Source organism: Salmo trutta, chromosome 1 (assembly GCF_901001165.1).
Source record: "Salmo trutta chromosome 1, fSalTru1.1, whole genome shotgun sequence".
Taxonomy (NCBI): Eukaryota; Metazoa; Chordata; class Actinopteri; order Salmoniformes; family Salmonidae; genus Salmo; species Salmo trutta.
In genome coordinates this window covers 58,880,246-58,941,577 of record NC_042957.1, presented here as the reverse complement: position 1 = coordinate 58,941,577, position 61,332 = coordinate 58,880,246, and the positions used below count along the sequence as shown (strand labels likewise).

Here is a 61,332-nt window from a genome sequence, read left to right as displayed (position 1 = left end):
CACAATGCCACAGATGTTTCTCAAGTTTTGAGGGAGTGTGCAATTGGCATGCTGACTGCAGAAATGTCCACCAGAGCTGTTGCCAGAGAATTTAATGCTTGTTTCTCTACCATAAGCCGCCTCCAATGTCGTTTTAGAGATTTTGGCAGTATGTCCAACCGGCCTCACAACCACAGACCACGTGTAACCACGCCAGACCAGGACCTCCACATCCGGCTTCTTCACCTGCGGGATCGTCTGAGACCAGCCACCTGGACAGCTGATGAAACTATGGGTTTGCACAACAAAATAATTTCTGCACAAACTGTCAGAAACCATCTTAGGGAAGCTCATCTGCGTGCTCGTCGTCCTCACCAGGGTCTTGACCTGACTGCAGTCTGACATCTTAACCGACTTCAGTGGTAAATGCTCACCTTCAATGGCCACTGGCACGCTGGAGAAGTGTGCTCTTCATGGATGAATCCCGGTTTCTACTGTACTGGGTAGATGGCAGACAGTGTGTATGGTGTCGTGTGGGCACAGTGCCCCATGGTGGCAGTGGGTTTACGGTATGGGCAGGCATAAGCTACAGACAACGAACACGATTGCATTTTTATCAATGTCAATTTGAATGCACAGAGATACCATGATGAGATCCTGAGGCCCATTGTCGTGCCATTCATCCACCGCTATCACCTCATGTTTCAGCAGGATAATGCACGGCCACATGTTGCAAGGATCTGTACACAACTCCTGGAAGCTGAAAATGTCCCTGTTCTTCCATGACCTGCATACTAACCAGACATGTCACCCATTGAGCATGAGTTTGGGACGCTCTGGATCGACGTGTCCAACAGCGTGATCCAGTTCGCATTAATATCCAGCAATTTTGCACAGCAGAGGAGTGAGACAACATTCCACAGGCCACAATCAACAGATTTAAAAACTCTAAGGAGTTTTGTCATGCTACATGAGGCAAATGGTGGTCACACCAGATTTTATGGTTTTCTGATACACACCCTTACCTTTTTTTAAAGGTATCTGTGACCGACATATGCGTATCTGCATTCCCAATCATGTGAAATCCATAGATTAGGGCGTAATGAATTTATTTCAATTGACTGATTTACTTTTATGAACTGTAACTCAGTAAAATCTTTAAAATTGTTGCGTGTTTCATTTATATTTTTGTTCAGTGTAAAATCTAATTAAGTACAGTTTTAAACAATTTTTATTATTTAGTGATATAAATTTAATCAATCTGATATTGTTCAACACAAATAAGGAAAAACACAAAGATATTATCCAAGAAAACACTATTTGAATTTCTAAAATGTCCAGTAGATGGTGCCAGATTATAATCTGTTGTTGGTTTTCAGTTTTCTACACTTATTAGGTGTCAGGGTTTAATAACCACCCATCAATATGCTTTATGTCTCCCATGATATGGGAAAATATATTTTAGCAACCCAAATGCACAGCTCCTAATGAAGAAACATTGAATCATGTCATGTGGTCATCCTGAGGTACTGTGTATTGAGGTGCTGCGTTTTTTTAGCGTCATGTGATGAAAGATGCATCATACGGCTGTATTTCTCTATTTTGAAAGTTAAACATCTTGAAAACCTTTTGGGACATTTTGGGACTATATCAGTAATGAACTACTGAACCAAATACCAAAATATATGTTTTTGTGTGGGGTTTTCCTTTAAGTGCTGTATTTCTACTGTGAAATGAGGCCTGCACCTGTGGTATGAAAAAAACAAGTATCCTTCCTGTGCACATCAGTTCCTGTGTGCATGTGTGTCTGTCATAGGGCTGTGGTTCTGCTCTGAGGTTACTATAGCCCTTATGCAGATATGAGAGACAAAACAGGGAGGAGAGAGTTGATGCAGGGAGTGATACACTAACACTCCCCACGTGTGACAGCAATATCCATGAAGAGGGCTATTGTAATATACACAGTATGTATATGTTGTAAGTCCTCTCTCACTCACAGTTAAATATACAGTACTGTATGTCCACACACAATATACAGTACACCGTTAGAGTGAAGGTACAGTAAGCATAGGCTACAATCTTATGAAACCTTTCCCTAAAGCTTTACAGGCAAGAGTGAACCAAAGAAATGTCTATATGCTTTTTGTAAAAGCGAATTCTCGCATAAATTTCTCTTCAAACAAGGGTGGGAATAAAAACACTGATGCACCCAGAGAAAACAAACAAAAAAAACAGCTATCAATTGCACTTATTATACCGGCAGCCAAAACATTTAAATACCACCCAAACCCTATCTATAACAAGCAGAGTTATGATTAAGCGGAGCTCATGCATATTCATCCAATTCTTCGACAAACCTACAGATAAGATAGTGGTAGGAAATGTTATCTAAAGGTTGAGCAAGAAAAATATGATCATGTCCAAAAACAGAAAATCACATGACTGTGGAGAAGAGAACTTGATTTAGCAAAACTATCTACATGTCCTCTGTAAATGATTGCAAAACAAAATACAAAAGTTGTTTTTAATATTATGATTTCATATAAAACAACAGTCACACATCAGAGATAGGAAGTCAGTCAAGTACATGAAGTACGTGTGGTCTCGTACATCTTTGGCATTTTTATATACAAGACGTCACACTATAATTTCAATGAGAAAATGTGCTTTGCTCTTTGTAATTGCTATGCATAAAAAAGAAGCAAAATATGTCTTAGTCCCTATTGCTTTGTTTTTTATTAAGATGACAAATATAGCCATGGACCAGTGACATGGTTATAATGTCACATAGGTTTAGAGACAATGTATTGTTGCATGTTAACAGCAGAAGTGCGTGATCGGTGTCTGATCTGTTAAAACAACATCCATTATTCAGACACTACACACTCCAGTGGAGATAAGGGCCAGTACACTAACAATTGAACAAAGTGCCCTTGGTAAGGTGATACCTTGTGTGAGAGAAGAGAGCTGATCACTTTTCCTTCTCCATAGTAACCTGAAGGATAGACACATTCAGAATACATCTATACCTGGGATAGATGTGTTTTTAACGCCATCCATTTATTTAGGTTTAAAAGCTGCCGTTTCAATGACAGTGATACAGGGAAGAGCAATACAACATGTTGATTTCTTATGACATGTGAGCAGTAACATAAGATCAGTTTTCAAGCATCGAATGGCTGACCGATCAAGTCTGTATTGGCATTTCCCTGACACAGGTGGTGAATTCCATCTGAGACGGGCAGGACTCAGGAGACACTCACTGGTATGTGGCATCAAATCACTCCTGCTAAACAACAACATTAGGCTCATATTAAAGGAATAGTGGGTCTGACATTGAAGACTCTCACAACTCTAACTGATAAGGCAGTGGTGGTTCACACAGTCTCACACCAAGTCTCACTAAGGAACATTACAGTAGTACATAAAATGAGCAGCACATGATATCTAATAACCATACTCCTGCCATGATATCTAATCACCATACTCCTGCCATGGCATGTCATTACTACACTCCTGCCATGACATCTAATCACCATACTCCTGCCATGATATCTAATCACCATACTCCTGCCATGGCATGTCATTACTACACTCCTGCCATGACATCTAATCACCATACTCCTGCCATGACATCTAATCACCATACTCCTGCCATGATATGCAATTACTATACTCCTGCCATGGCATCTAATCACCATACTTCTGCCATGACATATAAATACTATACTCCTGCCATGATATCTAATCACCATACTCCTGCCATGATATCTAATCACCATACTCCTGCCATGGCATGTCATTACTATACTCCTGCCATGACATCTAATCACCATACTCCTGCCATGACATATAAATACTATACTCCTGCCATGGCATGTAATTACGATACTCCAGCCATGACATGTAATTACTATACTCCTGCCATGACATCTAATCACTATACTCCTGCCATGATATGTCATCACTATACTCCAGCCATGACATGTAATTACTATACTCCTGCCATGACATGTCATCACTATACTCCTGCCATGATATGCAATTACTATACTCCTGCCATGACATCTAATCACTATACTCCTGCCATGGCATGTCATTACTATACTCCATCTGATACTGCATCTGATACTGGCAATTACTTAAAATGTCCTCTGGCTCTGTCTCTCCCAGCTGATCCTGTCCTCCCTCTCTTCATCTCAGGACTGAATGCAGTTCTTCTTGGAAGGCTTCTTGTGTCCCTTTCCTAGAGGGAAAGGAGAAAAGAATGGATGGGCCAACAAACAACAACTCCATGTGAGGGACTATTGCAGTTAATATTCAAAGACAAATGAAAACCACAAATGGTAGAATATAACAACATACCGTCATCCTCTCCTTTGTTGAGGGTCATTAGAGACATACTTCTTTGAGGCAGTTTTGAAGGCTTTTTGTTCTTAAATTTCAACAGGGACGGTTTCTCTACAATCTCAAATGAGTCAGTGCTGGCAGTGCTATTCGTCTCTGAGACTTTGTAGTAAGAGGAGGGGTTTGGGCGGGTAGGAGAGGGTGTTGAGTGGGTAGGGGAGGGGTTTGGGTGGGAATGGGAGGGTGTTGAGTGGGTAGGGGAGGGGTTAGGGTTGCGAGGGGAGGGGGTTTGGTGGGTAAGGGAGGGGGTTGGGTGGGTAGGGGAGGGGTTTGGGCGTGTAGGGGAGGGGGTTCGGTGGGCAAGGGAGGGGGTTGGGCGGCTAGGGGAGGGAGTTGGGTGGCTAGGGGAGGGGTTTGGGTGGGTGGAAGAGGGGTTTGAAGGAGTGGCTCTATCCTCGTCTATAGTCTCACTGTTGTGATTGGATCCTCTGCCTTTCAGGAAGAGCCTGAAAGAACTGCGCTGTTTCTTTCCACCTAAGGCCTGGCGCTTCGGCGAACCTCCCTTCCCATCCTCCTCATCCTCCACAGGAGAACTGGGGGACTTCGCAGTGACCTTGTCCAGTTCCACACTACTGCCCCCTTTGGCATGGAGTAGCGTCGACAGTCCGTTCCGTTCGAGTCCACCACCCAGTGAGTCTCTGAGTGTGGAGAGGTCCTGTAAGGACCCAGTGAGCCCGAGACTGTTCCCCACCACCAGAGAATACTTAGGGTTGTGGTATTTATGTGCAGGCACCCTCTGGTCAGCCTGCCCCCGAGAGTCCCCTAGAGACACCTGGAAACGGGAGGTGGACATCAACAGGGGCTTGGGGACCACCACCTTCTGTACCGGCGCAGGCATGGGAGGCTTGGTAATGTGGAACTCCTTGTAAAGGTCCACATTCTCAGATACAGCATACATTTCCCTGAAGTCATTGTCGAAGAAGTCCACCACCTGCCCAGACATTACTGTGATGGTGTTCCTGTCCATCCTAGAGGAGCTCCATGTGAAGCTGGAGGTGACAGAACAAGAGAGTGAGACACAGACTCAAAGCTCAAAGAGTAGATCAAATCATGTTTGTTCTGGCTGAATGAATGTGAGTGGAAGTGTATGACTGAGAAAATGACTGACCTGTAAGAGCCAAACATAACCTTTTCTCCGTCCACCAGCATGTATTTGGAGCACAGAGAGCCGGGCAGCCTGCCAAATGACAGGGCCAGCCCAGAACCTTTCACCGTTCGCACACGCAGGTTCTGAAAGAGTCACACAGATACTTTTTAGTTAGACAGGTGCCCTTATTACAGTTTAAACCATGAGTCAGTGACTATCAGACTTACAGGTACTGAACAGTATCATATCAAACACTAAGGGAAATTGTGCTGTTACCACCCACGACCAAAGTAAACTTTCAAGGTAAGCAAATCTGAAACTGGTGATGCAAGGGTTGAGTTAAACCCCTTGAGTATACAGTCGAGGCAGGTCTATTTACTGAGCAGGGAATGGGAGTGAGTTGGAGAGTGAAAAAGACTGTCCGAGACATAAACAAAGAAACAGACACGTCAGAAGGATGCTACCCTATGCTGTTAACACTTGTTTGGTCAAGGATCAAGTTCCACAGGACTGGATTGCTTTCGGCTCAATGAACAGCAGTTTCTACGAAACAACAATGACAGAGTCTCAACACTGGAAGGGCCTTTCAAAGGCTTATCAACTGACACCACACACACACACTAGGTTATCCAGCATTCCATATAAAATAGGCTAGATCTACTGCACAAGCTTTGTCTACATAGATCAACATTTATTAGAGGTCGACCGATTAATCGGAATGGCCGATTAATTAGGGCCGATTTCAAGTTTTCATAACAATCGGAAATCGGTGTTTTTGGACGTCGATTTGGCCGATTAAAAAAAAATAATAATAATAATAATTGGTATTTTTCTATTTTTTTTTAGACCTTTATTTAACTAGGCAAGTCAGTTAAGAACACATTCTTATTTTCAATGATGGCCTAGGAACAGTGGGTTAACTGCCTTGTTCAGGGGCAGAACGACAGATTTTTACCTTGTCAGCTCAGGGATTCAATCTTTGCAACCTTACGGTTAACTAGTCCAACGCTCTAACCACCTGCTTTACATTGCACTCCACGAGGTTACGAGAATGCAGTAAGAAGCTAAGGTAAGTTGCTAGCTAGCATTAAACTTATCTTATAAAAAACAATCAATCAATCATAATCACTGGTTAACTACACATGGTTGATGATATTACTAGTTTATCTAGCCTGTCCTGTGTTGCATATAATCGCTTAGGTACACGTTGCTCCAACCATAAACATCAATGCCTTTCTTAAAATCAATACACAAGTATATATTTTTAAACTTGCATATTTAGCTAAAAGAAATCCAGGTTAGCAGGCAATATTAACCAGGTGAAATTGTGTCATTTTGCGTTCATTGCATGCAGAGTCAGTGTATATGCGACAGTTTGGGTCGCCTGGCTCGTTGCAAACTAATTTGCCAGAATTTTACGTAATTATGACATAACATTGAAGATTGCGCAATGTAACAGGAATAACGTTTTGTTTTCGAGATGATAGTTTCCGGATTCGACCATATTAATGACCTAAGGCTCGTATTTCTGTGTGTTATTATGTTATAATTAAGTCTATGATTTGATAGAGCAGTCTGACTGAGCGGTGGTAGGCAGCAGCAGGCTCGTAAGCATTCATTCAAAACAGCACTTTCGTGCATTTTGCCAGCAGCTCTTCGCAATGCTTCAAGCATTGCGCTGTTTATGACTTCAAGCCTGTCAACTCCCGAGATTAGGCTGGTGTAACCGATGTGAAATGGCTAGCTAGTTAGCCGGGTGCGCGGTAATAGCGTTTCAAACGTCACTCGCTCTGAGACTTGGAGTAGTTGTTTCCCTTCCTCTGCATGGGTAACGCTGCTTCGAGGGTGGCTGTTGTCGACGTGTTCCTGGTTCAAGCCCAGGTAGGAGCAAGGAGAGGGACGGAAGCTATACTGTTACACTGGCAAGACTAAAGTGCCTATAAGAACATCCAATAGTCAAAGGTATATGAAATACAAATCGTATAGAGAGAAATAGTCCCATAATTCCTATAATATCTACAACCTAAAACATCTTACCTGGGAATATTGAAGACTCATGTTAAAAGTAACCACCAGCTTTCATATGTTCCCATGTTCTGAGCAAGGAACTTAAACGTTAGCTTTTTTACATGGCCCATATTGCACTTTTACTTTCTTCTCCAACACTATATTTTTGCATTATTTAAACCAAATTGAACATGTTTCATTATTTATTTGAGGCTAAAATGATTTTATTGATGTTTATATTAAGTTAAAATAAGTGTTCATTCAGTATTGTTGTAATTGTCATTATTACAAATAAATCCCCCCCCCCCCCCCAAAATCGGCCGATTAATTGGTATCGGGGTTTTGGGGCCCCCAATAATCGGTACCGGCGTTGAAAAATCATAATCGGTCGACCTCTACTACAGATGTAGGATCTTAATTTGATCACCATGTTGCAGGAGAACTGTCCAGGAGAACTGTCCTGCATTGCAGGACATTTTTAACATGTAGTGTATTTGAGGTTTAAAGAGGCTTCTGAAGTTTGTAATTTCCACTTTGAAAAGTCACACTTGATTTTCCCTTATGAAAAATGTATCAACCCCTACAAAAATGCCCATGAATTATAATCCACATAATAATTCCCATCTCCTGTTGCTGCAGGATTATTTTCCTGCTATAGCAAACTGGCTCAAATTAAGATCCTACACCAGTATAGACAGTGTGCCAATATGGATGATAATAAAAGAATAGGCCAGAGGAATATTATGCTTTTTACTGCCAAGAAGTTGTGGCTGCACTTTCCGTTTACATGACACTCTGCTATTTACCTGGTAATGACATGGTAATACCATAGCTAACTATTACTTGTTCCTGTTTGTTTGTTGCCTACTGCCTGCCCTGTCTTACCCGTAGATGCAGAGCAGTGATCTGTAAACGAGTGCACATATCCAGGAAGTGGGGCATACCACGAGCCTCCAGTATGATGTACACAGCCACCCCTCGTCTCTGTGCTGCGTCCAATAGGTCCTGAAGGATCTGCAGGTCTGTAAGGTGGTCCATGACCACGGCTACTACCTGAGGATCACACATAGGAACGTTAGAGGAAGAACAGAGGGGATGATATCTCTGAATCAAATCAAAATATATTTGTCACATGCGCCGAATACAACAGGTGTAGACCTTACCGTGAAATGCTTAACCAACAATTCAGTTCAAGAAATAGAGTTAAGAAAATATTTACTAAATAAACTAAAGTGAGAAAAAAATATATAGTAATCTAAAAGTAACACAAGAAAATGACATAACAATAACGAGGCTATATACAGGGGGTGGATTTGAAGGACTCAAAGCACGAGATTTGTGGTTCAATTGCTTGAGTAAGATTAGAATCTCCCTAATTAACTGGAAAAACAAGTTGAGCCGAAATGTCAAGATTTATTGTCTTATGACAAATTTTCCAGTTCAATCCAAACAGAAGTATGTCAAAATATTTGAGAGGCTTGAGGTGACTGATAAATCTGATGAATAATACCAGACGAGTTGATATTTACAAAGATCAAGCTAGAGAGGACTGAGGAAAGGCAAAAGTATAAATTCAATAAATAACCCCGACACCTCACTAATGCGTGCGCACACACGATCATATACACACACACACACACACACACACACACACACACACACACACACACACACACACACACACAGACACACACACAACCACACACACACACACACACAGACACACACACACACAGACACACAACCACACACACACACACAGACACACAACCACACACACACACACAGACACACAACCACACAGACACACACAGACACACACACACACACACAACCACACACACACACCAATACACACACACACAACCACACACACAGACACACAACCACACACACACAAAGACGCACAATCACACTCACACTCACACACACACACACACACACACACAACCACACACACACACTCACACACACATAACCACACACAGACACACACACACACACACACACAGAGACACACAACCACACACACACACAGACACACAACCACACACACAGACACACAACCACACACACACAGACACACAACCACACACACACAGACACACAACCACACACACACAGACACACAACCACACACACACAAAGACACACAACCACACACACACAGACACACAACCACACACACACACAACCACACACACACAAAGACACACAACCACACTCACACAGACACACAACCACACACACACAGACACACAACCACACACACACACACACACACACAACCACACACACACACACACACACACACACACACACACACACAGAGACACACAACCACACACACAGACACACAACCACACAACCACACACACACACACACAGACACACAACCACACACACACAGACACACAACCACGCACACACAGACACACAACCACACACACAAAGACACACAACCACACACACACAGACACACAACCACACACACAGACAACCACACACACACAGACACACAACCACACACACACACAGAGACACACAACCACACACACACAGACACACAACCACACACACACACACAAAGACACACAACCACACACACACACACACAGACACACACACACAGACACACAACCACACACACACACACACAGACACACACACACACACACACACAGACACACAACCACACACACACAGACACACAACCACGCACACACAGACACACAACCACACACACAAAGACACACAACCACACACACACAGACACACAACCACACACACACACAACCACACACACACAGACACACAACCACACACACACACAGAGACACACAACCACACACACACAGACACACAACCACACACACACACACAAAGACACACAACCACACACACACACACACACAGACACACACACACAGACACACAACCACACACACACACACACAGACACACACACACACACACACACACACAGACACACAACCACACACACACACACACAGACACACAACCACACAGACACACAACCACACACACACACACACACACAAACACACACACACACACACACAGACACACAACCACACACACACACACTAACACACACACACACACACACACACACACAACCACACACACAGACACACAACCACACACACACAACCACACACACACAAAGACGCACAATCACACTCACACACAACCACACACACACACACTCACACACACACACACACCCACCCACACACATATAACCACTCACAGACACACACAGACACACACAGACACACACAGACACACACAGACACACACACACACACACAGAGACACACAAACACACACACACACAGACACACAACCACACACACAGACACACAACCACACACACACACACAGAGACACACAACCACACACACACAGACACACAACCACACACACACACAAAGACACACAACCACACACACACAGACACACAACCACACAACCACACACACAACCACACACACACAGACACACAACCACACACACACAAAGACACACAACCACACACACACAGAGACACACAACCACACACACACAGACACACAACCACACACACACACACAAAGACACACAACCACACACACACAGACACACAACCACACACACACAAAGACACACAACCACACACACACACACACACAACCACACACACACAGACACACAACCACACACACAGACACACAACCACACACACACACAGACACACAACCACACACACACACACACACACACACACACAGACACACAACCACACACACACAGTTATTGAAATGTAGATCATATAATCCTTGAATGGCATTCGATTAGGTAAAAACAGAACTGGTTGTCTTTCAGGAGCACAGACTTTGCATGTGAAGAAATGTGAGCACTGATGCATTACTATGACCTAGTCCTGTACCACACTAGGATAGGGCAGTGTAATGCTCTCTGCCTTATGCTGACAGTGGTAAAGGAGTGGTGATGATAAAGTATTGGACAGTGAAGGCCTTGTTATAGTAAGGCTAGAGTCACTTCCTGGCTCGTCCTTTATTTTCATTTTTTTTATCTTTATTTTAACAGGCAGGTCAATTTAGAACAAATTCGTATTTACAATGACGGCCTGTCATGATTTCAGTTTGTTTAGTTCACTGACATACCTAGTCATATGCAAACAGAACAGCTGGTCACGGGTTTGTCTTTCCTGTCAGTAGATCATTAACCAAGGAGTGAACAACGACCCCTCACTTGCATTGTTCTCAGTGAAATACCATCTTTGGTATTTATTCATTAGTCCACTGTTGAAACAGTCCCACAATATTTTGCTTCATCGTGATGATGTGGAAAATAACACTTTGCTTCTTGAAAGTTCAATATCTTGAAAACTTGACTGCTGACAAGCAAAACATTTAGCATGAATTGGTGATAAAATGTTATTGTAAAGTGAGTATGTATTATTCCACTGTTCCAGAGAAGTTAACTGTACCCTGGTCAAACACTCCAGTCTCTTATCTGGATTTGGGCTACTTACACCCAAAGTGTTTAAGCTCAAGTTTGCATGCTTATCTCCTTTCCCCATAGCCGTGTCCTCCTGCGCCAAGCTTAACCCCAGAGTTATGTGTGTTCTTCCTCCTGACATTTAGTCCCAGGCAGCATGACTGACAGGTTACCCAGCCATTTAGAGGGGGAGGGACTCTTGACTGAGTGAGTTGAATTACAGTGGATGTGGGAGGAGAAAGCCTCTTGTGGATGTGCTTTTAAACCCTGACGTGAGGCTGGGGAAACGCTTTTGAATGACTTGTTACCGGTTCTGATGTGAAACTGTGTGACATTTAGAACTGTGAAATGTTTGGCCTTTCCAGCTCCTTTACATGTGGCTTCGCTTGTTACAACATGCCTATCTACAGCATATGTTCCATCCAGTTAGAGATCCACTATGAACATTCATATCAAAACTTCTGCTCACTGCTGATCATTCATTGTAGAACGTAATGACGTGATGAAGGGGAAAACATGAATATGATTGAGATTACCATATGTGTTCTATATCTATGATAATAACAGCATAACATAAATCAACAGTCAATAATCAACAATGGTCAATTACGTCATCGTTTCATTTCATAATAGAATGATAATAGAAGTAGATGCTTTACATTGTTGCTAATCGCCTTGGTTCATTTTACAGTACGACTCCTCAAGTCAGACTCCTCAAGTCAGACTCCTCTGTTGAGCAAGGACCTGGCTGTCCTAAGCCTGAAGGACACACATCTCTTGTTGAATTCACATGACTGCCAAAGTCAAGGGGTGTGAATACTTTCTGAGGGCACTGTAGGTAAGTGAAGAACAATTAGACACCTTCCCCTTTCTCTTTTTTAACCTTTATTTAACTAGGCAAGTCAGTTAAGAACAAATTCTTATTTACAATGACGGCCTAGGAACAGTGGGTTAACTGCCTTGTTCAGGGGCAGAACAACAGATTTTTACCTTGTGAGCTCGGAATTCGATCTAGCAACCTTTAGGTTACTGGTCCAATGATCTCAGCGCTAGGCTACCTGAGAAGTAGTCAAGCAGGTAATAAAACCTCATGTAAAAAAAAGGAGTTTGTTGTCACAAGGCCTATGTAGCGACTGTAGTAACAACACTGACAAATTCAGACCTGATAATTAGGCCACTAGAACTGGCACGAACTATTCTATGTAGTGTTGAGAAGTTTACATTCAATTAACAGAACCCATTTTATAACTTGTCAAGATGAAGAACACAAATGCATGATTCAGGGTCATGCTGACTCAGGATTCAAAGTAATTTGTAAACTGTTCTGAGCTACAAAGAATGAGGGGGGAAAATGTGAGGGCATCACTCAATAATTTAGGGCAGAGAAGAAATTATGTAAACTACGTTATTCACGTGTAATATGCCGTTATCAATTTATATTAGAACTGGAATTACCTTGTTAGATTCTTGAATGAGTCTCCTGACAACCTCTTTTATATGGGGCCCCTTGTTTTTGGGTGGGTGCGTGTGAACGGATACTCGAGTCACCCCTTTATAGAAACTAGTGCTGCCTGGCCAGCCGATGTCAAGCGGCGGGACATCCGTGTCCGACATCTGAGGCCAGTATGTGGAGTGGACCCCCGAGTCTGCATTGGACTCCTGAGCCTTTTCGTATTCGCCCTTCTCGGACTCACTATCTGAATCATATTCATCAAAAGTTTTTCGAATCCATTTAATCTCGCGGGCGGATAGAAAGTCTCTGACGTCGTCCTCTTTCAGTCGCAACTTGAACGCGCCATCGCCGTTCTTCAATAGTTGCTCGAGCGCGGCTCGCTGCTCCTCGCAGTAGTAGAATTCTGCTTTAGATTCGGGTATCTTTTCGTTGACATGATCTTCGTCCATGCACAGAAGCTGAGACTCGGCCATAGCAGCGGTATCCTGAATTTTTCCAACCGTTAATTCTTCCTACCCCCGCAGTTCTCCGTAGCATACACCTTTACCTGTAGGTGTTGGGCGCGTACACAGGTGACGTTCAAGAGGTAGGGGGAGGAGTTCTAAACTGTTCTAATCTAGTTCAAATGGCAAGTTTTATTGTCCCGTGCACAAGAACAGTTTAATGGCTTTCTTGCAAACTCTTTCCCAACAATGCAGTAATCAATATAAGTAGTAGGCTTACTATAAAACAAGGAAAAATAATCACAAAATAGCAAAGACGGCAACCATACAGTACGGCACCATCTTTGTGTGTGATCGAGGTAATTCTTGCATGGAGAATGTGATTATTTTGAATTTCCATAAAGGCCAACCAAGAATCGAGTGGTGCCACGTAAAGCACATTGATACTGTAGTGTATAGGCTTGTAGGTTTGACATAGAACTCAATACAGATAAATTAGCCTACATAATGTTGCAATGTCTAGCCAACTAAAATGAAATGACTCAAAGCAAAAAACAAAACAGTTTAATTCCAAATGTATTTATCAGACCCTGTGCTTCGGATACTTTCTTGGGTGCTCTGGTTCTGTGACATACATAAATGAAAAAAAACGAAAAACATTTGGTCACAGGTCAGCAGTGTTGGGGAAGCTACTCTGAAAATATACAGTACCAGTCAAAAGTTTGGACACACCTACTCATCGCAGGGTTTTTATTTATTTTACTATTTTCTACATTGTAGAATAATAGCGAAGACATCAAAACTATGAAATAACACAAAGGGAATCATGTAGTAACCAAAAAAGTGTTAAACTAATAAAAATATATTTTATATTTGAGATTCTTCAAAGTAGCCACCCTTTGCTTTGATGACAGGTTTGCACACTTGGCATTCTCTCAACCAGCTTCATGAGGTAGTCAACTGGAATGCATTTCACTTAACAGGTGTGCCTTGTAAAAAGTTAATTTGTGGAATTTCTTTCCTTCTCAATGTGTTTGAGCCAATCAGTTGTGTTGTGACAAGGTAGGGGTGGTATACAGAAGATAGCATTATTTGGTAAAAGACCAAGTCTATATTATGGCATGAACAGCTCAAATTAGCAAAGAGAAATGACAGTCCATCATTACTTTGACATGAAGGTCAGTCAATCCGGAAAATGTCAAGAACGTTTAACGTTTCAGAGTGAAGGAAAAGCAGCCAACAAGTGCTCAGCATATGTGGGAACTCCTTCAAGACTGTTGGAAAAGCATTCCAGGTGAAGCTGGTTGAGAGAATGCCAAGAGCGTGCAAAGCTGTCATCTAGGCAAAGGGTGGCTACTTTGAAGAATCTAAAATACTTTTTTTTTGCATACTACATGATTCCATATGTGTTATTTCATAGTTTTGATGTCTTCACTAGTATTCTACAATGTAGAAAATAGTACAAAATAAAGAAAAACCCTTGAATGAGTACGTGTGTCTAAACTATTGACTGGTACTGTAGGCTAGTTTACCAAGCCACCAATTACTTCACTCTGGAAGAAGTTAAGCTACACTAATGCTTCCCTTAAGGAAAATATAGTTTACTTAACTAAAGTTACTTTGAAAAGTAGTTTACTACATCCAAACTTGTTTGTGAAAAATTATCATATGTAAATCTGAAATGTCATAGACTACAAATTGCAAGACTAAATTCAAATCTAGGTAGTGTTTTCAGTAGTTAATTCCTTTTTTTTGCAATGTAACGCTGTAGTAATTGGACTAGGCAAGTCTGATGCTGAAAAAGAATGGAAACGATTGCCTACTTCACACATATTTTACTTTATTTGAAATAAAAAGTAGTGTGTATTTCCAGTAGTTACTACAACGTTACATTGCAACAAAAAAAATAATAACTACTGAAAACACTACCTAGATTGAATTTAGTTCAACTACCACTGAGCTACAGCAAAATGTAGTTAAATTACTAGTTGAATTACATGTAGTTCACTATTACCCAACACTGCAGGTCAGGAATATAGTTCTCAGTGTCAGATCATTAGAGTAATTCTTTGAAAATACTGTCCCAACTACAACAAAAATACTTAAATACATGTCATTTTGTCCTAAAAACATTTAAATTAAATACTGACGAATTCCATGAATTCCTATGGAAGACTGCTTTTGAGGAGTGACAATATGGCCGACCGGTGTCTTCAAAGCATCTCATTGGCCAATACATAGCATCAGCAAGCCAGGGTTTATATACATCATTGTTTTAATTTAGACAGATGACAAGCATACCCAAACTGACATTGTAAATTTGGTAGTTCACTAACAAGACATAATTTGCTATGGAGACCTCACAATTAAAAGCAAGCACTACAAACAATACGAAAAGGTAACAATACAAAAAGTGTAGTACCATACAGTAAATGTGTGGCAGCATAGCTCCCAGTTTTCAACCTCCAATGGATATGACACTGTAGTTGGCTTGTGGAAGTTCCCTTATAAACAGGAGCGGACTTAGTGATTTGGGTGCACAACATTTTGTTATGGGTTTTATAGTAAAGACATAATTTAACTGTAAAAAGAAATGACCTTTTAATGTGACATTTTTGTTTAACCTGTAACCTTTATTTAACTAGGCAAGTCAATTAAGAACAAATTCTTATTTACAATGACGGCCTGCCAAAAGGCAAAAGGCCTCCTGTGGGGGCGGGGGCTGGGATTAAAATGGACACAACAAGTCATGATGTTTTCATCTGATTGTCAAACAATCACTTCATAAAGTAGCATCCAAACAACTTTCCTTCAATTCGTAAGTGACAAACTATCTCACTGGAGATTATCCGATTATCCTAGTGAGCCAAACAACGCCCCTCTGTCTTTCTATATGGTTCCAATGTATCTGATTCTGCCTGGCCAAAAAGCGTATGGCATGCCATACTCTGTTTGGCCAGATTGCATCAGATACATTGTCTACACATACATGTCTTCTGCCTCGATGACAATGTCAGTATTACAAGCAGCACTCTTCTTTTGACTAAAGAAATGCATTAACTTACAACATTTTTCTGTTAAATCTTCTTTCTCTCTTTTTATTTTCACTGGTTGCGTTAATTGCACATTTCTCTGCCCCGCTGTGAAAGCACCTCATTGATACAGCTTAATTACAATGAAAGTCAAATTTGCAATCATATCGTGTGAAACAATGCACGGGAACTCTGTCAAGGTGGAATAGTCCATTATTATAAACCAGTTGTGGGGTCTCCTGCAGATACATTATTGGGGAAAAAAGAAGATTACTAGCATTTTATTATTATGCCCAGTTCACAAGGCACCTTGATGATGTGAGGCTTGAGGCAATTGTCTCTTCTGCCTAATGGTAAGTCCGCAACTGCTTACAAATCAGTGTCATTTAGGTATGTCAATTGTATCATGCTGAGCACCAGCTTTAAAATAAAAATAAATGTGTGAGCATATGTTATCAGAAATCATATGTGAACCAATTTCTTTTTAGTCCTACAGTTTGGGCTGCTGAAGTTTCTGTGTGTTGGCCGACTCTTATCATCACAGTCCATATGATTGGAGATGTCCAAAGAGCGACTTCTCTCTCTCTAAGCTTTCCTCATAATGGTGTGGTATAGTTAGCAGGGAACAGACCACTTTTACCCCGCAATCTTCCTTGCCACCACGATGGATCAGAATGATCCAAAATGTCAATGACATCACCTGCACGGAAGCCTAGCTCGTCCCCTTCCTCCGCTGTGAAGTCGTACACTGCTTTCACCTGTATGACTGCCCTCTGGTACACACACACACACACACACACACACACACACACACACACACACACACACACACACACACACACACACACACAAACAAACCTGTGTTAGGTAATAGTTGGCCATAGGAACCAGTAATTTCAGAGGACATCAAGGATGAGCCCCCATTTACTGACTACAGTAGGCTTACTGTACCTGTGGATGAGGCATGGTTTCAGATGTCCTTTGGGGGGCTGGGAGAGAGTTTAGGGGGGTGTTTCTACCAGGGGTGCCTATGGTGTGAGCCCTCTCCCCCATCCCAGGTCTCTTACTCTGGGGGAAGAGAGGAGAGAGGTTGAACTCAGGTCAGACTCTAACCTTTAAACCAACCTACAGTATGTCTCAGAATCACAGTAAAACATTTCAAACCCAATGAAATCAAATAAAAGCAATGACATGGTTTTACATGACCATGGTACATAGCAGCTTCTGATAAACCAACATGATTCAAAAGACTGCATTGCAGGTAGTGTAGGTTTGTACTTTGGGGTGAGTACTGTGGGGTGAGTGGTGTTTACCTGCTGACTGTGAGGAAGGTCTGAGGCCCTGCGGTGTGACGTGGCTACAGTAGGGGCCCCATAGCTCCTCTCCTCAGGTAGACTCCCTCTCTTCAACTGACAACAGAAGGATGTGGACAGGAAAAGGTTAATAAAGGCCCAGTGCAGTCAAAATGTAGTTTTTTTATCATATTGTACAACAGCTGATGAAACTAACAAAAACATTTGATCAGTGTTATTTCCTGATAGTTGCTGGTTGAAAGTACAATCTACACAGGACCTTCTAATCAACAGGTTTGATTTTCCATGGTGACATCACCATGCGGTACCCCTTAATAGACCAATACCATTGGTTAATTGACCATTCTGGTGCAATAGCTCACTGATTTCAGTTCCTGTATCTGTGCTTGAGATACAGGGAGAAGAGTGGGAAGTCAAGAAAGGGAAGGAAGGCTTCACTAAAGAGTTGATTGAACTGAGATAATATATGGCTGAAATACCGGTTGGGGTGCGGATGGGCTCTGGTCATCCCGGCTACCGTCTCTAAGGTAGATGTCCCGTTGCTTGGAGATGGAGGTGTTCTTGTAGAAGTCCACCAGCTTGTTGAGGGAAATGAACTTCTCTGACCACAGGAAGTAGTGGCCTTTGCTGTCCTTCATCACTTTGAAATGCTGCACGTCAAACTCATGTCTGAGGGGAAAGTATGGTTTTATATATCAGTGAAGCATGTCACAACACAACATCTGGCCTCTTAGTCACATACAGTACAATGCAGGTTTAGGGTCAATTCCAATCCAATTCCAGTCAATTCAGGAAGTACACTGACATTCCAATTCCAATTATTTTCAATGCTTTTCAATGAGGAAGATTTGGAATTTGAATTTGGTTTAGTGTCTGAATTAATTGGAATTGAAATGGAATTGACCCCAACCCTGGTTGACACTGCCTGGGACTATTTTTATATGAAATGTGTGTCGATTTGTGATAAGCATGCCCCTGTGAAGAAATTTAGAATCAGTGGAAGGGACAATCCCTGGTTTTCAGATAACTTGGCAGAATTAATTAGAAAGAGAAATATCTATTGGGCTCAAGCTGTTGACTGGGCCTCCTTCAGAGCGCTAAGAAACAAATACACAGGATTGATCAGGAAGTCCAAATCAGATTACTATTTAAATGCAGTCACAGAGAACCTAAACAACCCTACCAAGTTCTGGTAGCTAATCAAATCAGTGTCAGGTTCTAGTGTATCCTCTGGCCTTCCTGACCATTTAATGATGGATTCTAATGAAGTGAAGGATAAAGCCCATATTGTAGGGGTTTTTAACAAGCACTTCATATCTGCTGGTTCAGTTTTTGATAATGGTGGGGCCCAGGCCTCTAATGTAAGCTCTGTTACAGTCAACTATGATATAGGCCCTCATGTGAACCATTTGATCTTTGAGCCTGTTTCTTATACTGAGGTCTGTCTATAAAGCACTAAAGGCTATAGACACTAAAAAGTCTGCAGGTCCAGACAACGTGGATCCCTACCTCTTAAAGATAGCAGCTGGTATTATTACTGAACCTGTGGCTCACATTTTCAACTTGAGTCTCTTGACCAATTCCATACCCAGCATTTGGAAATCAGCTTATGTCCTCCCGCTGCTAAAGGGTGGAGATCCCTCATATGCTAAAAACTATAGTCCTATCTCTAAACTCCATATCCCGGCCAAAGTCTATGAATCCCTAGTGAACTCACAGTTAAAAAACTTCTTAATTGAAAAGAACATACTGAGCGGGGTTCAGTCTGGCATTAGATTGGTGCACAGCACCACAACTGCAGCTATGGCAGTGGCAAACAACATCATTAATGCACTTGATAAAAAGCAACATTGTGCTGCTCTGTTTGTGGATTTAGCAAAGGCCTTTGATTCAGTTAACCATAAATTGTTGCTAGCTAGACTCAGAAACATTGGTCTCAGTGAATGGGCAGTAAATTGGTTTAGGAACTATCTTTCTGACAGAACACAATGTGTATATCCTGACAATCATAAGTCTAGCTTTCTTGAGATTAATAGAGGTGTGCCCCAGGGTTCCATGTTAGCTCCTGTGTTGTTCTCAATTTTTATTAATGATTTTGGAAATTGCATGCAACCAGCAAAGTTACATCAATATGCAGATAATACAGTCATATATTCATGTGCTCCTTCTCTGGTTCAGGCTGTTGAAGAGCTCCAGGCCTCCAGTCACTGCAGGCCTCCCTTTATGGTCTCAAACTGGTCTTGAATGTACAAAAAACATCACCTTTACCAGAGCTAGAACTCTGCCAGAGAACGTTAGCATTGTCACATCTGGTGGCTTATCCATTGAAAAAGTGTCATCCTACAAATACCTAGGTATTTGGTTGGATGACAAGTTGTCCTTTAAAGTTCATGAGGATAATCTTGTGACAAAGCTTAAATTGAAATTGGGTTTTTATTTTCGTAATAAGGATTGCTTCCCGCTTATGGCTAGAAAGAAGCTTGTTCATGCCACTTTTCTCTCTGTCATTGATTATGGTGACTTGTTGTACATGCATGCAACCTCCTCTGTCTTACAGAGACTGGACTCTGTTTATCATGCATCCTTGCGCTTTATTACAAATGCCAAGTCACTCACCCACCATTGGTAGGTTGGACCTCACTTTATATGCGCAGAAAGATACATTTGTATGTGTTCATCTACAAAGCCCTTTTGGGTAAACTCCCTCTTTACCTCTGTAGTCTGGTCTCCTTCATCACCAGCAGTTACCATACCCAGTCCGCTAGGTGGTTGCTACTTAAAGTCCCCAGGACATTCACAGTATTAGGCAAGACTGCCTTCTCTTTTTGTGCACTAGACGCATGGAATAGTCTACAATCCATGCTTCATCTAGATATGTTAGTGCCACTGAATGAATTTAAAATATTGATGGGAGACTTTTTTAGGCTGGATCATGTTGTTGTATTGTTGTATGTTTTAATTATATAATGTATTGAATGTTACTGCCTTCTTGGCCAGGTCTCCCTTGAAAAAGAGACTCTGGGTCTCAATGGGCTTATCCTGGTTAAATAAATAAACTGATAGGATGTGATGAGTTATGATTCAAACAATTGAGTTGTGTCCTGTCCTATTCCATAAATCCAAAGTCAACTGTTTCTCTGGTGCAGTACTTTCATTGTCCCCTGCTGGCGTATGTTAGATATTGCAAGGAAAAGCTGTACCAGTGATATCAAGTACAGCCTACAGAAACGGAACTCTTCCCCTGGCTCATAGACAATTCATGAGAAATGGAGGGAGATTGGGAAAATGTTCACAGATGAGTTTTGCAGGTTAACATGTTACTACATTTTACAGAGTTCATGCGGTGCAAACTCTAACCCCCCTAGGTACTGTTTTGTAATCAGTGAGCTCCCTGTAATATCCTGGCCTGAGACTACACCCACCCACCTGACAGAGATGGAGAATTCTCCAGGGGAGCTCTGACTGCCACGGATCAGGAATCCCCCCACCTCCCTAGACATCAGGAGCTCCTCAGCAGAGCTGCGGCTTGCCGTTTCCTTGAACCAGCTGGACAGAGAGAGATACAGTATACAGATGTGGCTATACTGTACTTACTGTAAGCATACAAACTCATGTATGTGTGTGTTCAAATACATTTTATGGATGAGAATGAGTAACTTTATTTCACCTTGGGGTTTGTCTCTCAATGTAGTTTTGGGGCACAAAGCCTTCCTGTCCATGCAGCTCTGCCTTAAACCACTCATTTTGACTACCTAGAATCTGATTATGGAACAGAGATAAACAAAAACAACAGAGCTCACTGTTTAGGTTTAATATCCCAACAGAATACAACAGTAGAACTTTGTGTGTAGAATTTAGGAATTAGATTAGTGGAATGTGTCTTTAAAGCCAAGTCCCACACTCAGTTGTACTACTGTCATTCTTTAGTCTTACTATGGCACACGATTCTGAATTGTAATGTGTCTCCTCCCATTCTCTCTCAGGTCATACTCACTTTCAGGATGTCTCCCTTTCGGAAGCTCAGCTCATCCTCTGCCGTAGCATTAAACTCGTACTTTCCTCTGGCTTCCATGGCGAGAGGTGGAAGGGTCAAAGCGTTGGAATAGGGAGGCAGAAGGACTGCAGTCGGTCTATGGAATGAGATGAGTCAGGGAGAGTTGTGGGTTGGTAGGTTCAAAGTAAGCAAACAATACAGTGCAGTAAAAAAAATTATTTCCTGTGTTTTAGATATATTTCGACACTGAGGTTGGAATAACACAGTGAAATTGTGAATATGATGATAATGCCATTTTTGTGTACGGCTGTTTAAAAAGACCGCCTGAAATATCATCCTGTTTTGGTGGGATGGAGTTTTGGCAGTAAATTAGTTAATAGACCAATATGAAAGAGAGTTCCAAACTCTGTGCAGGACTTATTTCTTCATTCCGGCCTCACCCGCAGCTTTTGATACCGCACCCGCCCCCTCCCGCTGGCTCTCTGCCTGACTCCCACCCGCTACTGCAAGAACGTGTCCCGAACCCAACCGCTGTCCCGCAATGTTACTTCAGGAGTATGTGACGCAGCTCACTTGCCAGCCATGGTCCTAGCAATTGTGTGCCCTATATAGGCAATATCAAAATGAGCAAAAAATAACCTAAGAAATAAGTTAAATTACCAGAGATTCTCACGTGGCCCATTATATTAGGCTATCGGTGTTACTGGGCTATATCAGCCAATAGGCTAGACATAGTTTGAAGAGAGCAGAGTTGGAAAGAGAGCAGACACTTTCTCTTGAGAAACGTTTTATAGCTTACCTTTTAGGAGTGGGACAATTTTCAGACAGAGATAAAAAAAATAAAAGGTGATCAATATGTATTTCTAGGCAATGTAAACTATAGCCTAATCATATTTAGGAAGTTAATTTCATTGGAAAGATAACTGCCCCCTGCTTCTTCGCCCATGCATAGGCTATAGCTTACTATTTTAATTGAGACTACACACACACCTGATCATAGCCACAGGAAGTATGGGTGCTGAGAGTGCTGCAGAACCCCCTAAAAATAATAATTATAAAAAAATGCAAAAAATAATGTTTTACTAGCCCTGTATGAAAGACCGATATAGCTGTGTGTAGCATTTTCAAAAAAATATTCTCATCCCCAAAATTGTCTGTCTGATCGCCAGCTTCCACCTGCAGCAGTAACAATTATAACCGCGCCTCAGTGATCTCTGTCAGACCCGCAGCCCTCTACCTCTTTGACAATAACAGCTATAGTTTTCAGTTTGGTCCTATTCACTCAGACTACTCCCAGAGAGTCCTAGTTTACTTCTAGCTAAGAAGCTATTTTTGTTTCTTTTTGACCATTTTAATTGAAAAAAATCCCAATAAGGTACTTCATTGTTAATCAGAAATTATTTGATATTGAAATGAAAATGGCTGCATTAGACCTTTAAGTCCTTAGCTCCTATAAGCTCCTATAAGGAACATAGGCCTACAAAAAACACTGTTTAAACAGCTTACTGTATACTTGTATTTTAGGTCGACATTGCCAGTAACTTAACTCTGGTGGGGTAATTCTGTTGAGGTGGTGCAGTGATGGTTTGCAAAATACAATAGTTACCAGCCTAGACTAGACTATGCTGTACATTCTGTAATCTGTGAATATTGCACCTGAGGCTGTAATAGCCATTGCATGGAGGAAATACATTCAGTGGGATAAAACGTGAGAAAAAAACATTTGAAATGGAGGAGATGACATAAGAGGAGTTGTGCAATAAGAACACAGATTTAGTTTCAAAACCCTTTGGTTCGGTTGTATCCTTCTGAACACAAGCCTAAGTCTAACTTTAGATAAATATATCCCACTCCTAGCTATGAAGTTTAGATATGGAAAATGAGAAATAAAGAAATGGGGAAACTGGAAAATAATTTTAAAATGGAAGCAAAACAGAGACAAGTTGTCTGAGCCAGACACTTCCCCTTACCTTCTGTCACGAAGCTGAGGAGAGAACAATTCTTGTTTCAGTAGTTCGTAACATTCACCATGTGTTAATGTTTACCTACGGGATACATAAACAGACATGAGCATGGAGGAACAGACAGAAGAGCGAGTCAGAGGAGGACAAACAACATCAGGAGCTGTCCATTTCCCCTTTTAAATAAGTAAAAATAATTTTAAGAGATTGAAATCTCATGATGGTAATTATCTTTGATGTTCAATTTGCTGCTCTCCCACGTGTGTGTGGTTGAAGGGGGGTCTGCAGTGCATGCTCCAAAATCACATACATTATCCATCCCCAGAACCATAGATACACATGATTACATACAATTTCATAAATCTTTCCCAGCCCTACCTCTCTACCTATTCAGCCATCAGACACCGGAGGGAGCCAATAACAGCGCTGTAGTATCAGCTTCTATTGCTCACCACGGCCCCAATCCTGTACCCTGATTAAAACTCCTACTCTGCAGTAAAAGACCCCTTCTGTTCCCCCTCTCTGTCTTATTCAGAGCGGATATGAGTGAGGGTAGATAGATGATAATGAGAATCATTCACAGAGCTCTACTAAGCCGGATGGAAGGCCGCATAAACAACATGAGGACAACTGAGGATTAAATTCAATTACATGTAGAAAGTCGTTTTAACTATGTGTGTTTCTGTCAGACCCAGATGTATCTCTCTCTCTCTCTTTCTCTTTACCAGACAGGAACTATTCATTAAACCAGAGGAGGAAACTCTCCTCTGTCTCTCTCTCTAAAGTCAACACAACATATGCACTTATTGACAGTAATAGCTCACATATCAGTTTAATAGAATTGTTTTATTTAAATGTAACTTTTATTTAACTAGTCAAGTCAGTTAAAAACAAATTATTATTTACAATGACGGCCTACTACGGCCAAATTCGGACAACGCTGGGCCAATTGCGCGCCGCCCTATGAGACTCCCAAACACTGCCAGATGTGATACAGCCTGGATTCGAACCAGGTACTATAGTGACACCTCTTGCACTGAGATGCAGTGCCTCGGACCGCTGCGCCACTCGGTAGCCCACATATGATAACAAGAGTCTTTTTTCTTGGATGTTTGGATGAGTAAGGAGAAGGTCAAGGGATATCACCGCACATTCCATTGACATAAATTCAACAAATTGTTTAATATAAATGATTCCCACTTCAGTTGAACCATGTGTGTACACAGAAGTGCACTCAATCTGTGTTATCTAACTCCTCCGCTCCATAAAACCATGTACTGTAAACACAGTAAAACATGCATGCAGCCAAACAGGCACTTTAGTTTTAAATCACTTGCCTCTCCGAATGGCTCTAATGTTTTACTAATGAATGGAACTAATGAAGTGAACCTACTGATTCCATTGCAGATTAGCCCTCATAAACATTATCAATATAACTCTTACTTTTGATTTTAGGTAAAACATATCCCAGCAGCTTGCTGAAAAGCATGTACATAAACTGCATACATCCAACAAATCTCAAAATACTGTCAACTGCACTGATGAGAGAGATATAGTAAGATAAGACACTACACTGACGAGAGAGATATGGTAAGATAAGACACTACACTGACGAGAGAGATATAGTAAGGTAAGACACTACACTGACGAGAGAGATATGGTAAGATAAGACACTACACTGACGAGAGAGATATGGTAAGATAAGACACTACACTGACGAGAGAGATATGGTAAGATAAGACACTACACTGACGAGAGAGATATATTAAGATAAGACACTACACTGACGAGAGAGATATAGTAAGGTAAGACACTACACTGACGAGAGAGATATAGTAAGGTAAGACACTACACTGACCACCACTAAACCCCTTACCCCACCCCAAAGAGCATAAACCACTGATAAAATCTTTGTAAAAAACACTGATCAAATACATCCCACAAACTACTTTAATCATTCTGCTGTCAGGACAATTCTGCTATTAAACAGCCGTGAACACGCACACACACACACACACACACACACACACACACACACACACACACATACACACACACACACACACACACACACACACACAGACAGACAGAACCTCGTTGTTGTCACTCTAGAGCCCTCAAACTCAACTCTGGATTTCAAAGCCAGTTCCACTGCATTTGTTCATTGTTCCCCTCTAATTATGGACTGATTTAGACCAGGGACACCAGGTGTGTGCAATTAATTATCAGGTACAACAGAAAACCAGCAGGCTACAGACCTCACAGGGTAAGAGTTGAGTGCTCTAGAGCAGGTATTTGTACGCGCAATGCCGTCCGGGGTACGCCAAATAAAAATGTGATTCACATTTAAAAAAAAAAAAATGATATTTGTTTTTCTTCACATTTTCAAACAGTCCATTTATATTTTCCAACGGGGCTATACATTTGGGTGAGGTTCTTTTCTCGCCTGAGTAGCCTCGTTTCACTGCCAAAAATAAAATGAAACCATCTAGTGTTCAGCGAAATAACAACACAATGTCAAATACAGGTGGCCTAGTCAAATAATTGACATCCAATCACATTAACCGTTACTCTCTCGCGGGAATTCCACTAACGGTCAGTATGTAGCCAAACGTAGCTGCTGCTCATGTTGGTATCTGTACTTATGGAGCAAAAGCCCTGACAGGGAGACATAGCGGAGTGGTAACGCGCATGCAAGCAGTTGCTCCAGATGCCACTTGGGTACACTGCAGCATCCACCGAGAGGCTCTTCCTGCCAAGGGAATGCCTGACAGCTTGAAAGACATTTTGGACACTACAGTGAAAATGGTTAACTTTGTTAAAGCAAGGCCCCTGAACTCTTGTGTATTTTCTGCACTATGCAATGATATGGGCAGCGACCATGTAATGCTTTTACAACATACAGAAGTGCGCTGGTTATCAAGGGGCAAAGTATTGACATTTTTTTTAATTGAGAGACGAGCTTAGTTTTCTTTACTGACCATAATTTTCACTTGTCTGACCGCTTGCATGATGACGAGTTTCTCACATGACTGGCCTATCTGGGTGATGTTTTTTCTCACCTGAATGATCTGAATCTAGGATTACAGGGACTCTCTGCAACTATATTCAATGCTCAGGACAAAATTGAGGCTATGATTAAGAAGTTGGAGCTCTTCTCTGTCTGCATTAACAAGGACAACACACAGGTCTTTCCATCATTGTATGATTTTTTGTGTGCAAATTAACTCAAGCTTACGGACAATGTCAAATGTTATATAGCAAAGCACCTGAGTGAGTTGGGTGTGCAATTACGCAGGTACTTTCCCGAAATGGATGACACAAACAACTGGATTCATTATCCCTTTCATGCCCTGCCTCCAGTCTATTAACCGATATCTGAACAAGAGAGCCTCATCGAAATTGCAACAAGCGGTTCTGTGAAAATTGTATTTAATCAGAAGCCACTGCCAGATTTTTGGATTGGGCTGCCCTCAGAGTATCCTGCCTTGGCAAATCACGCTGTTAAGACACTGATTCCCTTTGCAACCACGTACCTATGTGAGAGTGGATTCTCAGTCCTCACTAGCATGAAAACTAAATACAGGCACAGACTGTGTGTGGAAAAGGATTTAAGACAGACTCTCTCCAATACAGCCCAACATTGCAGAGTTATGTGCATCCTTTCAAGCACACCCTTCTCATTAACCTGTGGTGACTTATTCACAATTTTTGATTAACAAATAAGGTTTTATATGTAAGATGGTTAAATAAAGAGCAAAATGATTGATTATTATTATATTATTATTTGTGCCCTGGTCCTATAAGAGCTCTTTGTCACTTCCCACAAGCCGGGTTGTGACAAAAACTCACACTCGTTCTTATGTTTAATAAATGTATCGTATCGTGTGTGTGTGTGGCAGGCTTACAATGATTGCAAAAAACAACCTTGTAGAGTGCGCTGACCCTGGTGCTAGAGGGGGTACGCAGCTGGAGGTTGAATGTTTGAAGGGGTACGGGACTATAAGAAGTTTGGGAACCACTGCTCTAGAGGATGGAAGTCTCAAACATGTAAAACAGTAACAAAACAGTAGCTGAGTCCCCTGGGAAGAGACAGCGCAGAGCAGAGGGGATCTACTCTAGTAACATGTCACCAGTGAGGTGAGCCAGGGGCATGTTGGCATGTGCCAACGTCCCTAGAGCTCCCCTGGTACAGTGACCTGGGTGAAGGGAATATTTGCAGTGGTTTCGACTCTCACTGCCTACATGAATTTTAGCTGGATTTTTTTATGCTCCCAACTGTTTTTTTCTTAGCACTGTTGTGCCTCCTCAACAGCCGAGTAGGTTGTTATATAGTCTTGTGGGGCCAAACATTCCACCATTAGTCAAGGAAATAGGATTATGATGTCTTAAACAGATATCTTTATTAAATAACGGACATTGTAGAAGTGGTAAGATCTATTACGGAGTAGCGTGCATCATTTTCTTTGTTGGAAATGTTAGAAATGGTAAGTTCTATAATTAAGGATTTACATTATGCAAAGCCTAACTATGTGAAAGCACTAAACATTTCTCTACACTTCACAAATCAGAGATTAGTGAGGAATGTGCAGAATGTGTTTTTGAGAGTAACTAGGACATCCAACTACCCAGCACTGAGGAAAACAGCACTAGACAATACTGTATATACATTTATAAATATCCATCCATTCTCAATTATGGGAAATCAAAATTCAAAAAGTTCTATATATTTTAGTAAACAACAATTTACCGCCATGTAAAGCATTGAAAGATCCAGTGACACTGTACTGTTTGTAATCTATTTGACACACCATAGTAGTTCACACTATGCCAATTAGACTGACATGGCTAGACTACTGTGATTGAATCGAGGACCTTGTTTTAGCAAATAAACAACCCCAAAAAAACGTTAACTTATAAAGCTTGTTCAATAGTGCACCTGTCCTCTTCAGTGGCTTTCTATTTTAACCGAGTTTCATATCAAAAGAAAACACATTATGAACATACTTCCTCATCACATAAATACAAGTATTGTTGAACTTATCTCCTACTACTCATAAATTACCACATCCCAGAGGAGAAGCTATTTGACCTTGTAGAGCACTGATCACACAAACCAATGAGGAAAAAACGTTCAAACAAAAAACTATTTCAAAATACCTTTCACATCACCATGGCATGGGCAGGGGGACTATATGTAAAGTTCGTTTTCAAATAATTTAGCAATAATGAAAATCTTTCAACTGTTAGGTCCAAGATAATATCCTTGTTGTTATACATTTATAATAGCATTGCATAATATGGTAACAACGTGTCTCATAGCCTACTTATGTCCTCCAGAACTATGTTGCATATCCTTTTCACCAATGTATGTGGACAACTGTTGGTTACTGGGAACAGTTACTGCTTGTATCAAACAGGTAGTTAAAGTACTCTATGTGGAACTTCTTTCAATTGTCCGGTTAGTTGCCATAGATTCAGAATCTAAAAGATTTCCAACGAATTATAGTGATACCACTCTTGAGAGAGAGACAGTTCTCTAACCACTAAACAGCAATGATTCACAATTCAGATGAGAGGAAGCTGACTAATTATTATAATTAATTACATTACAGAAAAAGTGGAGTGTGTATGACTGTAACAGCTGTTCCTAAGATTAGAGAGAGAGACTTCGATGACTATAAACCAGTCGCTGAAGTTGAATGGATTGCTCTGCAAGCAGTGTCTTCAAGCCAGCATGACATTATAAGAGGTTTGGTCATTTTGGTGACATGATTTGGCTACCCATATAACAGTGGGTATTTTACATTGATGGTTGCATCACGTATGTAAGAATAATCAAGCTTTCTTCAAATAGGTAAACTGTATATTGCAATATGATATTTACCTTTATCTCATGTAAAGAGCCACGCGTTGACAGTCACAAGAGGTCGGGAAATTTACGCAGCCAACCAGGGCTTTGCCAACTAGATCATAATTTCAGTCACAATTTCGCAAGTTCGCATCAAAAGGAAAACGTCATATTCGTAAAATCATAAAGGTTAAATAAAACAAATCCGTTAAAGACTGTTTACTTCCGAGTCCTTTCATTGAAGTATAACAACGCGGAGACCTTCGAGTTCCCTCCCCAACACGCACAATAGCTGAATGTCCCACCGCGGACATGAACCAGTTACTTGCACTTAGAGACCGCCTCTTTTCAAAATAAACTTTTGGACTTTACCTAAAAAATGCTGATGAATAGAACAGATCATTTTCATAATGTGACAATAAATAATAAAAGCTTATGCACTTGGTTAGAGACCGCCCCTTTTCAAAAGGCACTTTTGGACTTTACCACAAACATTCTGAGGCACTGCATCTCAAGTGCAAGAGGCGTCCCTACTGTCCCTGGTTCGAATCCAGGATGTATCACATCCGGCCGTGATTGGGAAGTTCCATAGGGCGGCGCACAATTGGCCCAGCGTCGTCCGGGTCTGGCCGGAGTAGGCCGTCATTGTAAATAAGAATTTGTTCTTAACTGACTTACCTAGTTAAATAAAGGTTAAATAAAATAAAAATACGTTTAAATGAATAATGTGACAATATGTAATAAAGGCTTATTACATGAGGTAAAACATTATGATAAACACACGCAAACACACACACAGTATAGACTTTATTCCTGTGATCTTCCATGTGTCTTTCAGATAGGCAAATGAATGCTTCTTGGCATCATCTTGAACATGTCTAAATGTTTCACATTCTTTCGGATGGCATGCATGAAGATCTCATTAGAAATGGGCTTCCCACGATAAAACACTGACACTCCTCAAACAAACTAAACTGAAGTTATCGAGCTCTATTTCAGTAACCTACGATCTTTCTATGACAGATCGTATAGGCTAATTCTTGTCTATATCAACACATATCAAAACATATCAATGTAGGCTTTCAAACCAATATAAATGATATAATTCAGCCTGCATTATACAGTTAATGGAAACTGATGGCTTTGGAATTTGGTTATATAAAGTTATCTACAGTCCTCATATTTCTCTTTAGAAAAATGCATGTTTGGAGTGTTTTTTCTTTGCTATACATTCATAACACATGCTGCTGACCATCATTATAGAGAGCAAGCAGGGATTTTACTCCATGCAAAGAGGCTGAGGGATAGATACTGTAGCTCTGCCACAGGTGGCAGGTGGTACCTTAATTGGGGAGGATGGGCTCTTAATAATGGCTTGAACAGAATAAATGGAATGGTATAAAACACACGCTTTCCGTCCTCTCCTTAGCAGCCTCTTGTGCAAGTCTTCACATGTTGCTAACTGAAGCTCCAGTCTGTGACAGGAAGTCAAACCCATAGAGATTACAGTGTGGTTTCGCTCTCTTTTTTTATACTTCAATATTATTTCTTGCTGACTCTAAAGCTTGGTCCACTTGATGTTCTAGATGTAAATGACAAGTTATTTTTCACAGAGTAGAAATGACTTTTCAAACTCCTCTTTTATTTTTTCACACCAGTTGTAGTAAAGTTGTAATAAAAAGCATCAGATTAAGTCAGCATAGTTGGCAATGAAATTCCACATAACATTGTTCAGCTGTGACAGCAGCAGAGGAAGGAATGTGAATGGACAGCAGAGTAAACATGAAATTCAGTTGACATGGGGAAGTAATGTGTAAGCCCCCAGGGTTCAGTCTATAGCTGCACCTGCAGGCCCTCAGCTTAGCACGAATCAACCCTCAGAACCAGAGTAGCAACAGGACAAAAGTTTTGGACTAAGTAGTATAGATGATCTTTCTCTTTCAAACATCTGGCTTGTACTGTAAGGTTATGATAAACTGCGCAAACTCTTTTTATAGTGACTATGGTGTATTGCACTGGAAGTGTGAAAATCTATAGTGACAGCCTGCCATGTAACTGTAGTTTACAATTTATAGTTTGCAATATTACAGTGCTTACGACAGCACCTATTACAATGTCAACACAACATAAAGAAGTGATAGAGAGAAAGAGGTGTGTCGGCATAATTTATTGCTAGGCAGGCAGTGTCACGCTCTGACCTAGGAGAGCTGTGTTTTCGCTGTTTAGCTAGGCCAGGGTGTGATAGGTGGGTGGGCATTCTATGTTTTGTGTTCTATGTTTTGGCCGGGTATGGTTTCCAATCAGAGGCTGGTGTCTATCGTTGTCCCTGATTGGAAGCCATACTTAGGCAGCCTGTTTTTCCTTTGTTTTTTGTGGGTAGTTATTTTTCGTTTAGTTGTAAGTACCTAACGGAACTGTCTGCTGTCATTTTTTATTTAATTTGTAAAGTGTTCATTCTTTTGCATTAAACGACAAGATGAACATATTCCACGCTGCACCTTGGTCTACTCACTTTGACGCAAGTGACAGAACTACCCACCACAAGAAGACCAAGCAGCGTGGGCAGGATGACTGGACCTGAGAGGAGATCCTGGATGGGGCAGGACCCTGGACAAGGCATGGGGAGTATCGCCGTCCGCAATGGGAGATCGAGGCAGCGAAAGTGGAACGGCGATACTGGGAGGAACAGGCAAGAAGGCAACAACGAAAGCCCGAGAGGCAGTGGCAAAAAAAATGGGGGGGGGGCACACAGGGAGATTGGCTAAGGCGGGTTTAAGACCTGAGCAACTCCCCGTGCTTACCGTGGGGGAGCAAGTGACCGAGCAAGCACCGTGTTATGCAGTGATACGCACTGTGTCGCCAGTGCGTACTCACAGCTCGGTGCAAACTCCTCATCGTTGCCGTGCTAGAGTTGGCCAGCAGCCAGGGAGAAGTGCACCGGCTCAACGTATCTGGTCTCCAGTGCGTCTCTTCGGCCCAGGTTATCCTGCACCTGCTCTACGCACGGTAAACCTCATTCACCAGCACAGCCCAGTTCGTCCTGTTCCAGCGCTCCGCCCTTGCCGGGCTATAGTCAACATCGAGCCAGGACGGGTTGTGCCAGCCCTAAGCGCCAGACCTCCAGTACGCCCCCAAGGCCCAGTGTACCCTGTGCCTGCTCCGCGCACTCTCCCTCCAGTGCGCCACCATAGCCCAGTACGTCCTGTGCCTGCTCCTCGCACTCTTCCTCCAGTACGCCTCCATAGCCCAGTACGTCCTGTGCCTGCTCCTCGCACTCTTCCTCCAGTGCGCCACCATAGCCCAGTACGTCCTGTGCCTGCTCCGCGCACTCTCCCTCCAGTGCGCCACCGTAGCCCAGTACGGCCGGTGCCTGCTTTGAGCATGCGGTCCTCAGGGCGTCTCTCCAGTCTGGTTCCAGCTCCCCGTAGGAAGCCTCCAGTAATAATCAATGGTCTGAAGCCTCCAGTGATAATCCATGGCACGAAGCCAGTAGTGATGATCCAGGGTCCGGAGCCTGTAGTGATAATCCATGGCACGAAGCCTCCAGTGATGATCCATGGCCCGGAGCCTGTAGGGATGATCCATGGCACGAAGCCTCCAGTGATAATCCATGGCACGAAGCCTCCAGTGATGATCCATGGCACGAAGCCTCCAGTGATGATCCATGGCCCGGAGCCTGTAGGGATGATCCATGGCACAAAGCCTCCAGTGATAATCCATGGCCCGGAGCCTCCAGTGATGATCCATGGCACAAAGCCTCCAGTGATGATCCATGGCACGGAACCAGTAGTGATGATCCATGGCACGGAGCCTGCAGCGAAGCTCCTCAGCCCGGGAGCCTCCAGCGACGCTCCTCAGCCCGGAGCCTCCAGCGATGCTCCTCAGCCCGGAGCCTCCAGCAACGCTCCCCAGTCCCGAAGCCTCCAGCGGCGGTCTGCAGCCCGGAGTCTTCAGCGGCAGTCTGCAGCCCGGAGTCTTCAGCGACGGTCTGCAGCCCAGAGTCTTCAGCGACGGTCTGCAGCCCAGAGTCTTCAGCGACGGTCTGCAGCCCCGAGTCTTCAGCGACGGTCTGCAGCCCCGAGTTTTCAGCGGCGGCCTGCAGCCCAGAGTCTTCAGCGGCGGTCGGCAGTTCAGAGCCTCTGGCGCTGATCCACTGTCTGGTTCCTCCGGCGACACAGAAGCGGGGGGATCAGCGGGCGGTGTGGGGGCTACGCCCCGAACCAGAGCCACCACCAATTATAGATGCCCACCCGGACCCTCCCCAATAGGTTCAGGTTTGCAGCCGGGTGTCCGCACCTTTGGGGGGGGGGGGGGGTACTGTCACGCTCTGACCTAGGAGAGCTGTATTTTCTCTGTTTAGCTAGGCCAGGGTGTGATAGGTGGGTGGGCATTCTATGTTTTGTGTTCTATGTTTTGGCCGGGTATGGTTTCCAATCAGAGGCAGGTGTCTATCGTTGTCTCTGATTGGAAGCCATACTTAGGCAGCCTGTTTTTCCTTTGTTTTTTGTGGGTAGTTATTTTTCGTTTAGTTGTAAGTACCTAACGGAACTGTCTGCTGTCATTTTTTGTTTAATTTGTAAAGTGTTCATTCTTTTGCATTAAACGACAAGATGAACATATTCCACGCTGCACCTTGGTCTACTCACTTTGACGCACGTGACCGGCAGGGTATAAAAGTCCTATTGTAATCGGACATATTTCTATTCACTTTTGATAATGTTAAGAATATAATCAAATGTGAAACAATACTCACCAACACAAATAGTTAATCAAAATAAACAACATAATCAAGGATTTAGTGTATATCAATGTCCTTCCAATTAATGGATTTGATCAAAACATCCAGCTGAACAAAACATGTAGGCCTACAGTAGATTTATGGAGAAGGGAATACTCTCCCATTTATTTACAGAGCTTTTGGTTTATATTTAAGCAATAAAGCCCAAGGGGGTGTTGTTTATGGCCAATATACCATGGCTAGTGCTGTTCTTAAGCACGACGAAATGCAGAGTGCCTGGATACAGCCCTTAGCTATGGTATATTGGCCATATACCACAAACCCCCGAGGTGCCTTATTGCTATTATAAACTGGTTACCAACGTAATTAGAGCAGTAAAAATAAATGTTTTGCCATACCCGTGATATACCACGGTTGTCAGCCAATCAGCATTCAGGGCTCGATCACCCTGCTAATAATACATTTTTTATCACTCTGCAGCAACATCATAATTACACTATGGTCACTGCAGATTCGTCCAAAGCTGCTATGATAAGCAATATATCCATTATATGGGAAATGTAATATTTTCATAAAAAAAATGTTTATGTTTGTACTGAAAATACATTTTCTTACAAAAAAAGAGAACAAAAAAAGGGAACAAAAAAATAATTAAAAATACGAGCATACTTTAAATGAATGCTTAGCTTGCTTTTACTATTTTAAAGCTTTTAAGGCTGCGATTCAGGCCAAACAGTGTTGAGTCTATTGCAAAATTCCTATTGAAGCTGCCTCTTTGTAAGAACCTTCCATCATCATGCTCACATACTTTCAGTGGTGTGAAGTACTTCAGTAAAAATACTTTCATGTACTACTTAAGTGTTTTTTTGGTATCTTTACTTTTACTCAAGTATGACAAGTGGGTTCTTTTTCCATTCTGAATACTTTACATGAGTGGATATATCCTTTATGGATCACTACCTAAGAACAGCGTAATTTAATATTTGACTGATTCATCAGGAAAGAAGTTGCTGCATATCAGTTATAAAGAAGAGGTGGTGGTTAGGGGGAGGTGAGCTCCCTATCCAATGAATTTGAGTCAGATTAATCAGAATCAGTCAAATATTCAATAACGCTTTTCTTAGGTAGTGATCCCTAAAGGATATATCCACCTACGTACAGTATGTGAGCGTGGAACGTTGGAAGGTTCATACAAGGAGGAAGCTTAAATTGGGATTTTGCAATAGACCCAACATTGTTTGGCCTGAATCCCCAGCCTAACTATGTCAGCAAACCAGCCAAACCTCCTCATCTACAGCTGCAGGTTCCACACTCACTCACATCCGTTTGTGACCAACCAGCGGCGTAGTGTGTGTGTGTGTGTGTGTGTGTGTGTGTGTGTGTGTGTGCACGCGTGCATGTGCATGTGTGATTATGTGTGTGACACCAGTGTCAGACACTTTCTGGTCATGAAAATATTTTAGCCACTAGATGGGGCCCTTAGCATAGAGCAATAATGCAGAGAAGATCATCTGAGTTGATGCGGTACATGTACAGCAGAGGAGGCTGGTGGGATGAGCTATAGGAGGACGGGCTCATTGTACTAGCTGGAATGGAATATATGGAACAGGTCAAACATGTGGTTTATATATATTTGATGCGTTTGATACTTTCCATATGGGTGCGCCCATCCAGAAAGATAGATGACTCCTCATGGATATAACCCATTTTAACATGGACATTGCCGTTGAGTGCTTCCACCATTTTAAAGTAGTCAACTGGGTAGGAATTCCTATGAGTTGGGAGGATTCAGCCAATGAAGAAGAAGAAAATGTACTAAATTAAAATGGAGATAGTCTCAATTGAGCTGCCCATGCTGTCCCAGACGTTATAATGGCACAGATTCAAAGATGAGTCCTATATCTAGCTCTATGGGTGCTCCTTTACTCAGTCCATCGCATTTTCAAATCCCTCCCCGCCACCCGCCCATGCGCGAAATGAGCAATGACGTCAGGGTAGTAACTCCAGCACAACTTTTCAAACAGGTTGCATTCTATCAGACAACCACTACGTGTTGGGCACTGCGCCTAACGGGATAAGGAGAGATGGCATGGAGCAGACAGGTCAAAATTCGCAAGGTGCTTCGAATAACAAATAGTCCAGTTAAGTATCTGAAATTGATCATTTATTAGAAGTAATTCACATTGGATGGATTTATTTATTTTTATAAGAGAAAAGCTTTTTAAAACTAGCGCTCGTATGGCTGTCCCGAACGTGGATACATTGTATCTGATTCTGACCAACTAACTTCTGTTCATGGAAACAATTCAGCAACAATTGTATCGAACGGATTACAGTCGATATTGTTGAGTTGGAAATTCGGAATATAACTGTAATTTGAAAGCGAGTGTATTTTGGAAGTTGGCTGATGTCTAATGCCAGTGGACGAGAATAACTTTTCTCCACGTCGTGCTTCTTTACGAAAACCTGTCAGAGTTAGTTAACAAACTGTCTGAACTGACAAATTCTTAGTTGGCTTCATCACCATGAGAAAGTGTGGATTCCAGTGTCAAATACCACGATGGACTGAGTATATTTGTCACAAATAGTTTTTGAGAATAGTGCCTTACCGTGCTTTATAGGGAGCACTTTGACATATAATATAGCCTACATCTGAACAAAGTCGTGATGATTTCGGAGGAACGAAGTAGTCATGTATCCAAGCAAGCCCTCAACTTTCCAGTGGGCCTATTGATCCGCTCGCCGAAGAAGAGTCTGGCAAAGCTGGGGAGGAAGCCAAGCAATGGATCCCTGCAGTAAGTCATATTATTTATATCCAGTGTGTCTATTTTGTGGGGTATTTAAAATGGGGCGCCCTTATTTTGCAGAATTGGATTTCAGTTTTGTTACATGCAGCTGCCTGGGATTTTGTATTTTCAAATGGACGTATGGCCTTCAATAGAAATGTAATTTATTTGTAGAGAGGTGCTCGAAATACTGTCCTCTTATTAATTACCCATTCATTTGGTGTCCTCTCTTGAACTCTCACTTTAATTTACATCTTTGCCTTGCTCTCTCTGTTTCACTCTGTCACTATCTACATGTATGTCTCTGTCTCTTATTTATCTCTCTCTCTCTCTCTGTCTCTCTCTCTCTGTCTCTCTGTCTCTCTCTCCATCTATCCATCCATTTCTCCCTCTCTCAGGTCCAACACCTCGGATGGCACCACCCATTCAGCAGAGAGTACAGGCGTGAGGCAGCCGGCCAAGAACAAAATCCGCCGCCACAACAACAGACTGTCGACGGTGTTCAACCGGAGCCCCCTCCTGCGGGGCGACAGTGGGCAGGGGCATGCCCCAGGTGGCAGGAGCATGGCGGGGGACCTGCAGGCTGCAGATGACCCTGCTGAGCTGTCCAGTCAGATGTCTGCCCCAGGTATCCTAAAGATCTTTGGCAGCGACATTTGCCAGGGAACCAACTACAAGAGCGTGTTGGCCACAACTCGCTCCAGTGCCAAGGAACTTGTCAAAGAGGCCCTGGAGAGGTGAGGGGGATGCCCACTGGCATAATGTGATTTGTTAGCATTAGCTTCAATGCTAACAGGCAAGCAGAAAGGGCATGGATTGCAATATTGCTCATCCTAATATGGTGTGAACCATTGCAAATCACTTAAAGTTGGTGATATGGATATTTTTCCCAAATGATCTCAAAGCCATTTTATTTCAGTAGGAATTAGATCTTATCATGGTATTCTGACTGAATCTCTTTTATCGTTGCTTAGATACTGTCTGGAGAAAGAGGATCCCAGTCGATATGTGCTGTGCGATGTGATTGGCCAGAACGGAGCAGACCACCAATGGAAGACAGAGTGCTTTCGGGTCGTGGGTGACCATGAGAAGCCCCTCATGCTGCAGTCGCTATGGAAACCCAAAGAAGGCTTCTCCAGACGCTTTGAGATCCAGAAGAGAGTGAGCGTAGAGGAACAGAGTGCTAAAGAGACCGACACCGTCACAGCAGGTACGTCAACCACAGAGGTGCAGCTCAGTGACCCCACTAACAACAACCTAAAGCCCAGGTAATCATTCTGTCTCTGTTGGGGTGGCATTGGATCTCCTATCTCTGTCACTAACTGTAGGGTAATAGAAACCATTGTCCAGCTTATCATGAGACAGAGCAGAGGAGATGGCAGGCAAGTGAGAGGTCAGAGAAAAACAAAAGCTGCAGTGAGGGGTAGACAAGGTCAGAGTGTCCCCTCTCTCTTATCTGGGATTGACGACAGGGTCCCAACAGGTCCCTCTGAAGCCCCCAGGGCAGGGGATTGGCTGTGGCTGGATAAGCTTTTTCCACTGGGACCTGAATGTGTCCACCGCTCCACATGTTAATCTTTCCATCAGAGCTTGCTTCCTGCACATTGGTCACTGTGTGGTCTTGTTGACTTTGGCGTGCGTTTGTTATGATTCTCAGTTTTCATCAAACCCCACAACCCCACATCACCCTCCACTCTCTTTGCGCCACTCTGATTGGGGGAAGCAGGGGGAAGTTGCCCCCTCTGCAGGCCTGACCAGCCCCCCTGACACAGTGTGGCAGAACAATGTGGAAGAACGCCCACTTCCACAGCTGATAAGGTCTGGGAGCAGGAGCTGTTAGCTGGGTGTGAAGCTGAGCTCTCTGGACATTCCATGGTGCTTAATGGCTCCAAATGAGCTGAATAGTGTTTATGTTGCGGTACGTCAGCCCAACAGCCAGGAACGCCTGTTGATATCAGATAGAGGACAACACCTCTCACTACCCCTCCAGATTTCCTCTCCCCTTCCCCTTCTATGTTTGGTTTGACTGAGAGCCAACTCACTAAAACATTATGATATGGTGGTGTGTGATGGACTAGAATGATTTGATGGAAGAACTCCACCAATTAGTTATTGAGTGTTTAGCATACTGTGAAGTTTCAGTTTATGCATAGATGAAGTTTATGTTACATTGACTATATCAGGACACAATCAATGATTTTGTGATAAACTATGAATACATGATTAATAATCACATCTCTGCATCTAGTCTCATCCTCCTTCTCTCCCGTGCTCCTCTCTGCCCCAGGTATCAACGCCCAGGCTCGTAAGCTCCAGAAGGGCCGTTCGCGGGTCACCTCTCTGTTCATGGACGGCAGTGGTGAGGATGTGGAGGGCCTGGGGATGTGGAGGAGTCTCAGTGAGATGGACCTGTCTGCCATGGAGAAGGAGGCCGTGCGGGCCCAGCAGAAGGCCCAGCTCATCAGGGAGGACCCGGAGGCCGAGGCCGACAAGGAGGCCCTGCGTCTGGGCATGGAGAAGGAGGAGACGGAGAGCAGTGACGACAACACCACCCAGTACTCCATCCACCCGCCCTTTGACTTCCCCTACTTCCTGCTGCTGCAGGGATACAGCTACAGACAGGTAGGAAAACTGGAAAGTGAAGCTGTTGCCACTGCTATACATTAAACCCAGATGCATTTGTTTGTCTATCGGATTATTGATTAACTTAAATGATGAATAACTTTAATGAAAGGCTTGGCTTCAGCTTACACAGCTGAAGTCAGTTTGTCAGATAAGAGTCAGTCTGTTCTTGAATAGTTAGGCTCAGAATAGTTTTGTATGGTTGGAGAATTCTTCCGGCTGCGACAGAGAGATGTCATACTGAAATCCTTCACAGAGGGCCTGGGCAGCCAGATAGCAGCAGCTGTAATTGGTTGAGCCGGGTGGCTGCTCAATTGAAGACCTTTCAAGGTTCTCAAGTGTCTCTTGGCAGGGTGGCAGAAACACTGTGACGAAGGCTTATCAGAGACACTGAGGCGTAAACAAGTATACTCCACTACACTATAGAGGCTCCCACTGAACCTCTTAGGTTAAGACCTGAGGTTAAAATCACCATAAACAGAGAGAGAGAGGAGCAGAGAGCAGAGGGCTTTAGCTGCAGTGAGGATTTTATAACAGGGACAGCGAGAGACTGAGTCTTGCTGCTGGTTTACAATGGGCTCAGAGTATTGGGCTCAGAGCCACGAGCTCAAGCAGAGTCGGAGTAGACCGGCATGTTGTGGACAGGTGATCCTCGTGTCCACACACTGAGTGGGCCAGCCTGGGTCATGTACTGGAGAGGCGGGAAAATGGAGCTGGCCCTGGCCCAGCAGTAGAGTTCCCACACTGGGATGTGCTGTCTCTCGTCAGGGCTCGTTGAATAGATAAGGAACACTGTGTTCACAATCACAGTTCAGCTCAGCCCTGCTGCCTCTGCAGTGGAGGTGGAGATAGGCCTGATTTAAAGGTACAAAGTATTAGAGAATAGAGCAGAAGGAATACTGCAATGTCTAAACAAACTCAGTGGATGGTCACATACACATGCCTTGCCTACACATTTGCACACAGGCTCGTGCATGCCAGAACACACATGCAAATTTAGGCACAAAAGCTGCACATTCAGCAAAAAATAATAATATTCTTCTCAAAAAGAGATTTCTGTGGGTGACAGATTTTTTTTCTGCACTTTTATTTCTTTACAAAACATTCTGGATATTTCAATGCAAAACCAGAGTGAGAGTGGCAGGCTGTGGCCTGAGCAGAGGGCCGGAGGGCCGGAGGGCCGGAGGGCCGGAGGGCCGGAGGGCCAGGCCCATTTCTAGAAACAGGAAATGCTGCTGCTCTCTGTTGTTTGTTCCTCATTGTGGAGACCGCTGAGTGTGCAGGACACTGGGTGGGGTGTGCCAGATACTGGGGGAAGTACTGAGCCCGCCCCTGGTCTGGCCACTCGACAACAATAAGTCCCTCATATATCAGTCCTATGGAATAGAAATGTTCCAGCTCCATAAATGAAATAGTTTTTTTCAAGCTTGACTAGTTATTTTAGAAAGTGTCTTTGTGTTTCCAGACCAGATTTTCCTGAACTTAATCACCCGTGAACCATGAGAGCTGTATTGGATTTGATTTCCTTGTAAGTGTTTTTGTCCAAGTGCAGGTCAGTGTAGTTGTAGTCACAATTCACATTGACTCACAGCTATTAACTCCCTTCCTAGACAGTTTGATCTATTCTGCCAGATATCATGTGCAGGAAAATAAATAAAGGTTGTTTTGAATATTGCTTAGAATAGTCCAGTTCAGTGCAGACTATCATATGGAGCCAGGGACTCTAACCATTTAGTTAGTTAAGTGTATGTGCTCGCACACACTGCTCAGTGGCTGATTGGCTTCTATGCTAGCTGGGATGATACAGTATCATGACCTGCCTGAAAGGCTCTGCATGGTCAGTCCGATGTCTGAAGTGGCCGTACAGCATTTACTGCAATGCAGCCTCCGCAGACGTCAGGGCTTTCATACTTGTGCTTAGCGGAGCAGAGCAGTGTTATAGTGAAGGAAGTTGTCAAGGAAGTGAGTTTGTGTTTATACATGACGTACCGTCCCCACCTACCGTCAACGAGTCATGTCAATGCGGAGCTATAAGGAGCCCTCCGCATTGTTACAAAATTTGAGAGGTGCGACGCGGTACGGAGCTTGATTTGGCCTCTGCATGCCTCCGGAGGCTCCGCAATTGCGACACACCCTCCATATGGAGCCTCCGACTACATTTTCAGATCGAGCATAAATTGGCTTTAATAGTCTTGGGACGGATGACCGAGCGACGGGTGGTGTTAGAAGGTCATGACCTCCCCCACACTGATCCTCAACAGAAGGTCCCCACAGGGGTGCTCAGCCCCCTCCTGTACTCCCTGTTCACCCATGACTGCGTGGCCACGCACTTCTCCAACTCAATCATCAAGTTTTCTGTTGACACAACAGCGGTAGGCCTGATTACCAACAATGACGAGACAGCGCTACAGGGAGGAGGTGAGAGCCCTGGCGGAGTGGTGCCAGGAAAATAACCTCTCCCTCAGCGTCAACAAAAGGAAGGAGCTGATTGTGGTCTACAGGAGACAGCAGAGAGAGCCCGCCCCCATCCACATAGATGGGGCTGCAGTGGAGAAGATCAAAAGCTTCAGCTTCCTCAGCGTGCACATCACTGAGGACCTGACATTTCTTATCTTCTTTATATTTACTAGTTTCTACATTGTATGTATAATAGTGAAGACATCAAAACTATGAAATAACACATATAGAATCATGTAGTAACCAAAAAAGTGTTAAACAGGTTCTTCAAAGTAGCCACCCTTTCCCTTGATGACAGCTTTGCACACTGGCATTCTCTCAACTAGGTTCACCTGGAATGCTTATCCAACAGTCTTGAAGGAGTTCCCACATATCCTGAGTGTACAAAACATTAAGAACCCTTCCTAATATTTAGCCCTCAGAACAGCCTTAATTAGTTGGCACTCCACAAGGTGTCGAAAGCGTTCCACAGGGATGCTGGCACATATTGACTCCAATGCTTCCCACAGTTGTGTCCAGTTGGCTGGATGTCCTTTGGGTGGTGGACCATTCTTGATACACACAGGAAACGTTTGAGCGTGAAAGACCTAGCAGCGCTGCAGTTCTTGCCACAAACCGGTGCGCCTGGCACCTACTAGCATATCCCGTTCAAGGAACTTAAATCTTTTGTCTTGCCCATTCACCCTCTGAATGGAACACATACACAATCCATGTCTTCAATTGTCTCAAGGCGTAAACATCCTTCTTTAACCTGTCTCCTTCCCTTCATCTACACTGATTGAAGTGGATTTTACGTCAAAAGGGATAATAGCTTTCACCTGGATTCACCTGGTCAGTCTATGACATGGAAAGAGTATAATGTTTTGTACTCAGTGTATTTTTATATGATATTGCTCATTCTTTCTTTTTTGGGGGAGATTATGTGTGTATTGTTTTTTTTAAAAGTGATTGTTTCATCCACTTCTCACTCCCCCTTGCTGCTCCCTCTATGGACAGTCTACCCCCCACCCCAAACGGACACTTACCCTGCCCCCACCCCCCACATTTATCATTGCTACAGTATTAAATGTGTATAAAATATTATTATTATTGTCTAATTCACTTCTTTTTTTATCCTGCACTGTTGGAGCTCGGAGCATAACAATTTCACTGTACCCTGCGATAACATCTGCAACCCTGTGCATGTGACTAATAAACTCATAAAAAAAGACATCTGCAAATCTGTGTACTTTGATTTGATTTAACATGGACTTATGGTTTCACACCTAAGCCCTTCCATTCCTGTCCCTCCATCACACTGCCAGTACATGCTTATCCTGGATCTGATCTGTCCTCACATAACACACGCCTCTAATGCGCCTGCTTGATCAATCTCCAAACGATTACACAACTTCTCAATTGAAGTCCTAGGTCTTAAATTTGCACTTTGTATTGTGGTGTCAAAGTGTTTGCTTTGTAATTAGGTACTGGGCAGGAGCAGTGTAATTACAGTGTAGTTAATACATAGTAGTTACTAATGATCATAGCATATTGCAAACTGAAACCAGTCCATTAATTAATGTAGCAGTCATTCTCATGGATTCTGCTGGTTGACCTTCCATTGCCCCTCCTCTACGCTGCAGGACTTTGTCATCTACCTGATGAGCGGCACCACCACCATCTTCGGCTGCTGCAGGGAGCACTGTAACGGAGAGGACGAGGAGAGGCTCAAGGTGGACATCCTCCTCTTTGCCCCGGACATTCTTCCCCAGCACTGCTGTGTCAGGCGCCTGGACTCTACCAACTCCTTCCCGGGGGACACCAAGCGGACTCTGACCCTGCTGAAGCCCCTCCACGGCGCCCGTGTCACCCGGAATGGTTTCCTCCTGAAGGAAGAGGTGGAGCTGACCCCTGGGGACCTGGTGGGTCTAGGCCGACACTACCTGTTCATGTTTAAAGACCCTACCGCCGCCCCAGGGGCCCCACAGACCCCTGTCTGGATGAAACAACTCTGCCCCGCCCATGATGGAGGAGTGGGAGTGTCATCCTCCTGTCAATCATGTGGCTCCGCCCTCCCCATGAAATGGCCTAGGGTCCACAGGAAGCCGGCTCCTCCTAGGTGGAAGGACCCAGAGGGTGGAGAGGTATCTCTGAGCTATGAGTTGGAGCAGGAGGACAGGGTCCTGCAGGAGATCCTGGTCATGGTGGACCCCAGTGGGGACGAGGCCAAACTGACCCCTGCCTTCCTGCTGAGCCTGTCCATCCAACACTCAGCCACCACGTTCCAGCTGACACACTTCCGAAGGTTGCTGCTCCGCATAGCCAGTCAGATCCAGCTCACCATGTGGGTGAGTAAAACTATGCACAAAAACAATGAGTCCAGCCAAACGATTTACCTTTTATATCATCACGCCACAAATAAACCTTGAATTGTTATGAATTAAACATACTGTGTGTCTCAAGGGTACTGTAAAGAAAGAAATGTATACAAAGCTGTCATCCAGATGGAATATCATTTAGATAGGCTTGCTGCTGGTTTGAAATGAATGTTGTCTTTATCTCTGTCCTCTTGCAGGAGAAGACAAAGGAGCTTGCTGTGATCCAACCAGAAAGGTGAGTAGCAGCCTCTCCAACCTCAATCACTCAGCCTTCCCCAGAAATGCTAACAATGAACAGCAAAGATGACAACAGGGTGAAGAACAGTGGCAACCTGCTGCCTCTGACACTAACACCCCTTTCACCTTTAGTGTTTGCTATGAGTCATATACAGACTGTATGTAGAGCCAGGAGTCTTAGAATATGATGCTACTGCCTTCCACTACATTCCAACAACAATGCTACTTGAATTTCTGGGAGGGATGTGTACTACACACATATAGCATTCTCTCATTGTCACATGTCCCAGTGACTTATCTTTACAGAATAAGAAGCTGAGGAGCCATGGTCTCTTGATGTTCATACTTCTCTATATGCCACCCATTGAAGTGTATGAAGTCAAAATGATAGCTCATGATGATTTAATGTTATGGAACATTATTGCAGGGCACTGTATTCCAAAGCTGTGCTTTGGCTGCCTGCTGAGAAAGGAGGAAGGATTTTTAAGGATGAATGTTTCATTTCATATTTCACTCATTTACACATTCCAAGGGATAGAGACATGCTGTAAAATATGAGTCACTCCCAAGCCACTTTTAGTGCCATTCACCCAGTACAGGGTATTTGTTGGCTGTTGGACTGAACTCAGACCTGTCTATATGTCTCCCCTTGCAGGAGCTTCAGTGATGTCCAGCAGGAGCCAGAGGATGTGCAGCTGCTGAGCATAGAGGAGCTGATCCCAGGCCTGCGGCCGCTGGTGCTGTGGATGGCCAACTCCATTGAGCTGCTGCACTTCATCCAGCATGACGTGCCCCAGCTGCTGCCCTGGAGGCAGGAGGAGGAGGAGGAGGGCTCAGAGCCGGAGTCAGAGATGTGGTCCACTAGGACTGCCAGTGAGGAGGCCATGACGGTCCTGGAGGAGGTCATCATGTTCACCTTCCAGCAGTCTGTCTATTACCTCACCAAGGTCAGTGCATAGTCACACATACTATAATCATACATTGTAGATGGCATTCCATTTGCTCCGTTCCAGACATTATTATGAGCCGTCTTCCCCTCACCAGCCTCCACTGATACACTCATCAATAGATGCCATGCATGGAACACGCACACAAACATAGACACGTGCCTCACACACACAATTAGCACACACACCGCACATGTACACAAATAATAACATCCTTGACTATTTGCCCCAGAAAACCTTGCACAGCCCAAATAGAAAGACATCTTTTGCCTGTGGACTACAGGAAGCAGGACTTGAGACCTTATGAACACCATTCTCCGTTTGCAGGTAGCATGCCAGACAATAAGCCGTAATAAGCCAAGGGAAAGATGCACACGCTCTCTGGCTCTCAGTAAGGATAGGCGTGTGAGATAGTGTTGTCTTTTCCAGTGGAATAAAGGACTGCTTATCATCTTTTTAATATTCTGTAAATCCACTTCGAGGGTATTTCCAAAGTCTTTTGAAATGTTTATAGACAGCAACAAAAGATCTATCCTGTTCAACAGTGAGCCCCAGGAAGACACTCCCAGGCTGGGTTTACTGGAGTTTCCTATGTTTGAGCCCTATAACTAACTCAATGGCATTAACAGAGCACCATCACTGCCACAGTAACCCAGAGACCAGCAATAGACACCCAATAACACGGTCGACTGGAAACACCCGTTACCATGGCGAAGGTGCCTGGCGATGACGTTTCCAGGATGGGAGGGAGCACCGACATGGGTGGGAACAGGGAACAGGATTGTATGTGCTGCTGTTTTGTATGCTCCGAGACCACCTCTTCCTGTCCCTAGATTTCCGTTTCATGACAGAAACCATTGATAAAAGAAAGCTTACACATGCCTGTCAACTTTCCCTGTTGACAGGTACATTTACATGTTTACATGGTGAGGGGAAGGGCATTTCTTCCCGCAATAGTTAGAGGCTCTAGTTAGACAGTCACCGCTGGAGCTCAGGGGAAAGCAGGCTTTGTTTTGGTGGTGGTTGGATGTGCAGTAGTCAGGGAAGCAGCTGTAGTCCAGTGTAGAAGCAGGGCAGAGTAGTGGCCTTTACCAAAAGTCTGTTTCCTGCTCAGGAACAGAGGGGCTGTCTTCACATAGACACACCACAAGGAGGGATGGGCGGGGTACTCACTGCACATTCTGGGGTCAAGTGAGAGACACAGGCCAAGTCTATACCTTAGATGAATTGTGACACTTTTTTGTGCCAGTATGACCCTATTTCTGTCAAAAAACTACTCGAGCTCACACCCACAGCCATGTATGTTTTCTCAGACATGCTACCACTAGCTTCAAAATAATGTTTTAATTTTGTTCATATTCTAAAACAGTTGGACTTTTAATGCTGTACTGGAGAATACGATCCCCAGTTCCCGTCATTCGACCAATCTCAGCTTTATAACTAACCAGCACCTGTAGCTCTGCAGAACTGGTCTCTAATCTATCTAGTGACCTGTGGTTGAAGGAATGTATATATGGTGATTGGGATTTAACAGGCAGGTCTTTATGATCTTTCAGAGCTTCTGAAGGGTCTGTCTTAGTCATGATACGTGCCTGCTGACCTGGCTGGCTGAGGGGTGATGTCATGGACTAAAAAAATGGCAGAGAGCTGTGTCAGATGAGGAGGGAGGAGGGAGGAGGGAGGAGGAGGGAAGAGGGGGAGAAGGGAGGAGGAGGAGGAGGCCAGGATCTCTGCACTGTGACTCAAAGTATTTTTTACTTATTGAGTGCTCTGGCTGGCTGGCTGGCTGGCTGGCTGGCTGGCTGCTCCCATCCAGAAAGAATATCCTCATGGATATTACCCATTTTAACATGTACATTGCCATTGAGGGCTTCCACCATTTTTAAAGTAGTCAACTGGGTAGGGAGGAATCAGCTGGCTGGCTGGCTGGCTGGCTGGCTGGCTGGCTGGCTGGCTGGCTGCTCCCATCCAGAAAGAATATCCTCATGGATATTACCCATTTTAACATGTACATTGCCATTGAGGGCTTCCACCATTTTAAAGTAGTCAACTGGGTAGGGAGGAATCAGCCAATGAAGAAGAAGACAATGTGCCACTTTAAAATGGAGATAGTCTCAATCGAGCTGCCCATGCTGTCACCGACACTATAATGGCACAGATACAAAGATGAGTCCTATATCTAGCTCTATGGGTGCTCCTTTACTCAGTCCATTGAATTTTCAAATCCCTCCCCGCCACCCGCCCATGCGCGAAATGAGCAATGACGTCAGGGTAGTAACTCCAGCACAACTTTTCAAACAGGTTGCATTCTATCAGACAACCACTAAGTGTTGGGCACTGAACTGTTGTTGGGAAACAGGTTTTCCTGCTCTGCGAAAGCCTTCCTCTACCTTGACCAGTATGTGGGTCGTTCCACGAAGTGAGTGCCTTTTGCGTCCCTTTGCTATTTAAAGTGGAAATTGTACACAAATATTACATTAAATGAAGTTCCCTTTAGTATAGAACACATGGAAAATTCAATAAATCTGATTTTTAATATGAATAAAGAATTCTGCATTTTGACATGTCCCTCTGTACATCCTCTGTGACTTCTAGGAAGATTTATCAAAGTTTTCACCATCATTGTAAACGCTTAGTTATATTTCCTGAAGATCATCAAATCAAATTGTACTGGTCACATACATATCTTTAGCAGATGTTATTGCGGGTGTAGTAAAATGCTTGTGTCTTTAGCTCTGACAGTGCAGTAATAGCTAACAAGTAATATCTAACAATTTCACAACATATGCAACAATACACACAAATCTAAGTAAAGGAATGAAATTAAGAATATATAAATATATGGACGAGCAATGTCAGAGCAGCATAGACTAATATACAGTAGAATAGTATAGAATACTGTACATACGAGATGAGTAATGCCAGATATGTAAAAATGATTAAAGTGACTAGTGATCCATTTATTAAAGTGGCCAGTGATTTTAAGTCTGTGTATGTAGGCAGCAGCCTCTCTGTGATAGTGATGGCTATTTAACAGTCTGATGTCCTTGAGATAGAAGCTGTTTTTCAGTCTCTCAGTCCCAGCTTTGATGCACCTGTACTGACCTCGCCTTCTGGATGATAGCGGAGTGAACAGGCAGTGGCTCGGGTGGTTGTTGTCCTTGATGATCATTTTTTTTTTATGATCTTTTTGGCCTTCATGTGATTAGTGATTCATTTTAAGCAAGTAGAAACCCCTCAGCCTTCCGGTCATTACGCTAACGCTAGTTGGCATTGGCTGGCGAAACTACCACAAACTTCCTTCGTTTTGGACACAGAGACATAAAAATGGTATCCACAAGTTCATCTGACTCTAGAGGAGTAGATAAAGGGCCTCATTGCCAGTATCCTTTTAAGGTCAACCCTGTTACATGAATTGAACTCTCATTTAAAGATGGTGAAACTATTCCTTTTTCAAAGTGCAAATAAAAAGAAACTAGCAGTCAAATCATAGTGTAAAAGCAGGTGAGCTGGTTATAGTCTTTTTGGCAATTTTCTGGTGTTTTGTGGTGGAAAGCTGAGCGGGTCGAGCATAGACAGGCTAGATATGTTTTAAATATATATATATATATTTTTAGTGAAGCTTGCATTCAATTGCCCCTCCCTGTTGCATGAAACAAGCTTTGATTCCCCCTGTCACAAGGGGATTTATGGGTGATTTAAGATGAAGTTGTCAACCCTGTTACGGTCAACCCTGTTACGGTCAACCCTGTTACCTTATTTGGCACTTAATAGGCACTTACTATAGTACATTTTTTATTCTTGAGTTGGATTTTTTTAAAGTTTTTTTTTAGAACATGTACTGTTTATGACAGAATGCTAAAAGTAGGTGAAATATAACATTTTTGTTTTTTTCCAACAAGTTACACTACTCAAAAGACACCTAATTGGTGGAACAACAAACCATGAGACAAAACACTCCAGGAGAAGTTGTAGGAGAAGTTCATTCTCATGCCTATTACTCACTGGTATTACCATTCCTTAGTCGTCAACAGCATGGGCTATTATCAGCTAGTTTATGATACTTGGCGTTTATTTATTATGGGAATTATCAGCAGGCTTGAGGGGGCAGAGTGGGGTTGAGTCACTGGGAAACATTTGTGTTTCTGTCAGGAATGGCCAGTGGCACCAGTGTTATCAATGTGAATCCCAGGACTGTGTATGGTACACTGTTAACAATGGTGAGTGTCAAGACTGGACAGTCTCAGGCCCCTGGCTATCAGGCCCCTGGCTATCAGGCCCCTGGCTATCAGGCCCCTGGCTATCCCCCTTTGGAGGGGAAGTCTGTCTGTCCCTGTCTGGCTTTCTGTAACCCCTCCTCCTTGGGCTCTGACTGTTTTCTGATTGGCTCAGGGAGCTCAGGGTCAGTGGGCATAGCCCTGTTGACTAAGTCACTGATTCCACTGCAGTTTTACTGAATCTGTCAACAAAGTTTTGCATGTTGATGAAGGTTTATTTTATAGAGAGTATGGCTGATAAAGTGAGAATCGCTGACAAAACGTCCCTTTAAAGAGTAATATATAATGAGTGAGTGCAGTATACTTTCTGTATTAGTGGTACTGGGTACAGTAGCTGTGACTGTACGGTTTCTTATCTCCCTCTCTCTCCGCAGAGAGGTGCTAGACTATGGTACAGTGAGGTAAAGTCTTGTAGCTGTGACTAACACCTCTAGCATGCCTCTCTCTGTCCTCAGAGTATGTACTCGGCACTGCCAGGCCTGCTGGATGGGAACCCGTTCTCGGAGAGCGGGCAGCTGCGTGTGCCCGAGGGCGTGAACGGCATCCTGGATGTCCTGAAGGAGGCGCTGTCTCTGCTCAACGCCTTCCAGGTGCACTCTGACATCAGCTCGCAGCTCTGCGCCTACCTCTTCTTCTTCACCAACGCATCCCTGTTCAACGCACTCATGGAGAGAGGTGAGACCTCCAACATGCTCTGTTTCTGACTCATGGGGTTTTGTAGGATCAAATCTTAATATACTCAAAGTCCTATCACAAGTATCCTCATAAAATACATACTGTATGTGTTAATGGGATACTTCGGGATTTGGACTTTCCCCAGAGTAAGAACTTGTGGATAGCATTTTTATGTTTCTGTGTCCACTATGAAGGACGTTAGAGCTAGTTTCGTGAGCCAATGCTAACTAGCGTTAGTGCAATAACTGGAAGTCTATGGGTATCTGCTAGCATGCTGCATCTTATAGAAGTTTCATAAAACTCAATAGCTATGATCGAAATTACATGAGCATGTCTGAGTGGTGTTTTGTTCTGCAGGCTCTGGAGGAGGGTTCTACCACTGGTCTAGAGGGGTCCAGATCAGGGCCAACCTGGACCTGCTGATGGACTGGATACAGGGGATGGGCCTAGGGGACCTGGCTGTGGAGTTCTTCCAGAAGCTCTCTGCTGCTGTCAATCTGCTGGCAACGCCCAAGGAGAACCTACTACAGGTCAGAGGGCACTTCCTTTATATTCACTTCCTGTTTTGGTTTGGTCTGCTGAGTCAGAGCACTAAATAACACTGTAGCCAAGATGTCCAAAACAGTCTGAATATATAGTGTATCAAAATGGTATTTTACAGTGTATTAGACTGTACATCACCAAGTGTCTCAGTTCATTATTGGTACACTAATCTGTTAAACCAAAAGTAAAATCATTATTAATTTGGTCAACTGCGTGATTTACTTCTGGGTCTATACGTGTTAGGAATTGTGAGTTCCAGCAGTTTGCAAAGTCTCCACCCTCACAAAAAGAAACTCTTATCCAAAGCCCCCTCCCCCTTCCGATCTGTGTGGGCAACGCGTGAATCACTTGTAGCCAAGCCGTTTAAGCCCCGCCTTCGTTCAACCCTGATACGTCCATATAACCAGTGACGAAAACCCAAGGACTGAAACTACTGCAGTTCGTTATCACAGGGATCCCATTCAGTCCCAGCAGATTCTTGGGTCTACATGCAGAATCTGCCCACGGGAGATTATTGGCATACCAAACATGCCTCGAGTGGGAAACCTTTGGGAGGTATTTAGGAAAATCTGGCAAAACATTGAAAGCATTCATGGATCATCACTGAAACTCTGTTTCCAACACTGTTTCCCTACATTTCGTTGCTAACTAGGTTTTACTCTTAGAAATGCATGTTGTCTTTGATGGAGGTGATACTGTTGAAGTAGTTATCAGATAATAACATTGGGAGTATAGTTTGAATGGGCCATTGTGGGGTGAGAGATGTTGTTTGTTGTGTGTACACAGGCTGTTGGTTTTATACCTCTATAGCACCCTACTAAACATTCCCCTGCCCTGGCCAGTTATCAGATCTGGAAAAATACTGCAGGCTTCAGGTACGGTAGTACGATACACACTTCTGATGTTATGAGAACAGTTAGACTACGTATGGTCTTAACACTATCGGTGTGATGACAACATCCAGATGTAATGGTAAAGCAATGAAGCAACAGGGGGTTAATGACAACATTTCCGTCCACTATAGCAATTCTGAATGTATCCATTGTAGACCACAGGTGTTTTACAAGGTATGGAACAGATTGAAAATGTTAGAGAGCTGAAAGCTTATTTTCACTGACGGATGTCAGCTGAGTGGAAGTCACATGTGCCACCACATGACATCATTAAAAAAGCCTGGCAGAGCTGTGGGAAAAGAATGCTTGGAAACAATGGCATTTTTTTCCACCAATTGTACTCTACATCTCATATTATGCAATGACTTCTCATCTATTGATGAAGAAAATACACATTTTGCCAAGATAGGCAGTCCTTGCACCAAGAACTTAAACAAATAGACATAATAATAATTCATAATTAGGTGGGTGCTTATATTTATCCTGTTTCACACATGTACAAGTGTGTATTATACACTTGTGAATTGTAAATGTGTTTTTTGCATATCCCAACTCCCCCGGAGACATCCTCGGACAGTGGGGTCACGGCCAGGTTCACTGTATGTATGTTTAAATCCCATATCATTGATGCCTGTGGCTTTAAACTGTGTGCCACTGAGTAGTTAATCCTTCCTTAAGCATGCCATTCTCTCTGTAATCCACTGAAAGCAGGATCCTGTTTACTGGGGGGAAGTTGAGCCTTGACATATCTGGTGGTGGTTCAGTTAGTTAACACTGTGGGCTAGTTAGAGACATAAAGACAGAGACCACCATATAGAACAACCCAGCTAAGGGGCTCCCGTGTGTCGCAGCGGTCCAAGGCACTGCATCTCAGCGCAAGAGGCATCACTACAGTCCCTGGTTCGATTCCAGGCTGTATCACACCCAGCTGTGATTGGGAGTCCCATAGGGTGGCGCACAATTGGCCCAGGGTCATCCGGGTTTGGCCGGGGTAGGCCGTCAATGTAAATAATTATTTGTTCTTAACTGACTTGCCTAGTTAAATAAAGTTTACATTTAAAAAATAGGTGGAGGAACAAATGTTAAACACACACACACACACATATCCTGTTTCTGGTCATGTTTATGACACCTGAAAAGATAAGGGAGATAGGGAAAACCTGTTGCCAGTCTGTGTGTGACACAAGGCTGGCTTTAGCCCTGTCACCTTCAAAGAAAAGAGTGACCTCTGCCATGACATGCCCACACTACTGTATGTCTCATCCTATGAATGTACAGGGGCTGCAGGAAGGCTGTGGACACGTCATGTTCTTGTAATGTTCTCCCGGGTTAGTACATGAGAGAATCACCTCCTACTCATCCCAATTACAGCACTGTTGTTGTTGTGGATAGTTGTGGGTTTTATCTTAAAACCACAGTTTGCACAGCCCTAAAGCATCAAATTCAGTCAGAAAGTTGTATTTTCTCGTGCAGCTGCCCTCATATTTCATTTAGATCCAGAGTTTATAGTTTCTTGATCTGATTTTATTTTGATGGAACTCATTCACCAGGATTGGAGAAAGGAGCCTGCTGAGACTCAGTGCAACCAGACTGACAGTGTAGCATTTCACTCTTCAATCCACAGCCATAAGGGGCTAATACAGTATGAGACAACACCTGTTCTCAATATCTAACCAGAAGGCATGGTAACAGCCCCAAAACAGCTCCCCAGTAGTAGAACCAGTCTCCCCTCAGTCAAAGGCTCCTCTTTTCGTGGGGACGGTTGCTAGGAGGCTGGTGGTTTTGTGTATGGATCACTCCCATGGCACGAGGTCAGATGTTGTGGTTGGTAAAACGGAGCACACACCCTTGTCATTTTCTCAGTTTTCCATCTGGAGTTCTGGGCTTGAGGGAGTGAGGGACATAGTACATTACCAGTGATGTGGCATGGTTTTGTTATGGCTGAGCTCTCAGTCTCCAGTAATTACTGATGATACAAAGTTAGGAAGATTATGTCATTGATGCCATGATGTTATGCCACTTACGACTGGGATACACCAAGTCAAATAGTAGATATAGAAAATATAGACTTAAAATAACGTAAAAAACAAGTCACTTTTGCTTATAAACATTCCCATAACTCCTCCTTCTGGCCAGCCTCTGTGCTGTCATGCGACAAAGAGGGTGTGCTCATTGGAGGAATGAAGGGATACAAGGCTGGGGTAAATATGGTCTGATATATTCTACACTATGCCTGTCAGCATACCAATAACACCTCTATGCCAATGATGTCATCTTGAAATGATTCACCTATGTCTTTCTGGATAGTTACTGAGTCATTAAAACACCTCAGCTCTCCAAGGTGTGTCTGAGTGAATGAGGAAATAGTTGAAGGTTAAGTCTCTTGTGTGTTTATTCCCACTAACCAGAGAGAGGTCAACTGAGAGGATAACAAACACCTGATTGTTCATAGTCATATAACACATACAGGAATCTAGACGCTGTAATTAGCACATCTTCTGATGACATCTCACGCTTGACGTTTATGACTCAGCAATTGTTTAGTCATATAGATGGAAAATGTGACATTCAGGAACATTGACTTCCACAATCAAGCATTTTAACATTTCTCCATTGTGTGTGTGTGTGTGTGTGTGTGTGTGTGTGTGTGTGTGTGTGTGTGTGTGTGTGTGTGTGTGTGTGTGTGTGTTGGTTTTATTATTACTACAGACAGTGACATAGGTTGGCATGACAAGTATTACTTACAGTCCTAGATTTATTTTCCTAATGAATTCATCACCATATAATCTGTCATTGGAATGACACAAATATGCAATTACAGTACTTGGACAGATTTGTGGTTTGAAATATTTTGTACATGAATAGCTTTGTGTGGAAATAACCACACTGAGGAAGTGCTACCCTGTCATTTTTAGTTTCCCTAACAACAATGACATCAAACAGCTCTGCCAGCTCTTGCATTTAAATTATGCTATGTTTACTCTTTTGTGAAATATGCAATCATATTCCTTGTATCATGGTTCTTGTGCGTGTACATTGATATTCTTGTAACGTGTGAGTGTACATATGTGTGTGTGTGTTTCAGGCATCATGGAGCTCTCTGAGGACTGAGTTCATGCCTCTGAACCCAGCCCAACTGCACCACATGCTGAGGGAGTATAACCCAGGCAGGGCTTGTCCTGCAGACTGGAACCCCTCGCCAGACGAGGCAGAGGCTGCCTTCAGGACCAGTGAGTGGAACACAGATACAGCAGAGTCACGGCGGGAAGCCAAACAGACACACAGACACGTTCACGCGTATAAACCATATTTTGAAACAAACACACGTGTTTCTTGGACAAGCAAACTCACATGTAGTCTGTACGCTTGTGTACACACACTCACTCTGCCAAGATTCAATCAGATCAGACTGTTGCCCATGCCCTGATAGGGTTACACGGAACCCAAACCGGCTAGCTAATTTGTCCTGGGATATAAACATTGAGTTGTTATTTTACCTGAAATGCACAAGGTCCTCTACTCCGACAATGAATCCACACATAAAATGGTCAACTAAATCGTTTCTAGTCATCTCTCCTCCTTCCAGGCTTTTTCTTCTTTGAACTTATATGGTTATTGGCATATAAACTTTCATAGTGTTACCACGACGACCAGCAACACAGTTCGTCTTTCAATCACCCACGTGGGTATAACCAATGAGGAGATGGCACGTGTCTACCTGTTTCTACAAACCAATGAGGAGATGGGAGAGGCAGGACTTGCAGCGCGATCTGCGTCAGAAATAGAAAGGACTTCTATTTTAGCCCTTGGCAACGCAGACGCTCGTTGACGCGCGCAAGCAGTGTGGGTGCAATAATTGAATAACATAGATTTCTAAATTTATTTTGCAATGTGACCCGAGCGGTGTAGTCAGGGTATTAGTAACTAGAGGCCTATTCCCTGTTGTGTCTGAGAGTGGCTGAGTGTGTTCCCCAGAGTAAATCTGTCTGCCTGTCCCAGTCTAACTCTAAATTGGAGCATGGGTATAGGGGGGAGGTTAGAGAGGAGAACCCTGCCCAGCCCAATCAGTTTCACCACAGAGTTAACCTTGAAATCCACCCCTCTCAATATAGGACTTGGCACCTGTCTCCCCTCTCTGTCCCCTGTCACCTCACCTCTTCTGTGTGAATGGCCCAACTTCCGCTGGCACCACCTGGGGGGAACTGTATCTTGTCCTAGAGGCCATGACTGTCTTTCTTAAACTGGAGAATCTAAAGGATTAACCTACAAATCAGATGTAATTAAGTCAATGAAGTAAAAGGAAATAACAAGTATAAATAATGTAGTGTACACCGTGAGAAAGCTCTTCCAGAGCTTCTGTTGTAATCTTTTCTGAGTCACGCCTTCTGTCTTTAATGATGTCCTGTATTTCCCTCCTCCTCTAGCTGACATACTGGAGAGTTTCGACAACCACCCTCCCCTTATCCTGCCAAGCAACACCTTCCACCTGGAGTTGGGTAAACCAATCACGGAGCCCGCTCTGTTTGAGCAGTTCGGCCGTCTGCAGGACTTCATCCGTAGTCTCCCCCCCAGTCAAACAACACAGCAGGTAACCACCTATCTGACCTTCTGACTCTGTGTACCCAGATTTTACATATATACAATATAATGAGAGGCCAGTGGCAGCCCTGGACTGGTGGTGATCAGTAAATGAGACATTTTAACTTTGATGTTTTTCCATCTCTGTTTTATTGACTTCCCTCTCCCTTCAGGCACTCAGCGGGACAGCTACAGACGCCAAGTCTGCGACCTTGCGCTCCTCGCCCTCTGTCACAGTGGAGGTCCCTGACCCAGTTCCCTGCCCCTCGCTCAGGGCAGAGGTGGACTCTTCGAGCCCTGCGGCGCCCCCTCAGGCCCGGGGGTCTCATGGTGACCTAAGCTGCTGCCTTGCAGAGGCAGAGCTGTCCCACAAGCTGAAGAGTCTGGAGCTGCAGAACACCCTACCTAGGAGTGGCCAGGCTGACCTGGGATGCCACAAGAGCCTGGCTCTGGACCCCTCCTGCCTGCTGACGCCCCCCAACACCCCCCAGGGCATGGAGCTGTCTCAGTCTGAGCTGGAGGCAGACCTGCAGGAGGGAGCAGCACGGCAGCACAGGAAAGGTAACACAGAGGGCTATGGCATACAGTAAGGCTACATACAGTTACAATACAAACAGCTCGGATTGATAGAAAAGAAGCATAAAAAGCCATGTGTCAGCTGAAGTGTGTTATTGACCAATCATAACAGAGGATTGATGATGCTGTAATAGTGGGGGACACATACTGTACATAGTAATCCTAAAATAAACTGATCCTGTCTCAATCATCTTGGCTGAACTACGAAGACAAAGAATAACAGAGGATCCCTTCATGGCCTTTCCCTCCCTCTGCGGGTTTTAAAGTGATGTAAAACTCCTGTCACAGCAAATACAGCCACGTCGGCTCACACTATGGCTCATGTACCTAACCCCTGGAGGTAGGTCGCTAGTGCCTCCCTCGTAATATCAACACACCAATGATTGACAGGCTCCATTAAAGGAAGAATTTGTCTGCTTGACCCGGGAGACCCTGGTGCATATTTGTCCCCAGTGGCTCCAGGTTGACACAAGGTGCTTGATATGACGGGAGGAGGAGGAGGAGGAGGAGGAGGAGGAGGAGGAGAGCTCTCATCCTCCCTTCATCTCTTCAACTCTATTGACTCTGGACAGAAACTACAGGTCATTGGAGGAATAAAGAGCTGTTCTGGCTGTGTAAAGGTCGTGTTCTCCCTGTAGGGTGGATTCCATGTGTAGAGGAAAGGCCATTTCCTCCTCAGGCCTATTGTTTTCTGAAGCTCTGCTCATGAGGTCATCTGTAGGAGTGGATGGGAGGGGAAAGTGAGCGGACTGCTCTCTGGTTGTGATTTATTCTGTGGTGGAGGAGGTGAGCTGAGAAAGGGGAGGAAAGGACTAAACATCTTATTCCGTAACTGGGAGGGGAACTTCCAGGGATAACAATGACGTCCATCTCCCTAAAGCAGGTCAGCTTTCTCTAGCGATGTCTCAAACAATGTGTAAGATTCTAACACTTTTATATAAGTCCTATCTATACCAGCCATACTCAACAGGCGGACTGCGGTCCGGATCAAGTTCCTCTTGTTATGTCATTCACTGACAGACCTTAGAGAGCTATTTATAACCTGTCAGAAATGTTCAGTGAATTACTACTAGCCCATGTTAGCTAGATGGGTAAATTAGATTAACCAGCTATCATGGCCAGATTATGTGCCAAGGGGCCTCAACACCAGCGGCCCGCATTGATTTTGTTCAGTTACTCAGGTATCATATGAACACACAGAAATGTCAAAATGTGTAGAATATCAAGAAATTTGCTTTAAAACGTCAAAATGCGTAGAATTGCAGGAAATTAGGTGTAAACTGACAATATTTTCTCTCCGCCAGCAATATGGCTGTGTACAATTTAAACAGTTTGAAGTAGCATGGGTTGGGAGGTTGGGGTTTGTTACTACGCCGATTAATGACAATACCTCTCCGGACCTTTGCCACCTAGGAAATGTGTGTGACCGCCGGACATTCTCAAATAGTAGTCTAGTACGCCTGTCCTATACAGTACATTGACTTTTCTCAAGGGATACAATCGTTGAGTCAAACACCTAGCAAAAGAGAGTGAGTCTATAAGTTTGATGCCACTTTATCTAAAACATTGTAGGAATTCTGAACTTCTGATTTCAGATACCACAGTCCCAGGTCATATCCAAACAACAGGTTAGATAATAAAAGCCCGTTAGTCCAGTAGAATCTAATAGCAGTCCATGGCCTTTCCTGTTGATTAACACCAGCTAGTTCCCTCATCTCTTAATCAGAGACAAACGCTCTGTGTAACATTTCACTGTGTGTAAGTGCTTACCGCATGCTTAAAGCTCCCTGAACCCCTGTGTAGTTGTGTGTAAATAGGGCTTTACTAAAGCTTCCATTTTGTTGATCATAATCAGAACTCATTACAATCAATGGCCCTTGTCTTTATACGGGCTCTATGGTTTAATAGTTTGTTATTGTTATGAAAATGATGTACTATTGAACATTACCCACTTTCACAGAAATATTCTCTAATCATGTAATTTCCCTGGTTATGACATTGACCATAGCTTCCCACCATGTATTACTGTGGCCTCCCAGTCCCATAGAGTGCTCCTGTTCTCTGCTCAACCTCGGTGGTTTTGGGCGCTAACAGTAATTTACCGCTATTTTGGTAGCATTGCTAATCCTTTAATCTGTACCAAGAATTACAGAGAGGTGGTGATGTCAGGAGAGAAAAGATCAGTGGCTGACCCGTCATGGGAATTTACAGTTGGGTTGGTACGTGGAATCTTAATCGGGACAGGCATTGTCCAGAGCAGGTCCTGCATGGGGGGCAGATGGGCTCGGGCTGGGGGAGAGCAGGGGGAGACCAGGGGAAGACCAGGGGAGAGCAGGGGGAGAGCAGGGGAGAGCAGGGGGAGAGCAGGGGGAGAGCAGGCGGAGAGCAGGGGAGACCAGGGGGAGAGCAGGGAAGAGCAGGGGGAGACCAGGGGAGACCAGGGGAGACCAGGGGGAGAGCAGGGGGAGAGCAGGGGAGAGCAGGGGGAGAGCAGGGGGAAGACCAGGGGAAGACCAGGGGGAGAGCAGGGGGAGAGCAGGGGGAGAGCAGGGGGGAGCAGGGGGAGAGCAGGGGGAGAGCAGGGGGAGAGCAGGGGAGAGCAGGGGGGTGGGGGTGAAAGTGTAGGGCATGCTGGTGATACTGTTGCTGGTGGCTAGGTTGTTGTGACAGGATAAATACACCACAGACAGAGAGCACTGGACCAACCTGAGGAAGAGCTTTCTCAAGGCCCCAAAGATTTACATGTAGAGCTTGTTCTCAGTGGGGTTCTGTATGTTTCTCATTACAACGTCTATGCATTTAGTAGACTCCCCACAGTTTTATAGCACTCAGACTTGACATGATTTTTATATGGAGTCCAAAGGCAACATCTGTGTTCAATATCAGTTGTAGTTATATGTATGTTGAGGAGGTCAAACCAACTGCATGTCCCTCTGGAGCAGCTCAGTGGAACCTCCAGTCTTTGATCCATATATATTCCTATTGGTAGAAATAATAATCCTTATAACACTAATGCCTCTGGACTTCAAAACAAGCCCAGTATTGTAACTTCTCTTTCATATGACTAGACAGACAGAGACCCTTAGAAGGTACTGTAGAGGGAAAACCAAAGGGGAACCAGACACTACTTTCATGTTTTCTCCTGAAGTAAACCCTGTCTCAAATTGTCACAGTGATATGATTTCATTATAATTTCATAAAAGGACCACAATAACAGGAAAAGTAGAACTTTAAACAGAGTTAAGGTGGGATTGGATACTGTGTCTAATGTGGGGTGTTCTTGTGTGTCTCCTCAGCAGGCAGCTGCCCAAGGGAATGTTCTGAGAGAAGGAATGGGAATGTGGAGGAAGATAATGTGGAGGAAGAGGAGGAGAAAGAGAGGGATGAAGTGTTTACTGTGGAGCTACACAGAGGACCTCATGGTCTAGGCCTGGCTCTGGTGGATGGAATGGTGGGTGAAATCCTTGTCTTGTTGTCTTTATTCCTCCTCCTTTGTTCATCTCCTTCACCCAAGTCTCATCTTCCTTTTTGTTTCTCTACCTCCCTTTCTTATTTTTCATCTCTCTGCATGGGGAAATCAATGAAACGTGAA

General features: G+C 43.6%; 3 protein-coding genes and 1 long non-coding RNA gene across 6 annotated transcripts in view; 1 reads left to right on the top strand and 3 right to left on the bottom strand.

Moving 5' to 3' along the window:
• Positions 1 to 2,489: 2,489 nt before the first annotated feature.
• On the bottom strand, positions 2,490 to 4,569 carry LOC115202876 (uncharacterized). The gene is made up of 2 exons (XR_003880078.1): positions 4,345 to 4,569; positions 2,490 to 4,225 (listed from the first exon to the last, which is right to left on the bottom strand). It is a non-coding gene; the product is annotated as an uncharacterized LOC115202876 (long non-coding RNA).
• A 91-nt stretch (positions 4,570 to 4,660) lies between these two features.
• Positions 4,661 to 14,663, bottom strand: LOC115195791 (protein FAM83F; the record flags this gene model as incomplete). The annotated part of the gene is made up of 4 exons (XM_029756085.1): positions 13,463 to 14,663; positions 8,366 to 8,533; positions 5,495 to 5,616; positions 4,661 to 5,375 (listed from the first exon to the last, which is right to left on the bottom strand). Coding segments are annotated over exons 1-4 (1,476 nt in total), but the record flags the coding sequence as incomplete, so codon positions are not given.
• A 1,497-nt stretch (positions 14,664 to 16,160) lies between these two features.
• On the bottom strand, positions 16,161 to 30,433 carry LOC115202873 (growth factor receptor-bound protein 2). Its single transcript, XM_029767003.1, has 9 exons — positions 30,091 to 30,433; positions 24,213 to 24,287; positions 22,243 to 22,378; positions 21,916 to 22,007; positions 21,675 to 21,794; positions 18,728 to 18,917; positions 18,249 to 18,344; positions 17,887 to 18,003; positions 16,161 to 17,708 (listed from the first exon to the last, which is right to left on the bottom strand). Exons 3-9 carry the CDS (start codon positions 22,318 to 22,320, stop codon positions 17,532 to 17,534), a joined length of 870 nt encoding a protein of 289 aa, XP_029622863.1. The 5' UTR covers positions 22,321 to 22,378; positions 24,213 to 24,287; positions 30,091 to 30,433; the 3' UTR covers positions 16,161 to 17,531.
• A 6,387-nt stretch (positions 30,434 to 36,820) lies between these two features.
• The window catches only part of LOC115202866 (ras-associating and dilute domain-containing protein), a 26,754-nt gene continuing 2,242 nt past the window's right edge, over positions 36,821 to 61,332 (top strand). The window contains exons 1-13 of one of the 3 annotated variants that reach the window (XM_029766980.1): positions 36,821 to 37,587; positions 37,977 to 38,315; positions 38,553 to 38,788; positions 39,866 to 40,200; positions 44,280 to 44,984; positions 45,212 to 45,249; positions 45,907 to 46,198; positions 50,931 to 51,150; positions 51,508 to 51,680; positions 55,672 to 55,816; positions 57,011 to 57,174; positions 57,338 to 57,725; positions 61,040 to 61,191. In XM_029766980.1, the coding sequence (XP_029622840.1) occupies positions 37,460 to 37,587; positions 37,977 to 38,315; positions 38,553 to 38,788; positions 39,866 to 40,200; positions 44,280 to 44,984; positions 45,212 to 45,249; positions 45,907 to 46,198; positions 50,931 to 51,150; positions 51,508 to 51,680; positions 55,672 to 55,816; positions 57,011 to 57,174; positions 57,338 to 57,725; positions 61,040 to 61,191 (3,315 nt within the window). In that variant the 5' untranslated portion in view covers positions 36,821 to 37,459. Of the gene's footprint in view, positions 37,588 to 37,629; positions 37,738 to 37,976; positions 38,316 to 38,552; positions 38,789 to 39,865; positions 40,201 to 44,279; positions 44,985 to 45,211; positions 45,250 to 45,906; positions 46,199 to 50,930; positions 51,151 to 51,507; positions 51,681 to 55,671; positions 55,817 to 57,010; positions 57,175 to 57,337; positions 57,726 to 61,036; positions 61,192 to 61,332 lie in introns of those variants that run through there. The other 2 variants (XM_029766969.1, XM_029766989.1) reach the window with 2 other exon arrangements.

What these genes read in the sequence shown, in the direction of transcription:
- LOC115202873 (XM_029767003.1), bottom strand. Translation starts at nt 22,320, where the DNA reads ATGGAAGCCAGAGGAAAGTACGAGTTTAATGCTACGGCAGAGGATGAG. An exon ending in GCCCATCCGCACCCCAACCG is followed by an intron (nt 18,345 to 18,727) that starts GTATTTCAGCCA and finishes TTCTGTTGTCAG; the next exon opens with TTGAAGAGAGGGAGTCTACC. An exon ending in ACCTTCCTCACAGTCAGCAG is followed by an intron (nt 18,004 to 18,248) that starts GTAAACACCACT and finishes CTCTTCCCCCAG; the next exon opens with AGTAAGAGACCTGGGATGGG.